Genomic DNA, 72,089 nt, shown 5'->3' with positions numbered 1-72,089 from the left:
AAGCTCCAAACTTGTGCTATTGGAAGAATCCAATTAGGTCTGGCTTAATTTGCGTTTAAAAGGCAGCACTCCAGCCCATACTAGCGTTGCTGATAAAGGAGTGGTTTATATTTTCCTCTTAGAACTGAGTGCGATGGAGGTTCTTTCCAGATGAATACTGTAATCAGAGATGGTTTATGGGAATGAGTCTTTAGTAATCATTTCTGGCAGGTACAGTACAGCACTTGAGCAGTTTCCTTTTTTTTTTTTTAATTTGACACTGCATTTATGTTTGACCATTTTCATCTGGGGAGAAATGATGGAGTGGCAAAAGAGTTTTTTAAAGACGGTAGAAATAATACCTTTCAGTATTGCCTCATTATGGAGAGGATGTCCTAGTTACAGTCGTCGATCCTTTCATGTCTAGGAGAAACTTGAAAAACTGTTTTACATAACCCTGAAGTGCTTTTTCGTTAGAAATGGCTGCTATAACAAGATGTTTTGAGTGCCCCAGATTCTCCTGTTTTTAAATTCGCTTGGGATTTCATCTTCTTCACAAAATTCTCCCCTAGTAAATTTTTCTTGTTTTAATTGTATTTGCCTGATGTTAACCAATAAGATACTAATAAGCATGTAAAGTGAACTCTTACTTGTCTCTTTGCCTCTTGGACTTTGTCTTCTGTAGTGTCTCTGCAGCTGTTACAAAGCTATAGTCATGACATGATAATAAAAAATAAAGTCCTAATTTATGTCATCCTATCATTATTTATTTCTGGCACCATGTTCAAGCACACTTTTGTCTTACCTTAATACATTTCTTTCTAGTTGGGTAGACATGATTAAGCACAGACTTAATGCCATAAAGGACTAATTTCAGCCCTTTTGCTGGGGATTATTTTTATATATAATTATTGACATCCCCCATATTATTTCTGACCTGTAGAACAGACTTCATTTAAATAAGTAAAAGTAGACTAAGAAATATGGTTATCATTTTTTAGGACTTGTGTTTACTTGTGATAAAATGCAAAAAGAACACTAAATTCAATTCTTACTGAGTGGAAAATTCTTTCTAGGAATGGTCATTGTTCATTCTTTTTTGGACCATGATTTTGTTTTCATATCAAGGCAAAGGGGGTAAAAGATTAAGAAATTTTGTCATCATTAAGATGTTTCTATCTTTAAAATTCACATCAGAAGATTTAGTGAATTTAAACATTCCAATAAACTAGTTTTTTGAGTCAACTAACTTTTTCCTTATTTGTTGGTATCCCAGACTTACTTCCAGATTAGAGAGAGATAATTAAATTACGTGGTAAAAATATTTACCCTTAAATACTCTGGGCTATTCCCAGAGATTTTTAAAACATATTCAAGACAAAAGACTGCCAAGGTAATTATGACTTGTTATTAAACTACATGAGGGCAGAAACTATTCTTTGTTTTTAAACATTTTATCTCCAATATTTAGCATAATGCTACTGTTGAATGATGTGCATACAGAAAATATACAATAAAAATATTTGCTTTATTGTTGAATAGACTGACACACATATTTCTACCACCAGATAAATTTCTAAAAATTATCAGAACTAAAGATTCAAAGAGACTTAGACTCCATTATAGATGGATACTCTTCCAAAGACATTTCTTTTTTGGATGCCTCACTTTAGGACCAAAGGATGCTTAACCTGGAAACTAGCTTTAAATGTATATTAAAATATTCATTTTGAATCACAGTAATCTCTCATATATCCTTTCATCGAAACATATGCAACAATCACAGGAATTGTAAACACACACGCACACACACACAGACATACACTGACACTATTTTGGAGAAAAATCAGTCAAAGTTCAATGAGCAGACCATGCATTTGTGAGTTGTTTTGCAGTTTTCTATTACACTGTTTTAGATTATGGAAGTATACCATTCCATAATAAATTAAATGAGCAAAGGCACAGGTGGTAATGTTCATTAACTTCTCCATATATGCAATAAAATCATGGCTTTTTAATTTTAGGTAGGATGGATTTTGATGACTGAACCTGTTTTCAACATTCCACATGTATTCTATACTGGCTTTACCATTTCTCTTTGGCCAAAACCAATGATACCTAGATTCAAGAAGAATCTGATGAACCACCATAAGAACATAATAATATGTTAGGAAAATGATGAATTAATTTTAACTATTTTGAATATTTGCCTAATAAAGCAGTATTGATTAGAAAGTTATTTGGCTCAAACTTATGGTTATCAGGTTACTACATTCCTTAGCATTCCACGCCTGTAGATTTAGTCACATGACTAAACAATGGCAGATTGAATGAAAGAAGTGGTATGTACAACTTTCAGGTCATATACCTAAAAGGAAGGTGCTTCCTATACATTCCTCCATCCCACCTTCTTCTGGATGTAGTGATTGGTCAAGCCATTTAGACAAAGGCAGTGGCTTGTCTTGTGGGTTGACAGAGTAGTAACAACATAGAAGAAAGTGATTCCTGCTTGTACTCGGGGACAAAGCTCCTCCACCTACGTGTAAGAGAACTAAATCTTCTGTCTGTCTTAAGCCTCTGTTATTGGATCTGTTTAAAAAGCTAAACAAATATTCTAATACATATAGCAATTTACTTATCTAGTGTTAAAGAAACTATTTAGGTGTGGATCTATTAAGATTATTTGCATATTGTTGCTTGTGTGTTAGACTTACAGGGATGGCAAGAAGATGCATCTAAACCTGCATGCTGACATTTAAAGCATCTTTAATAGACATCCCTTTTGTCCTTTTCATAATTAAAGTGAAGAATAAATGCCTTGGTAAACAAATAGTCTTATTTTCATAACACATGAATGCCTATACACAAATATTTATTGAACTGCCAATGTAGACACTTGCTTTATTCTAGAAACTGGGATTTAAAATACTGGGATTTAATATGACACTGTTCGGAGCTTAATACAATGGAGAATTCAAACATGTAAATAATTTATTATAATACAGTGGGAGTAGTACTCTAAAAGGGGAGAATCTATAGAACCAGGTAGCATTCAACAAGAGGGAAGAAGACTTTAAATGTGAGAAAACAGTTAAGAAACAACTGAAAGAGGTGTTGAAGGCCAAATCCGTGGCAGTGGAGATGGTTCAATAGAATAAGATGTTTAGGAGTTAGAATTGACAATACTTGGCAAATTATTGAGTACGGAGTGTTAGAAAGAGTTAAGTATAAAGGACAACTCCAAGATTTGTAACTATATAAAATAACTCAATGATAGTATCATTAAAACCAAGGTATGCATAGCAGGAAGTGGAACTACCTTCAGGAGAGTGAAGAGTTAATTAATTTGTTGGAAGAGCCTGCCAGACAACGATCCGTAGCTGTTCAGTAAGAAATTGAAAATGTATGACTGAAGAACGGGAGGAAGATGAGTAATAAAGATGTGAAAGTATAAGAGAAAAAATACTTTTGAGAGAATGAGAATGCCCAGAAAAATTTAGTAATTGTTAAGAATGGTTAGATGGAATCTTAAGACCATTAGTGTTTGAAATATGGAAGACAAATTCAGCAAAGGAAACAAACAGTCCCAGTATAGAAGGACTAGGAGGGAAAAAATGCATAAATAAGAAAGAGAGTTTTAATATGATCATAAGGGTTGTCAGGGTCAAATGTCATAAATGAATGAGAAAAGATAAATATTTTAAAAGCAGACAACTAATGAAAATTTCTTCAGCACTTCAGGAGAATAGAAGATGGAAGACAGGTAACATTGGTTTAAAGTATTTGGCCAAATATAGCGAATTAAGTAATTTTAAAATATTAAAGCAAGAATGTCAGATAAATGGATATACGACATTAAAAAAATCACAGAATTGATAACACAAATAACTTGAAGACCCCAAGAATATGAGCAAAAAATGAGATCAGATACTATACAAAGTTTAAAAAGGAAGGAAAAATATGCAACCTGAGCAGTAATCAAAGAAATACCGATTATAAAGAAGTGAGGTACAAAATTTATGTTATATATATATATATATATTTACCTTTTAAATATGTATTTATATGTATAGATAATACTGTCCCCATAACCTTTTCTGGCATTGTCAAATGAATTCAGTACCACCATGGATTATTGCTGCCATTGTCAATTGGTACAAATCTTTTAGGCATCCATGTGATAATTTCTATGAAAACTATAAAATATTCATATCATTTGACCCTCTAGCTCAATTTCTTGAAATGTACCATAAGAGAATTATGCAAAATGTGCCCAAAATATTCATTAAAGTTATTCTTCTGAGAAGAATTTTTAATACTGAAAAATTGGAAGCTAAATGTTCAATGATAAAAAAATGTTCTTTTAAATAATGTCTTATCTGACAGGTGACATGCCAGAAAATCATTAAAAATTATGCTCATAAAAATAGCAATAAGGAAATGCATTGCTATGGTATTAAATAGAAAAGTGTACAAAATCGTATAAATGATGATTATAACCATGTAAAATATACTGCTGTGGTAATATATTCTACTCAATGTGTCAGCAATTTTTTTTTTAATGAAAAGGGCCAGATAGTAAATATTTTAGGTTTCTGTGGACCATACAGTCTCTGTGGAAACTACTTAACTTTTCCACTGTGATGTGAAAGTAGCCATATATAATACATAAGCAAATGACTGTGTTGGTGTTCCAATGAAACTCTATTTACAAAAGCAGGTGGTAGACTATACTTTGTTCTCCCACTTCCATATTCCTGCAGAAGATTCTAAGGCACCAAATAATTATGTTAGTTTTCTAGAATTATGGATAATATTTTTATTTTTTTGTCTTCCTAAATATTTTATAAAAATAATTAAAAAAAAATCAAAAGTAGAGGGCAGGATCAAGATGGCAGAGTAGAAGGAGCCCAAGCTCACCTCCCCCTGACAAACACATCAAGATTACAATTACATAGAGAGCAACTCTCTCTGAGAATCACAATGAAAACTAGCATAACAGCCCTTCTACAACTAAGGTTATAAGAAAGAACCACATGGAGTCTGGTAGGAGGGGAAAAGAAGTGATCTAGTTGGGACCCACACCCCTGGTGTGTGACTCAGAAGAGGAGGGTGAAATCACAGGCTCAGGGATCTGCCCTAAGAAGTGAGGATGTTCAAGCTTCACACTGGGCACTCCAGTCCTGGATTCTGCTACAAGAAAGATGAGCCCCCCCTGGCTGGTTTGAAAACCAGTGGGGCTTAAGAAATTGAGATTCCGCTCATGACAAGTGCCCTCATTGACTTGCTTACTCCCAGGCCTAGCACAGAGGTAGCAGACTGAAAACTGCCTGGTGCTTTGTGGCCAGCCCACCAGGACAGTCCAAGCTTACCCACCATCCCACATCAGGTTCTGACTCTAGCCTTTCCAGCTCTACCACTGTACCTTGAGAGAAGGCAAAGTTCATACTGGGCTCCTGCTCCCGTTCTTAGGGCCACAGCCCCACTTCTGGCCAAGGCAAAGACAGATATCAAGCTGGGGAGAGGTCAGGCTCTTGTAGGACTTCTGTTCCAGCCACTCAGGTTCTAGCACTGCCCCCAGCCAACCTGACGACTGCCAGCATACTAGGGAGAAGCTGAGCTGGATCCAGACTGGTGGTCCAGCTCCTGGGGCCCTGGCCCTACCCCATGACAGGGCAGTGATCACCACTGAGCCTGAGAGAAGCTCCAGCTCTCATTAGCCTCCCACCCTAGCTCCTCTGGCTCTAGCCATATTCCCAACTAAGGTGATGGCCAGCAACACAAGCCAGGAGGAGGTACAGCCCATGCTCACCTCAGATACAGCTCTCCCACAAAAGCTACTGTGCAGACTATACAGGGATGTTTCCACACAAGGACATGCCTTCAAGACAGTGATTGGTAACTGTTTCACTTACTTTCATAGAGACAAACAGAGCAATTCAAACAAAATGAGGGGACAAAGGTGTTTGATCCAAATGAAAGAACAAGATAAAATCCCAGAAAAACTCAAATGAAACAGAGATAAGTAAATGATTTGATAAAGAGTTCAAAGAAATAGACATAAAATTGCTCACTGAACAAAGGAAAAGAATAAAGGAACACAGTAAGAACTTTAAGAACCAGAAAATATAAAAAAAAGAATCAATTAGAGCTGAAGAATACAATAATGAAATGAAATGAAATGAAAATATATTAGAAGGAATTAACAGCAGATTAGGTGATACAGAAGAATGCATAAGTGACCTTAAGACAAAATAGTGGAAATCACCCAATTAGAAGAGAAAATAGAAAAAAAAAATTATGTGGATAGTTTAAGGGACCTCTTGGACAACATCAAGCATACTAACATTCACATTATAAGGGTCCCAAGAAGGAATAGATAGAGAAAAAGGGGCAGAAAATATATTTGATGAAATTATGGCTGAGAACTTTCCAAATGTGAAGAAGGAAACAGATATCTAAGTCTAGGAAGCACGGAGAGTCTCAGATAAGATTAAACCAAAAAGACTCACACCAGGACATATCATAATTAAAATGGCAAAAAATAAAGAGAGAATTTTAAAGGTACCAGGAGGAAAGTGAAGACTCATATAAAAGGGAACCTCTATAAGACTATCTGTTGATATCTATCTGTTGATATTTCAGCAGAAACTTTGCAAGCCAGAATGGGGTGGTAAAATGTATTTAAAATGCTGGAAGGAAAAAAAAAAAACTACAATCAAGAATACTCTACCCAGCAGGCTACCATTCAGAATTGATAGGGAGGTAAAGAGTTTCCCAGACAAGCAAAAATTAAGAGTTTATCAACATCAAATGGACCTTACAAGAAATGTCAAAGGATCTTCTTTAAGTGAGAAAAAAATTTACAACAAGAAATGAGAAAACATTTGAAGAAAAAATTCTCACTGGTAAAGGTAAATATATAGTAAAAGCAGTGGACCAACCATTTAAATAAGTTACTGCAAAGGTTAAAAGACAAAAATTATCAACTCAACTACAACTACAATAAACAGTTAAGGGATACATATAAAGACATAAACTATGACACCAAAGCATAAAATGTGGCAAGGGCATGGGGAGTTAAAAATGTAGAACTTTTTAGAATGTGTTTGAAGTTAAACAACTGTAAGTTGAAAACAAGTATCATTATAGATATAGACATACAAATGAACCTCATGGTAACCAAAAATCAAAAATTTAAAAACAGATACACATACACAAAAGGGAAAAGGACCACAGTACTAAAGAAAATCACCAAACGACAAGGGAAGAGAATAAAAGAAGAGGGAAAATAACATAGAAGATCTATAAACAACCAGAAAACAAGTAACAAAATGGCAACAAGTACATACCTATGAGTACACATTAAATGTAAGTGAAAACATGCTTGAAACAAAAGACATAGGATGGCTGAATATAGAAAAGCAAGACTCGTCTATATGCTGCCTATAAGAGATTCACTTTAGAGCTAAAAACACATACAGGCTGAAAGTAAAGGGATAGAAAAAAGACACTCCATGCAAATGGAAAGAAAAAAATGCAGTAGCAATACTCGTATCAGACAAAACAGACTTTAAAACAAAGTCTACAACAAAAGGCAAAGAAGGGCAATATATAATGATAAAGGGGTGATCCAAGAATAGGATATATTTATAAACATGTATGCACCGAATATAGGAGTACCTAAATACATAAAGCAAATATTAGCAAAAATAAATGGAGAAATTGATGGTAATAATAGTAAGGAACTTTAGCACCCCAATTATATCAATGGATAGATTATCCAGACAGGAAAATCAATAAGGAAAAGTAGTCTTAAATGACAAAAAAGACCAGATTACTTAATAGATATCTAGAGAAATGCCATCCAAAAACAGCAGAATACACATTCTTTCAAGTGCACGTGGAATGTTCTCCAGGATAGATTATATGCTAGGCCATTAAAAAAAAAAAACCTCTAAATAAACTTAAGAAGATTGAAATTATATCAAGCATCTTTTCTAACCACAATGGTATGAAACCAGAAATCAATTACCAGAAGAAAGATGGGAAAAACACAAAGACATGGAGACTAAACAATATGCTACTAAAAACCCAATGAGTCAATGAAGAAATTAAAGAGGAAATCAAAAAATATCTTGAGACAAATGAAAATGGAAATATAACTTTCTGAAGTCTATAAGACACATCAAAAGGAGTTCTAAGAGGGAAGTTTACAGCAATACAGGACTACCTCAGCAACAAGAAAAATCTCAAAAAACAAAACAAAACAAAACAAAACAAAACAAAAACCTAATTTTCCATCTAAAGGAATTAGAAAAAGAAGTACAAAGGCCAAAGTCAGCAGAATAAGGGAATATATTGTTTTAAAAAACAATATAAAAAGACCAATGAAACTTAGAGCTGTTTTTTGAAAACATAAAATTGATAAACCTTCAGATAGACTTACTAAGAAAAAAAGATTGACCAAATAAAATAAAAAATAAAAGAGGAAAAGTTACAACCAATATCACAGAAACACAAAGAATTATAAGAGAATACTACAGTTACATACTAACAAATTGGACGATCTAGAAGAAATGAATAAATTCCTAGAAACATACAATCTTCCAAGACTGAAGCAGAAAGAAATAGAATATCTGAGCAGATCAATTACTAGTAATGAAGTTGAATCAGTAATCGCTAAATTTCCAACACACAAAAGTCCAGGATCAGACAGCTTCAGAAGGAAATTCTACCAAATATTCAAAGAAAATTTAATACCTATCCTTCTTAAACTTTTTCAAAAACTTGAAGAGGAGGACACTTCCAAACTCATTCCAGCATTACCCTGATACAAAAACCAGACAAACACAATCCAAAAAAGAAATTACAGACCAATATCTCTGATGAACATAGATGTAAAATCCTCAACAAAATATTAGTAAATGGAATTCAACAATACATAAAAAGTATCATACATCATAGGCAAGTGGGATTTATTCCATGGATGCAAGGGTGTTTCAATATTCAGAAATCAATCAATGTGACACACTACATTTAAAAAATGAAGGATAAAAATCACATGATCATCTCAACAGAAGCATAAAAAGCATTTGACAAAATTCAACATCCATTTATGATAAAAATTCTCAACAAAGTTGGTATAGAGGGAATACATCTCAACATAATACAGGCAATTTATGACAGACTCACAGCTAACATCATACTCAGTTGTGAAAAGTTGAAAGCTTTTCTTCTAACATCAGGAATAAGATAAGGATGCCCACTCTCACCACTTCTGTATGACACAGTGTAGGATGGCCCAAATTCAGCAATCAGAAAAGAAAAAAAAATAAAACACATCCAAATTGAAAGGAAAGAAATAAAACTGTCAGTATTGCAGATGGCATAATAGTATATACAGAAAACCCTAAAGTCTCCACCAAAACCTTTTAGAAGTAATAAATGAATTCAGCAAAGTTGAAGAACACAAATTAATATATATAAATCTGTTGCATTTCTATGCACTAATAGAAAACTATAACAAAGAGAATTCACAAAGACAACCACATTTATAATTGCATTAAAAAGAAAAAAAATACCTAGAAATAAATTTAACCAAGGAGGTTAAGGACCTGTACTCTGAAAACTAGAAGACAACGATAATGGAATTGAAGATGATATAAATAAATGGAACACTATCCTGTGTTAATGGACTGGAAGCATTAATATTGTTAAATGTCCATACTACACAAAGCAATCTACATATTTATGCAACATCTGTCAAGACACCCATGACATTTTTCACAGAACTAGAACAAATAATCCTAAAATTCTTATGAAGCCACATAAGACCCTGAATAACCAAAGTAATCTTGAGAAAAAAAGAACAAAGCTGGAGGTATCATTCTCCCCAACTTCAGACTGTACTACAAAGTTACTATAATCTAAACAGCACGGTACTGGCACTAAAACAGAGACATAGATCAATGGAACAGAATTGAGAGCCCAGAAATAAACCCACATACATATGGTTAATTAATCTATGACAAAAAAGGCAAGAATATACAATAGGAAAAAGCAAGTCTCTTCAATAAATGGTGCTGGGAAAACTGGACAGCTATGTGTAAAAGAATGAAACTAAAACATTTTGTCATACCATAAACGAAAATAAAATCAAATGAAAAAAAATCAAATGTACGAAAGAAACAAATGTAAGACTTGAAATAATAAAATTCCTAGAAGAAAGCATATGCAGTATGTTCTTTGACATCATTCTTAATAATATTTGGGGGATATATCTCCCTAAGTAAGGGAAAGAAAAGCAAAAATAAACAAATGGAACCTAATTAAACTTAAAAATTTTTGCATGGCCAAGGAAATCATCAGCAAAACAAAAAGGCAACCTACTCAATGGGAGAGGATATTTGTAAACAACATGTCCAATAAGGAGTTAATATCCAAAATATACAAAGAAATCATACAACTCAGTATCACAAAAACAACCAGAATAAAAATGGGCAGAAGACCTGAATAGGCATTTTCCCACAGAAGACATACAGATAGCCAATAGGCATGTGAAAAGATGCTCAACATTGCTAATCATCAGGGAAACGCAAATCAAAAGCACAATGAGATATCACCTCACACCTGTCAGAATGGCTGTGATCAAAAAGACCACAAATAACAAGCGTTTACAAGGATATGGAGAAAAGGGAATGCTCATACACTTTTGGTAGGAGTGTAAACTGGTGCATTCACTTGGGAAAACAGTATGGAAGTTTCTCAAAAAACTAGAAATAGAATTACCATATGACCCAACAATTCTACTCCTGGGTATACATTAAAACAATAATAACAACAACAACACTAATTTGGAAAGATAATATAGGTACCCCAATGTTCATAGCAGCCTTATTTACAAAAGTCAACATAGGGAAGCAACCCAAGTGTCCATGAACAGATGAATAAATAAAGAAGATGTGATATATATATATATATATATATATATATATATATATATATATATATATAATGGAATGTTACTTAGACATAAAAAGGAATGAAATTTTGCTATTTGAGACAATACCTATGGACCTGGAGGATATTATGCTTAGTGAAATAAGTCAGACAGAGAAAGACAAATAGTGTATGATATCATTTATATGTGGAATCTAAAAAATAAAACAAAGGAACAAATATAACAAACCAGAAAGAGATTCCCAGTTACAGAGAATAATCTAGTCATTACCAAAGGGGAGTGGGGAGGGGAAGGGGCAAAACAGGTCAAGAGAATAAAGAGGAACAAACTATTATGAATAAAATAAACAAATTATAAGAATGTAATTTACAGCAAGGGAACATAGTTAAATAGATATTAATAACATTGCATGGAGTATAACATCTAAAAATATTGAATTGCTAAGTTGTATACTGAAAACTAACATAATTATTGTTAAGTCAATTATGATTTAATACAAAAATCAAAAAGCAAATATTTTCAAAAGTCTATGTGATGATCGGAAAATAGGGGAATAAAGTATCTGGGAAAATAATACATATTTTCAAGACATATATATATGCACACAGAGGCAATTATTATAAAGATTTAGCTCACTGTACAAATTCAATAGGAAGAGTAAAAATGGAAAAGTCTCATTTGTCATCCTGTCTGGCCCACGTACATTTTTTTGTTATAATCTCAATTATTATACCTTATTATTGTTATGAGATTTTAAAATTTAATGTACATTAGAGAACATCCTGTGTTAATATATTTGTTTCTACTCCATTATTTTTGTTAGTGACAGTCTTTTAATAGTATAAATAAAATATAATTCATTTAAACATTCTCCTACTATGGCTAATTAGGATAGATTCTAATGTTTTTGCTCTTGCAGGGAACCTAATCTACGCTTGAAAATAAGTATCTGGGCCTTTGTATGGGCATTTCTGTAAGACAAAGTTGCCAAAGTTATAATTTACTAGGCTACCAGGTATTGACATTTAAAATATTGGTAGATATTAGCATACACCCTTTAAAATAAGTATCCAAATTGACAGTTTCACAATGTTTGAGAGTGCCTATTTACAACGGGTTTGTGTAACTGCGTGTGCATGTGTATGTATTGCATTTGCTTGTTTTAAGGTAGGAGAGATTTAAGCATGTATAAAAGCTGATAAAGAAGGGGTGAATTGAGGGTATGAGAAAGTAGTGATTATTGACGGAGAGGGAACCAAAAGTTCAGAGGGGATAAACTCAAGTGAAAAGAAAACAACAACAACAACAAAAAAACAGCAAACATAGAGACAGGAGGAAAATAAAGTGGGTTAAAAGATGGAGGAAAACAATATTGAGTAAGTTTCCTATCCCTATTTTCTTTTAGAAAAAAAATAACCTCTAGGATCAAGGGTATGGAACTTGAGGGGAAGGTGAAGTTTGACACAGCTTCCTTGGGCAATGGAAGCAGGACATAAAATAATCACTCAGCTACACTGATAATTCAGCAAATCCACTCTGAGAGTTAGAACTGATGTGTGAAGAGAGAAAAATTAGGAGTGATTTAGCCACATAAACAGGGTAAGAACAAAAGTGAAGTTTAAATAAAGGGGTAGATAACCTAGATGGAAAATTGAGGGCAGAGAATCTGCTCTAATTTCTGACCGCATTCCTGACTGGGATTAATATTACAAAGTAGCTGATGGGACAGTAAAGTTAAATACAATTAATCTTGGCTTGTTTTCTAATTTTGTTTGGATAACGTATTGAAAATAACAAATCTGTGAAGGGGTGCCTTAAAAAGTAAGATTGTAAATTGACGCTAAAGTGTTTCCAATTTATACTGGAGGCAACCTATACGCTTCTACAGCATGCTTCTGCAGGCCACTTCTAAAGTAGTGTCGGTGATTAAGAAAAATAATTTACATATTCAAGACATATTATGGATGAGAAATCAGCAGGAATGAGCTACCAGCTAGATTCTCGTGTGCGTGGGAAGAGGAAAATGCAGATAGTAACCAATCGTACCGTTAAAAGTAATGAGGATGTTTTAAGGAAGGAGCTGCTTTGTGGGGAAGATCTAATTTTGAATCTCAGAATAACACATTTTGTAGATGGAAAATAAATTATTATTCCAATTTCACAGATTGTGATTTGTCTACGTTCACTCAGTTAGTAATAAAACTAGTCTTAGAACCAATAGATGAATTTCAATCCAGTACTTTTTCTACAAAGATTTTCATTCTCATTTGCATCAAGACTCTTTATTTCCTTAAGATATTTCTATTCAGTTTCCACAGATAATTTCAGAGACGGGTTTTCCCACATTAGATATAAACTGAAGTAGCTTTAAAGAAACAAAGGACTTTAAGCCTTCTTGTATACCACTTCTTGGCAGTCTTGGGTCATTAATCCATTCTTAATTTTCTAGATCAGAAACAGATTACAGTATTTTATAGAGTATTCTACCATTCAAGGCACTTTACTTAGTAACTTATTTTTGTCTTTCTGCACATAAAGCAGTTAATGAGTATTGACAGCCTTTATTGTGATTGCTTCCAAAGCTGGAGGCTACTCATTTCACCAAAGGGTTTCTTTATAAATATGACATTAATAAGGGTTGTTTTAATTATGTTGTAGATAATTTTTGGAAGTCAATTTGCTGAAACTTGGCAAGAGAAAAGTTTAAAAAAAAAAGTCCAATCAGAATATGTGTCATGAATTCTTGGGTACAAAATCAGAATAATTGTGGGGAATAATTTCAGAAATTTACATGTAACTATTTGTGTGTGTGTTTGTGTACTATCAGTTCATTTAGTGGTTTAAATCCTGGCCATGCCACTTTTTGGTGGGTTATTGGTAGCAGGTTATTCATTCTCTCTTAATTCAGTTTTTTTATCATTAAAGTGAGGCTAATAATGTCTATTTTATAAAGTCTACTCTGTGAATTAAATATGTAGAAAGTTTGTAAACCTGTATGGTAAGTATTCTATAAGTGTTAGATGTTATTGTTTTGTTGTTATTGTGTTATTTTATAATCCGATTTTTAACAATCTGGTCTGTTCTTCATTTCTAGCCAACGATCTTGAAATGAAGGATTCGGATTACCTGATCTTGAATTCTGACTCCTCATTGTATTGGTTGGTTGACCTTAAAAATAATGATATTTAACCTCTCAACTTTATTTTCCTTGCCCAAATACATAAGTATGGTAATAGAACCTACCTCATTGAAAACAAAGGTTACTTACCTATGTTATATTTCTTATCATTCCCTAAATGTGATATTGTACAGTCTTCATTTTACAAATATGGAAACCAAGACTTACAGTTAAGTACCTAGCCCATGACTCTGCACTAAGTATTTGGGAGCACTAGGACCTAAATCAAATGAATATTCTTTTTTTTTAATTGTAGTATAGTCGGTTACAATGTGTCAGTTTCTGGTGTACAGCACAATGTCCCAGCCATGCATATGCATATTTGTTTTCATATTCTTTTTCATTAAAGGTTATTATAAGATATTGAATATATTTAACTGTGCCATACAGAATAAATTTTTTAAAATCTATTTTTATATATAGTGGCTGACATTAAGTCAATATTCTTAACACCATTTTCCTCCATTAACATCATCAAAATCACATCCTTGACTTCTATTCCCTCTGCCACTTTTGTTACCTTATTTGAGGCCTTCATAATTTACTAGATTACTGCAAAAGCATGATAACACCTGTCACTCCATCTCAATGCATTTTCTTAACGTTTCTCAATAATTAATTTTATAAAACTCAATCCTAGTCATGTCATATTTGTGTAGAAACTTCATTATTGAATGCCTGTCTGTTGTCTCAAAGCAACATTTAAAAATACATGTATTTTAAATATGTATATTTTTAAAACAGGGGGAGTGTAAAACTCAGTGAGGGGGAGGGTATAGCTCAGTGGTAAAGCGTGTGCTTAGCATGCATGAAGTCCTGGGTACGATCCCCAGTACCTCCATTAAATACGTAAATAAATAAATACCTAATTGCCTCCCCCACCAAAAAATTAAAAATACATTCTGAAGACCAACACAGATCTCCTGAATCAGAATCAAGGCTGCCATGGTTTGGGGATTAAAGGACAATAGGATAAATTGTAAGCTCCTCAGAATAACATGTAAGCCTTTTCATGATCCCTTGCTTGCTCTGTTCCCTGCTACCCACTCCAGCAACATACATGTGATTACACACATACACACACATACATGAAACCTACCACCTGTAAATATGTGCATGCACACACATCTAGTTACTAGCTTGGAACTTTGGGCAAGTAACTAAATCACTCTAGGCCTTATTTTCTCACCTGAGCTATGTGAATGACAAAATATTTTTGTGACGTTTAAATAAGATAATGAAATGAGTGATTTAGCAGAGTCCTTGAATCAAAATATGTTCTGAATTATTATTGTTAATATTACTATATATTACCTTAAGACATGCTTTAATTTACGGGACATCTGTTTTACTTGCCAATTCTGTTTTCTATATTAAAACCATAATTAGTGGTGGCCATCAAATAGATGGTACTCAAACATTTTGATTTAGAAAGACTGTACTTTCACATTTCAAACAGAATCTCATATTAAGTACTTTTTATGTTTCTAAAAATAGAAAATGTTATGTTCATTCACCTTGTTATATGGCAAAATATTAGATAATTTCCAATCAACTTCTTAATCATGGAGTATGCCTGTAACATTCTTACTACAAGGCTTGTTTTTCTCTGTAACCTGGCTTTCTCCCACTCCCAACAAAGCTAATGGAAAGAGAAAGAAGAGAAGGAAGAAATTATTGCCCTTCACGTCTTCTGTTTGGGGTGATGGCTAAACATGCTGCCTTGTTTTATTCTTGTAACCAGCAAGAACGTTAGAATGTCTTGAGTTTTTTTTCACACACTGGCAAAAATCTAGAAGATTACAGAATGCTTCCTCCATTTCAAGGCATTAGCTAGAGGTGAAGGGAGGGGCAAAGAACAGAATTCCTTTTTTTTCTTTTGCTCTCTTACTGCATAATTTCTCTCCACCAAGAACTCTCTGAGGATCTGATGTTATTCTGATACTGTTAAAGTTAAATAACCATAATATAAATAACAATAAACTGGTAAGTAAACATGTCACAATTAAAAACATTTTATGTGAAATATTTGATCATTAAAAAGTATAGCATTTGAATATTAAAGGAATTAACTTAAGTAAACAAGTGTCCCAATAGGTTTCTCTTCTGTCCTGTGAATACTGCACATCAGAAAGACATGCATGGAGACATTTCTATTTTTCTTCATGTCATCAAGGGAAAATGTCCAGAGCTCCTCAATCAAAATTTACATATGGAACACTCTTAAGATTTTGATAAGTTTGAATTTCCCAGGGGAAACTCCAAAGCAATCTCTAATATTTCTGCAGATTTCTAGGCAGGAATGTTTACACTGGCAAGATTGCCTCCAGCTCCTCATTATTACTTTTGCTGGACAACTGTCTTTTGCTATAAACGCTGAATTTCTTGCTTTCTTTCTTCCCTTGCATTTCCTCCAAATTGGAATTAAGTATCTTTCTTCAGGTGTCACACTCATAGATCCCCCTACAATGTAAACTTTAAATATTAGACAACTGTTGTTTATATGAGTGAGATGGATGTTCCACAATATTGTGAAGTTTCCCCTCCCCTTTTCTATTGTCTTCTCATCCTATTATTCCAGTAGTATAATAACATTTTTACTCCATTAACCCTTAAAATCTTATTTATGACATTTAAACAACCACATTCTTCCATTTTGTTATCCTACTTTTCCCTACAGTTTGCAAGGCACACATAACACTAATGACAAATGTAACATTGAATAACAGTGTGAATCATCAAAATGTACCTACTTTAAAACAAATATTTTAATAATGATTTGTGTTCACATTTAATTAACATACTCCACACTTACCCCTGCTCGTGTTCATTAAACTGATGGAAACGCAATTGCAAATATCTTATTATATGATTTGATTTAAAAATTTTGTCCAGTAATCATTGGGACTAATGATTCCTGTTCAGGGGATGGTGTCACTGTGATTATGGAGGAAAGCTAAACTAACAGTCAGTATGTGGATAACCTGTAACCTTGTCATTTAAAGCTGAGCTCTGTATAAATACATAATAAATGAAAATAAATTGACTGATGGCAGATAGACAACGAATTTGCCCATTAGGGACATACTTTGGGAATGTTTTTCATGAATCCTGGGGTTTCTCTTCCCAGAACTGAAATCACATATGCTATATGATAATGGGCATTAATTAAATAAAAATAGACTTGAGTTTCTGAAGACACTTCTTTCATTTTTGATTAGTTAATTCTATAATTGTTGAACTCTGTGCTAATTCACCAGTATTTGGAATTTTCTTTGTCAAAATAAAATAATATTTAAATTGGGGTAGAGCTATTTAGACTTTCTATTTCCTCTTGAGTTAGTCTTGGTAATTTATGTCATTCAGAATATTTGAACATTTTATCTAGGATGTTAAATTTAGTGCATAATACTGTTCAAAGTAGTCCCTCCTTAATCTTTTTTTATCATCGGTAGCAATGTTTCCTCTTTCATGACTGGTATTTGTAACTTGTGTCATTTCTTTTGCTTTATACATTTAGCTAGATTATATAAATTATGCTGAACTTTTCAAAGAACCAGTCCTTGGTTTTGTTGTTTTTCTCTCTTTTTTTTCTTTTTGGTGCCTGTTATCTCTTCAATGATTCCCTCATTTTCTTTACTGTTTCCTTCTTCTAACTTAATTTGATTCTAACACGCTCCTTTGTTTTTCTAATACCATAAAGGAGAAGCACAAAACTTTGTTATTTTGATAATTTTTCTCTAATAGAAGCATTTAAAGCTATAAATTTCCCTTGGCATTACTTTAGCTGCATACTATAACTTTCAATATGTTACATTTTCAATTTCCTACATCTTTAAAATACTTTATTAATTCCCTTGAGACTTCCTCTTTGTCCTATGGGCTATTTCGAAGTGTGCTGCTTAGTTCTCAAATAATTTGAGGTTCCCAATGATTTCTCTGTCCTTCATTTCTAATTTAATTTCATATTTATAGAAACAATATTATGTATGATTTCATTTCTCTTAAATTTATTGAGAACTATTTTATACCCAATCTATCTATCTAGATGAATAGTATACGTGCCCTATAAAAGAAAGTGGATTTTTTTGCTATTGGGTAAAGTGTCCTATAAATGTTAATTAAGTTATTTTATAGTGTTGTTTAAGTTTTATAAATTCCTATCTTTTTAATCAATTACTTAGAAAAAAAGTGTTGAAATACTCAAATGTAACTGAGGATTTTTTTTCTGTTGACAGTTTTTGCTTCATATATATTACTGAGTCATATATTAGGTGCATGGGCATTAGGAGTTTTTATGACTTATTGGTGAAATGACTCCTTTATAATTATGAAATATTCCTCTTTATTCCTAGTGATAATCTTTGTTTTGAAGTCTATAATGTTTAATATTAATATAGCCACTCCAACTTTCTTATGGTTAGTGTTTGTTTGAAATATCTTTTAAAAATACTTTTGCTCTTAATCTAAATTTCCTTTATATTTAAAATGAGTTTCTTATAGACAGAATAAAGCTTTGTGTTGCTTTTTCTTTATCCAATCATATCATCTCAGTTATTTAGAGATTTACTTGTATATGTAATATATTTATTGATATTATTGGTTTAAATCTACTTTCTATTTGTCCCATCTTTTCTTTACCCCATCTCTTTTTTTTTCTATTTTAACCTTATTTTTATTAAGTGATTTATCTATTGTGGTATGATCAAATACACTTTTCCTTTTTCCTTAGAGTATCTAAACCTCTATTTATCTTATCCAGTACAATTTGTATATCCTGTAAGAATTTTTTTTCGTTTCTAAAAGTTCCACTTATTTATTTTTGTTATGTATTCTTCATTAAGCTTCTATTTTCCAGTAAATACAAATAATTGACTACATTTGCAATGGCATATTTTAAAGATATTGTCTGCTAACAATAGAACCTCTATCATTTCTGCGTATGTTTATACTGACTGAGATTTCTCCTGCTTATGAATCACATTTTTCTTCTCATATCTAATAGTGATTTATTGGATTACAGACATTTTTAACTTGACATTTGTGAGTCAGAATTTGTTGTATTTATTCGAAGGATGGTAGTCTTTGATCTGGTAGGTAGGTTAGTTACTTGGAAATAAGTCTGACCCTTTTAAGGAGCATTTTTCACTAGGGCAGACCCAGAATAGCTGATAATATAGGGTTCATTTACCCTCATCATTAATATGTGATCCCTCTGGGATTTCTACTGAATGCCTTGTGTATTCTCCCAAGGTTGGGATCTTGAATGATCCATGGACCTGCCTGAATTTGGAGAATTGTTAACCTTACTCTCCCCTAGTATATTTCTCCCAGGAAGTTACTATATTCCCAAACTCTTGTGATATCTCCAAATGTAGGTACAAAATGTAATTAAGTGAAACATTTAATATGACCCTTACACTAGTTTATAGGGCTCTTTTTCTTTGTAACTTCCTTCTCTCCGAAATTCTGCCCTGCAACTTCTAGTTATTGTGGCCTCTCTAAACTCCAATCTCTATCTCCTCTGCCATGTGAAAATTTCGGGGTCTCTTTGGGTTCCTCTAATCTGTAGCATGGTCTGGAGGTACCTCTAGGCTGAAATCTAAACTAATTCCATGTCTCACCTTGAATGTTTCCCTTTTTTCAGGGCGTACAATCCTGTGAGGTCTGTTTCCTGATGTCTGTGATAACTGTTTTCCAGTGTTTTACATATTCTGTCCAGTTCTCAAGTTAGTCAAAATTTAGAGGGAAAGTGAGACCCTATTATTCTCTCATGGCTGTAAACAGACATATTTTATAATCTCACTTTAAAATCAGCCACTGCCATGGAAGATAGTGTGTATTATCCACCTCCACTTTGCTTTTATAAGACTGAGCTCCAGGAAGGATTAGTAATTTGCTTCAGGTCACACAGGTAGTAAATGGTGGAGTACAGTTTAAAAATCAGTGAGTCTGCTGTTGGTGGGAATGCAGTTTGGTGCAGCCACTGTGGAAAACAGTATGGAGATTCCTCAAAAGACTAGGAATAGACTTACCATATGACCCAGGAATCCCACTCCTGGGCATATATCCAGAAGGAACCCTACTTCAAAATGACACCTGCACCCCAATGTTCATAGCAGCACTATTTACAGTAGCCAAGACATGAAAACAGCCTAAATGTCCATCAACAGATGACTGGATAAAGAAGAAGTGGTATATTTATACAATGGAATACTATTCAGCCATAAAATGACAACATAACACCATTTGTGGCAACATGGATGTCCCTGGAGAATGTCATTCTAAGTGAAGTAAGTCAGAAAGAGAGAGAAAAATACCATATGAAATCGCTCATATGTGGAATCTAAAAAAACATTAATACAAAACAGAAACAGACTCATAGACATAGAATACAAACTTTTGGTTGCCACGGGTGGGGGGGGTGGGGCAGACTGGGAGTTCGAGATTTGTAGATACTGACAGGTATATATAGAATAGATAAACTAGTTTATACTGTATAGTACAGGGAAATATATACAAGATCTTGTAGTAGCTCACGGTGAAAAACAATATGAAAATGATTACATGTATATTTAAGTATGACTGAAAAACTGTGCTATACACAGAAATTGACACAACATTGTAAACTGACTATAACTCAATAAAATAAAAAAAATAGTCTGGAACTCATGTTCTTAACCAAATTAGTTACTCTATTAACTTAGTCTTCTGAATAAATTACAAACTTAGTTATCAGATAATCCTTTAACACTTAGCAAAATAGTGAAGTTAGTTTAACTTTTCCTGTTGTGCTACATACGGAGATTTCAAACTAAATGAAATTATTATATTACATCACTAGTCTAAAGGAAAGCAAGAGATTTCAACCTGCTTTTGAAAATGTGAAGGTAAGCATCACTGTTTCTAAACCGGAAACAATCATTCATTCATTCAATAAATATGTATTAATCTTGGCACTGTTCTAGTTGCTGATGACAATATCCTTATAGAAAGAGAGATTTTTTTAAAAAATAATTTAATCAGCAAGCTAAAAAACTCTCTAAATCCCTTCATCACTTCTTGCAAAGTCAAAAGAAATGAGATTGTAAGCATTTTTAGGGTGTGCACCAAGATTAAATTATCTTTGTATCCTCCAAAACAGCTAGTTCAGTCATTAATAAGAGCTCTGTAAATATTAAATTTAATTGAAAAGCAGTTAAGGAAGAAGTTTGATTTTCAGTGCCATTTTTGCCTGTATTTCTTTGACTTACCTAGATAGCTAAGAAGGCTGCCCTTTTTCTCTAACAAGCAGCAGTTATTATTTTTTTAATGCTAAGTGGTGACAAATTATATCTGACATTTCCCTGAATGACCATTTTACTTAAGTGGTAAAAATGTACCAAAAAGGAAGGCTGTATAAGAATATACAAGAGTTTTCTGATTATATTTAACTTCTACGTTTTCAATTCAGTGAACTGCCTTCTCTAGAATTATACTCTTTTCTCTCACAAAGGTTCATTTGGGCACATTTACTTGGTGAAGCTGGTTGCAGAACCGCAAGGTTACTTTATTTTGCGTATTTCTAAATTGTTAATTTACTGTTTGTGAGCTATTGACAGTAGAATAAATGCAACTGCTCTGACTGGTTGCAAGAATTAAACCATAAATAGGTTTAGGAATTAATCTCAGAATGTGCAGACTGGTTTTTCTCAAGTGTGACTACAGGCATTTATTGACTCAAAATTCAGTCCTGTTTCACAATGTGGCTGGATTAGGAAAAGACTGAATGTTGAGTAGCAATAACTTTTTTCAGGGTGGTAGTTAACATTTAGATATAGGATTAAATCCTCAAGGTAGAATTATATTGGGCTAAGAAACTAAATAAAATTATTATTTTCTTCTATGTCTGGATTATCACTACAATATTTTTTACACTGGATGTTAATTTGATATTTAGCCACATATGTATATATTTAATGATAGCAAGTGATTAATGAAAACTAAATGGACAGCATAGGAAAATATATCAATTCATAATTTGTCATCTTATTCACAGCATTTTAGAGTTTAAAAGGAGACATCTACTTCAAACCATAATTTATATTCGAGGGATCTGATAGCAGAGATCAAGAGATTTACCCAAACTAATATGTAGCTAGTCAGTCAGCACTTCTGATTCACAGTCCAGGATTTTTCCATCAATCTGTACTGAGTGTTTTCTTGCCTTTAGCTACTCATAAGACATCAAAATCACCCTCCCTTTCTAGACTTCAGAAAATGTCTGTGATTAACCTGCTGTGCTAGTGTGAGAAACAGTTTCTCATACAGAAGTATACACCTCACTGACAGTTTCCCATGGGGGTCTAAAGTGGAGTTGAGTGAAGAAAGGAAGCAGAAGGGATACAGTATTGAAGAAAGTAGAACCAGAAGTACATGGTAACTGGTTCAGATGGATTGGTGAAGCAAGATGAAGAAGAATGACTCACCCTGACAGAAAATGGATTAAGGCTTTTAAATGTATCATATAATGATAGAGAAAGATAAAATAAATCAATTTCCAATGAAAGAAGTCAGATAATTCCAACTTTTTTTTTACAGTCTGCTATTATTTATTTCCCATAATGTTGTTACCCCATGAAAAGGTTCTTATAAGAAATTCAGGGTTTAAAAACTTACTTCTAATAATGAAAAATCCTATGAACTGGCTCTCACTGGAAATTTTTTTTTGTTTGCTTCCTTTTTATTTTTGGTTTAAATTAATCAGATTCATTGGACATATTGTTTGAAAAAGAACCAATTCACTGTTTCCCAACCATAGTTCACAGACCAAAGCAGCACTGTATGTCTCTAATGTTTATTCCTGGCATCAGTTGGACCAAAAGAACACACATCAGAAATTCTTGATATAAGATATATTGTCAGATACCATTCTAAATTGTACACCAAATCTAAGAGAGACAAGTGGACAGGTTCCAGGATACATAATACATTTACAAACCAGAAATTATTAAATAGATCTACCAACTACTTGGAATTCTAAACTATTTCCTTCATTTTTAAAATGAAATACCTAGGCAAGAAAGTGTAGCTAAATAACATCACAAGAAAGCATCATTCTTTCTGGAATATTAAATCCTACTTTATGTTACAAAAGTGTAGAATAATGTTTACCTTACTTGGCTTCACTGAGGAAGGTGAGTAACTGAATTTCAAGATAGTGAAATTACAATTAAAAATAGTCATTTTTGATGGAAATGTTTCTAATATCTATTCTTCTCCCTGGTATTCCAAGAAGGACACTGAACATGATTTAATTATTTCTTGCTAACCCAAGATAAACATGAAGAATATCCTTTACTGTACTGCGACAGATTAAAGTTCACAACTATCTTTTAGTTATTCTATTCCTTTCATTGAAGACACATTTTGAGCTATTACTTCTCTTATTGCCATTATAAGTGCCTTAACAGTTTCCTCCAGTTTCCTCCTGGTTTATTACTTCTAATATTTTCTGAGCCAGGAAACCAGGTGATCAATATGCATATTAAAGCAAAGTCACTATATCTCTGCTTGAGAAAAATGTAAAGTTTAAGGTTAGGAATTTTCTGACTACTATTTTAGGAATTCAAAACTTTACCCCTTATTTCTTAGATTGTGTCTACGTTCTTCAGGGCAGAAGTTATATTTTAATTTTCTTTGAACATTTGACATATTCTGATAAACTTGTATATTAGACAGTTTTATATAAATCAAAGCAAGTCTGGCACTTCAAAAAAGCATTCATTTTAGAAAATTTACATTGTAAAAGCCAATTGTTAAACTTTGGGGGGAAAAAAAGAGAAGTGTAATGGTAATTTGTTCCCATCAGAAGACAGAATTATCCTTCAAGGTTGAGTGGATATAATTGGCCATCATATAACTCTCTTGACAAATAGTGCCTTCAGGCAGTGTGGCTGTAATAATTGTTCAATTACATACTTTTGGCTTTCAAATGACCAAACCCATTATTATGCATCACATTAATAGATATACAGGCATATTTTAAGCACATGCATAAAATGTTTTTCTTTGGAAGATGAGTTTAGCTTTGAAATTAAGCTGTATTGTAATTACCTGTAATTTTTAGTAATTGTAATTTAATTCCCTCTAATCTAATAATGATGATTACTCTCTAATCAAATAATTTTACCAAATGCAATCTCTGTCATCCAATTGAACCAAAAGAAGACTGATATTTGTTGAATTTAATAAAACTGGTTAAAAAAAAAAAAGGATTTTGTCAAAATAAAACCTGTATATTTCAATAATACAACACCTAGGATTTGAAATGTGTTGGCTGTATCTGGGGTGCTCTGAGTACATATAAGTTCAAAGTTCTAAGTATTGGTATTTTTATAAACTCATTTTATTGACCACATATGTTCTCATTTATAAAATTATATGTAAATCCAGAAATATATCCTTAACAAGATATATTGTTACACAGAGTTTAACTTTCTGCTTTATTATCATCTATTCTATATAGAAAAGCAAAGGGAGTCTATTTTCTCTTTATCATTCTGTCATTAGAAATATTACGTAAATTGGGTTTATTCTACTGTTTCTTTTTTTCTTTGCAGTGGAAGATTTTCAAACATGACACTGTACTTCTATAGGAATAATATCCATTATTCTTAAAGGGCATTATTCTATGTAGTCCATCAGAAGAGTGAGATACCAAGTATCATTTGAATTAAAATGAGAAATGGTTTGCCATAATTATCATTGCAAGCATGGAATCTGTGACATATCTAATTTTATACATGTAATTTTTGGAATTCAGGATTTGTTATTTATGAATGTGATAAAATCAGTTTTAAAATCACAGTGTATTATAGAATTGTAATGTAGAATCACGACGAAGCTAAAACAAAACTGGAACTGAGGCAGGAAACTAAACAAGGATGCAATCAGTGACTTCTCAATAAAGGAAAGGGTTTATATCTGAGGTTCTCAAGTCATTGAGGCCAACTTTATTATTTTTTAAAAAGCAAAGTGAAACATGAATGTTATCTGAAAAATCCTATCTAATACGTCATTTGACTTCTAGATACTAAAAAAATTTCAGTTGGAATATTCAGGAAAAAGAGCAAAAAGTATATTGTTGAGTTTTTATTCAGCTAGTTGAATAAATATCTCCAGGTTTTCTACTAAGCTATGGCTTCCTTTACATTTGTGTCAGTTGCATGTGAAATGCCTCAATTTATTGCCGAGTTATATTAATATGTTATATATTATACACATTTTGAAAGAAAATTCTTATCCACTATCTCATTTAAGATACATAATCATTTTTGCTTCCTACGATTTAAAACTGTGAAATTCTACTGGGTTTAAAAAGCTAGTTTAATTCATGAGCAACCTTTTTCTGAAATTTAAGCAAGAGCCCTTCAGTTTTAAATAGAACAAATTCATGACTTCTTTGAAAAGTGTTGAGAGGGGTCAGTTACAAGATGGAGGAAAGTGCATTCTATTCTCAGAAAAAGAGCTCCTCATATTTCCTGTCTAATCTAAATTTTAAAGTGGGAATTTGCTTTCACTGAAAAAGTGCAGTTCCCATCTTAGACTGATTGCTAAATGAATATTCAAATTATTTATCTAAATCACACACACACACACAGAGAGAGAGAGAGAGAGAGAGAGAAAACACAAAAATAAATATGCACACATGTTGTGCTGGGCTGAACTGTACACTCAAAATTCATATGTTGAATCTCTAGCCCCTAGTGCTCCAGAATGTGACTATATGTGGTGATGGGCTTTAAAGAGGTAATTAAGTTTAAATGAGCTATATAGATAAACCTTGCTTTAATCTGACTGGTACTCTAATAAGAAGACACAATTTGGATAAAGAGACATCAGGGATGCATGAGCACATAAGAAAGACTATGTGAGGATGAAGCAAGAAGGTAGCTGTCTTCAAGACAAGGATAGAGGCCTCAGAAGAAACCAAACCTCCAGAACTGTAAGAAAATAAATGTCTGTGGTTTAAGCCAATCAATCTGTGTTATTTTGTTATGGCATCCTTAGCAAACTAATATACACACATATATAGTCCACCATTGCATGCTTCTCTGCATCTTCTTGCCAAATGATGATGTATTTTTTTAAGATTTTCAATCCAATGTATTATTGATGACAGTTTGCACTGCAATAGGCTCTTAAGAAAGCAATGTATATTATCTCATAAATTTAAAAATATACATATATTATTATCTATCATTTCAACTCCTAGGTACATACCCAAGAAAAAACTCTTGCACATGTGCACAAGGAGACATTCATACACTGTTGGTAACTACCAAAAAACAAATCTCATCAAAATCAATCTAAACACCCATCAGTAAAGGTATATAGAAGAAGAATATGGTATATGGATACAATGGAATACTACTATATATTTTAAAGTCAGTGAAGTAGGTCTGTATATATCAAAATGAATATACATGGAGAACACAATAATGAGTGAAAAAGCAACTTGCACAATAATACTAGTAGTACAATGCCATTAATATATATTTAAAACATACAAATATCAAACCCAATAATATATGATGCTTACTAGTGTATACATACACATACATGTTATAAAACATTAAACCATATTATAATTATAAAAATATTTACAATAGTGCTATGCTCTGATGAAGTTAGAAGGAGAATTGGACTGAGGAAGAAAACAAGGGGGTTTATACAATGTTCCTCATTTTAAACATATATATAAACTGAAATAAAAAATGAAAAATATCTTTTCATTAATATAAAATAATTTTGTTAATTGTGGGAAGTGATATCATGGGTGTTTGTTGTAGTTTTAAACATATGGTTCCCGAAACTTTTAGCAAATGTAAATAAACACAAAATTGAACTGTAGCAGAATGATTACATTATGTACTTTTTAGATGCACTGAAACTTTACAGTGCCTGAAAGCTAAGACATAATTGAAGAAATTTCCTCTAAATTTCAAATTTTCAGTTTGTGTGACCCTTTGTTCTAGACATTGTTGTGCTATTTAAATGTAATGGACATCAATTCAAAAATAGCATTAATTTAAAAAAGATAAATATAAGTGTAACATCACTTAACAATGAATAAATGACCATTATTCAGATCATTTTCTAAAAACAGTTTTTGCTTGCTTCTGTCATTTCTTCCAAATAAGGAGGAGTTTTTTTTTCTTTCAATTTATTTCTATTATGGTCTGATTGCTCTCTGAGTACAAAGACAAGTCCACTGAAATGTAGAGACAGGCAGGAACTGTTGAGCAGAAGGATGAGCCCTCCTGGGAATTTCCCAGATAGTTTCTACTAGGTAAGCACATGATCTTCTAAATTTCTCATAGATGAAAGTAATGCATGTAATACACTAAGCCTTTTGTGAAGTTTAAAATTAGAGTTGATCTTGCTTAAAATGCAAGATTTGCAATCTACCTTAAAGTAAGGTGGTATTGTAGTAATTTACCAACCTTTACAAAATCAATACAGTCATTTCTAGCCTATCCGGCTCTCCCAAATTTTGCATTTTTGACATTTTTGCAAAATTATCTCCTAGCATCTCTGTAGTAATTCGCATTGATTGCAATGCACTTGATCAGAGACAAAGCAATAAACTGCAGGCCCTGATGCTGCTACAGTCAGCAAATAAGCCAGTTATGGTTTCATTTTCTATTTTTGCTTTTTTAGGACTTTTTTTTTTTTTTTGAGTTTTGCATCATGGAATTTTTGTGCTCTTGAACGTAGAAACCATCTTTACGCCAGCCTTGCCTAAACCATCTAAGCTAACTTCATTATCCCAAATGTTAATAATTGCATTTCAATAATGGCTTTCATTAAAGTACCTCCAGGCGCTTAACACACATCAATTAAGGTACAGCACGCCCCTGTAAAGCAGGTCAGGATTATTATATCCTCTGAGATACAATGAGGTTACTGACTGAAGGTCATGGAGCAAATTAACCACCAAGTAAGTGGTAGAACACAGTTCAAACTAAACTCTTGTTTTCTCTCTTAAAATTATATTTGGTTTCCTAAACACTATCTGCATTTCATTTGCCTTTAATTATAAATGAGATAGAAATTTAATACTTCAAATACTATGAACTTGAAATACATAACTATAGGTAGCTTAACCAATTCAGATCTACAAAGATTGATATTTATCTTTATGTATAATTTTCTCATAAATCCCCTGAGATTAGACATATCTATGGGTTAAATTACTCCTTCTACTTCCTACGAAAGCCAAGTCAGTACTCATAATTACACATAGTGAATACCTGATCGCTCTCATACCATGGCAGGAACTAAAATAAATAATAATAATGAAATAATTGTTTCCTGATAGAATATTTGGTTCCCTACTTGGAAAAGTGTCTTACTTTGACAGACATTTTATTAGGCACACAAGATCAGGGGTCAGAGAAACTCAGCTGCAAAATGTTTGGTAAAAGGAAACTAAAATGATGGAAAGATTGGTGAGACACACACATATGCAAGCAACAGTATTAGGACTTGTGAGTCTAGGAAGACAAAAGCTATAGGAGATACAGTAAAATTTTATAAAACCAAGAAGCATATGGCAAAAGGTGTTCAGGGTCTTGAAATGGGAATGAACCAGTCCTTGAATTTTGAAAAGAGTCATCTTAGAACCATAGAAAATACCTATTTAAACAGCAGGCAATAATCACATGATGAATGTGTTAATCTCCCCAAAATGGCGCTAGTAGGAAGTATAAAAGATTCAAAATGGTGTTATATACATTCCATAATGATAGTTTAAATTTACACATAAGTTACTAGATTACAGATGTTTCAGAAAGACAACCATGTTGTAGAAGTTATTGTTCATTTCAAACAGATGATATCTGGGTTATTTATGGAGCTTATATCCCTGAAACTAGATATTGAATATTCATTCCATTTTGTATAAGATGATTTTCCATATAGACCACTAAACTGATTCGAATAAACCACTTGGTCATTGACTATGTTGAGGCAAAGATGAATCATTTTCCCTGACAACTGATGATGTATTTCCTCATCCAATCCCTCAACTTCTATATCACATTTCTGTTATAGGCAAGGATGTTATATATGTTTACTGGTTAAATATCAGAGTTATAACTGTGGATAAACAGACTTCTAAACCCTTGTATGTTTATTCAGTTTAAATTACTGCTTATTTCAATAATTTATCTTTCTCTTGTGGGGGTTTCCTTATGCTATAGGTGGTTTTTGCTATAGCCTTGTCATTAATTCCCCTCTCCCCAATAAAAATCAGTGAAGAAAGAGGGAAAATATCTTCTAGCAGGAAAACTTAAAAGAGTAGATGCAGAATATGATTAATGGAGAATATGATACTTATATACAATGTGTAGATGACTACATTAATAATGAAGTGACTTGATTCCTAAAAGTCCAGTCTACCCAAGATGGCTTTCTTAGTAATTAGTCATTTTAGGGGAACCTGAGCAAGGTGGATGTGACAGGCTCTGGACTCTGTCTAGTTCTCTCCTATTCGGCACCAGGCATCTTGTAAATTACCTGTTCATTACTTTCCAAGTACAGATAAGGTTGGTAATGGTGAGTGGAGGATAATGCAGACTAAATTTATATCCTTTTTGAATTTCATATAGAAAGCTTTGTGGGCCAGCAAATCTGAAGCCATAGGCTAACTCTAAAACTAAATTTTAAAAAACTCAACATTTCATTTTCAGCCTTGTTTATTTAAAATAGAGCTGACTAAACATTCAGTGATACTGTAACATTTACAAAAAATTTCAGTCTGTGGTGAGGCCACATATAAATCAAGAAAACCTACTAACCGTCCAGAAGGTGACGGGGTACTCAATCGTATACTTATAGCAAGTACAGTTTTTCACTTTTTACTCATGCCACTTACGAACAAACTAGTGTGGGGTGAATAAAGGACATGCAGGGAGTGGGGAATGGGAAACAATGACTACTGCTAATTCCAAATGATTAACCTTGAACTTTATTTCTATAGTAATGTTGGCCACTATAGAAATAAAGCAAAGTTCGCTGATGGATTTGGTAGTTAGCTTTTATAAAGGCCAAAGAATGCAAAAGAATATATCAAGAAGAGCTGCATATTAATATTGAGGAATGTTAATTGGATTCCTTTATTCTTCGATAAGACCTAATAAAATTGTGCATTCTATTCTGGCCATCACATGAAGATAAAATGAGATAAGGGAAAGGCCATTGAAATCATAGAATGGAAAAATTAACTCAGATTTGCCTCTCTAACTCCATTTGAGCACTAAGTAGAAAAGCAAAAAGTGGGATACCAAATAAAAAAAGAGAAATAGTTCATTTCACTGACTGCAATTATTGAGAAAATATCAACCAAAATAGCAATCTTCATTTTATTGCAAATAACTATATCACATAGAGTTGATTTTTTAAATAAATAAAAACAGAAAATATAAGAACAAAGAGAGATGAAAAAACTGCTTGTGCTCCTGGGCAAAGTTGAAATAAATGAAGCAGCGATTACCCAAACCTAAACTCTTGTTCTGTTGCCTCTTATAGGAAACGCTGCTGAGATTTCTACCAGCTACAAATTTGGAAGGACATTTGAGACTTGATTGTATGGCTTTACAACACACACACACCCATCCTATAGGAGAGTCTGTGGCCAGGACAGTGTAATGCTTAGAATTAATGCACTAAACTGCAAAGAGGAAATTTTTCACTAGGCACAGTTTCCTTGGAAGAGAAATTAGAGACGGGCTGAATCTCCATGAAGCAGGGCAAAAATTGGCTCCTACTTCTAAGCTCCAGGTCTACACATGATGCTAATAATAGCATAGGGCTAAAGCTTGACGTACTGACAGGCAGGAAATTTGTTTCAGAAAGGGTCTCACATTGGAAAAGAGAAAGATCCAATACTCAAAACCACCATACAGAGATGGCAAAGTCACAGTCCTTGCTTTCAAAGCACTTATATTTTAGAGAAAGGGAGAGATACAGACATGTAAATAACTACTCTGAATACAAGGAAATGTTACTAGGTTCAAAATGAAGGATGTAAAGTGCTATGCAAGTAAAGAAAAAGAAGTTTTTAACTTTGAGGACCATTAATAGTGGATTCATTGAAGAGATGGTACTGATGTAATTTTTGAAATGGGCACTAGAGATATGGATTTGGAAGTAATAAGCACAGAAGAAGAGGAATCCAGGAGTATGAAGAATAAAATGAAATACAAAAAGAGAAGAGGAAAAATTTCAAAGCATTATAAAATATTGTAATTAAAGGGGAATAAAGACAGGACTTAGGAAAGAAGAAAGAGAAGATATGATCAAATAGAATGGGAGCTAGGATAGAAATACATCTCTAGAGAAGGCATGGGGAGAGGAGAATATTAAGAAAAGGGTATGGTAATCAAGTTCTGCAGAGAGATAATCAAAATACAATAAGAAAGTTGGCTGATGGATTGGTAGTTAGCTGGTTTTTATTCCATGAGGTTAATAAGGGAGTATCTACTAAAGAGATATATAAATTTGTGTGTGTGTGTGTGTGTGTGTGTGTATACAAGGTAACGAAGGATACCTTGAGAGTGATGGTGTCCCAAAGAAGTTTTATAATCATTTTATTTCAAAGGACAGATTTGAAAATTATTAGGCTGAACAGAATAGCAAAGCCTAGAGGCAGAGACAGACACATACATAGATGTTCAGAGATTCAAGGAGATGAGATATGAGGAGGTATGGTGCAAAAGAAAAGGAGACATTTCTCCTGAAGCAGAATGGAGGAAAGAGATTGAAAACATATGTGGAAACATTTTGAAGAAGAGAGTTGAGAGAGATCAGATTGGATGGTTTCTTTTTTTCTCAGTGAAGGTGGAAACAAGGAGAGCAAATTTAGCTGAAGTTTGAAAAGAGTGAGAAAGATTCAAAGCATTGACAGGGAGGGTTGAGATACTTGACGTAAATAAAATAACTGAACAGCATTGTCAGCACTTGGCTGGGGAAGGTTGATTTGTTCACTAAAGGTTCTTGAATTTCTAACTACCCCTTATGTTCACTCACCTGGGATCGAGAGCAAGGTACATGGACATCTCATTTGCCCAAAGTTAGGAAATTAGCCAAGGAAGGGAGGTGTGTGAAAGCAGGAGGGATTTCAAATTCTAAGAAAATAGGGAGAATGTGAGAATATGGTAGACTGGGTAGAGTGGGAGTGAATAACCACAGGAGATTTTGGTTTAGACAGAGAGAGAAGTCTTAGTTTGAATTGCAGGTGAGGACAAGTTACAATTGTTGCCACAAGAGAATGAGGCTACACTGAAGTATAAGTAAATATCTTCAGAGGAGAGTGAGTTAAGGAATTACAGAGTCAAATAATCACATAGGTTGCTCGTGTGAAAACTGATGTCACCTTGGACAGGGGTCCTTGTAGAAGAAAACATTATTAGAAACACAGTTTGAGAGAAGGACCTGGGGTGGGTAAAGCCAATATGGAGGATGAGAAGTTGAAGGCATATTTGGATCACAGTGTGAGCTTTAGAGAAGGAACTGTAGTGAAAGGAAGGTGATAGAAAAATGGAAGACAAGCAGCTGAGATGAGTGAGGAAAAGGCAGAACTACTCTCTTGGCTCTGAAAGGAAGAGATTGAGCAGATTCTCTTTGCAGAATAAAGTCTAACAAATTTATGAAGATATTATCCTGTACTAATATTATGAGATATATTAGTTATTAGTTACATTCAAATCTACAATCTACTTGAATTGTGTGTGTGTGTGTGTACATATGGTGTGAGTTAGGGGTCCAGTTTCATTTTTGTTCACATTAATACCCTGTTGAATCAGCCCTGTTTATCAAAAAATGTCTTGTTTTCCTACTTATCTTTCATGCCAACATTGTAATAAAGTAAAAATCCATGTGTGTGTGCATGTGTTTCCAGACTCTCAATTCTGTTACATTGTTATATTTGTCTATCTTTGAATCAATTCTATGCTGTCATAATTATTAACCCAAATCTACCATCTCACTTTTGGCCTATTTTTCCTTCCTATTTGATGTTCCGTTTTGTCTCTTTAGTCTTTTGGAATCAATTCAGATTGAGTAGTTTTGATTCTAGTTTTCCCTTTTTAAATTTTGCAGCTATCAATTATAATCACTCATGTATCTATTCAATACTCATTTGTATTTTCCAATTTATTTACCCTTTTCACTGCTTCCCTAATTGCCAAGCTGCCATCTGGTAATATTTTCCTACCGCCTAAAGAACCCTTTATATTTCCTTATTACAAGTCTACTAGTAACTAAATTAATAATTTTTGTTTAAAAGTGTATTTCAACCTCATTACTGAAAGCTACCTTTCTTGGTATACAATTCTATGCATGCGATTAAGTTCTGTAAGCACATCGATAGTATCTTTCCATTATATTCTACTTCCATTACTGTTGCTCCTTGGCAACTTTTTTCTTCTAGAGATTCTAGAGATTCTAAGATTTTTTTTTCCTGTCATTGTTTTATAAAGAATTTTACATTCATGTTATTAGGTGTTCTTTTCCTTTTTCTTTTTTTAACTTCTTTTTTTTTTTTTGACGTCCAGTTTACAATGTTGTCAATTTATGGTCTCCAGCATAATAATTCAGTCATACATATATATACACATATATTTGTTTTCATATTCTATTTCATTATAGGTTACTATAAGATACTGAATATAGTTCCCTGCACTATACAGTAGAAACTTACTGTTTATCTATTTTATATATAGTTAGCATATTAGGGCTCATAGGGTTTATTACACCTGCATCTTGATGATTTTCACACATTTTTGAGAATTTTCATCTATTATATTTTCAAATACATATTCAGCCCCATCAGCCTCCTTCCCCTTCCCTGACTATACTTACATGTAAAAGCTTTTCACTCTGTCCTCTATTCCTGTTACCCTCTTATGTATTTTCCACCCATGTCTTTTTCTCTCTGACTTCATAACATATATTCTCTTTTGATCTGCATTTTCCAGTTTTCTAATTATATAATCAGGTATCTTTAATGTATTAGTAAAGTCACACACTAATTTCTTAATATCGCTTGTTATGCTTCTCAATTCTAAAATTTCTATTATTCTTTTAGGTTTCAATTCTTGGCCAAAGTATCATGTCTCTAACTAAATTAAGTTATTTATAAATTAATTTGATACCTGCATTATCTGGAGGCCCAGTGAGTCTGCTTCTCTTGTGTGACTTTCATGTTGTTCTTATTGTTGTTCATGCTTTTCTTATTTCCTCATGTGACAGGTTATTTTGAACAAAGAATTCATTTTATATGAAAAAACATATACATATTTTGAAGCCTTGGAAGATATTATCTTCATCAAGAGATGATTAGCATTCAGTCTGTCATGGGGCTGGTAGACCTCACAATCTCCTTAATTCAGTTTCAAAGATAGCGAAAATTTGAACCCAGATTCTCTTATTCATTGGGATGGTATGGTTGGTTTACCTGGTCAACTCCTGGCTGATACGTGACTATAATTTTTGATGCCTTAATCAGTTTAGGTTATAAACAGCTCTGTTATCTTCTGAGCATATCTGCTGCCTCTCCATGGAATCCGCAAATGTTTATATAGGAAGAAGAAGTTCCAGATTTCAGAATAACCTCTATAAATTTTAGTCATTTCCCAGATCATGACTCTACATTTTTTCACTACCCGTTATTGCTCATATACCTTCAAGCATATATCCTTTTAAATTTTTCCCATGTTCTATTTTTCTCAGCAGACATATTGCTAAAATACCTTAATTTGTCATTGCTAGAAGTGAAATTCAAATTATCTAATTTTTATAGTAGAAAGAAATAAGAGATTCAATTATTAAAATGAGATTGGCCTATATTAGTGTTCTTATGTCAGACTCACAGTATTTAAAGATAAGTTAGGAAAGTATGTTGTCTTCTTTACAGAATAAAGAAATCTTATAGGGAAATTATTCTAGTAATCGAAAAAAAGGCAAGAAAGGACAGACCAAGGTGGGGGGGGAGCATAAAATGTAAAAAGGACCAAAAAAATCTCATGTTATAAAATGGCAAAGCAAAATGTACAATCAATAATTACACTGAATGAATTATCTTTAAAAATCTGTTAAAAGAATAAAATTAAGAGGACAAGAAAAAATCAAGACCTTACTATATTCTGCCTACAAGGCATAATTTTTATATAACAAAGGAACAGATACATTGAAATTAAAAAGATGGGAAAAATTTTATTATGCAAAGAGTAATCTTAAGAAGGCTGGAGTTCTTAGTTTAATGTCAGATAAAACAGAGACCAAAATAAAGAGTTTTAGAACTAAAGAAGGATGTGTCATAATGATAAAAGGGAAAATTATCAAGAAAACATAATGCTTACAAATATATATATGCCTAATAAAAGGTTCTTAAATTACATGAAGTAATATTCACAATATTAAAGGGAGACATAGACATTGTACGACTGCAGCAGTAGGTTTTATAGCCATCTTTCAGTAATTGATACAATTAGACAAAAAACTCAGTAAGGACATAGAAGATCAAAACAACACCATCAATTACTTTGATCTGATTGACATTTATAGTACATTAGACACAAACTTCAGAACATGTGTTTTACAAGAATACATTATATATTATAACAATACATAAATTATATTGGACTTTAAAACAAGCACCTATACATTTTAAAAGATTAAATAGGAAGTTCATTTTCTAACTACAACAGAATTAAAATAGAAGTCAATAACAATATCCAGAAATACCACATATCTAAAGAAAAGCATCACAGTTCTAAATAAATTATGGACCAATCACAAAAGTAACATAGCAAAATGTCTGGGATTCAGCTACAACAGTGTTTAGAAAGAAAATTTTAGATTTAAATGTTGAAAGCAGCACTTAGAGGGAAACTTTCAGTTTAAGTGCTTTTATTAGGAAAGATGAAATATCTATGGTTCAAATTAAGAAACTCTAAAAAATAGAACAAAGTATACCCAAATAAGTAGAATGAAGGAAATAATACAAATTAGAGAAGAGACCATTGGCATAAAATATATAAACATTTCATAATGACATAAGCTAATTCTATAAAAAGACCAGAGAAACATAAACTTCTAGATAAGGGTTTCCCAACTTGAAGACTATTAATATAATATTTGTCAGTCTCTCTTTTTTCTTAATTTTATTTTCCCTGTATTTATTGAGGTATAATTGACAAGTAATAGTTGCCTAACATTTAGGTTGTACAACGTGAAGTTATTTTTTGTAATTGTACAACATGAAGAATATAAATATACATGTACATATATACATATATATGTACATAATCAAGAAAAGAGAAAGAGGGCCTAAATCAATAAAATCAGAAATGACAAAGAAGTTACAGTTGACACCACAGAAATACAAAAGATCACAAGAGACTACTATGAACAACTGTATGTCAATTAAATAGACAACCTAGAAGAAATGGACAAATTCCTAGAAATGTAGAATCTCTCAAATGAACCAAGAAGAAACAGAAAATATAAAACAAACCAATTATCAGTAATGAAATTGAAATCGGTAATTTAAAAAATCCCAACAAAGAAAATTCCAAGACCAGATGGCTTCATAGGTGAGATTTAGCAAATATTTAGAGAAGAGTTAACACCTATCCTCAAAATATTCCGAAAAGTTATAGAGGAAGGAATGCCTCCAAACTCATTCTATGAGGCCAGCATCACCTTGACACCAAAACCAGACAAAGGTATCGCAAAAAAGATAATTACAGACCAATATCAATGATGAACATAGGTGCAAAAGTCCTCAGCAAAATATTAGCAAAACAAATCCAACAATAAATCAAAAGGATCATACACTATAATCAAGTGGGATTTACCCCAGGGATGCAAGGATTTTTCAATATCCCCAAATCAATCAAAGTCATTATGCTGAGAGGAAAATAAAAGATCCAAAAGCACACATATTATATCATTCCATTTACAAAGAATTTTTAAAATGCAAATTAATCTATGACAGAAAGCAGATCAGTGGTTGCCCAGATACAGGAGTGAAGTTAGGTATGAATTACAAAAGAGCACAAGAAAACTTTTGGGGTGATCAAAATGTTTGTTATCTTTTTTGGGTGATGGAGCCACAAGTGTATATATTTCACATAATTTCAAATTGTTCACTTTAAATATGTGCAATTTATTGTAGTTTAATTATACTTAAAGTTGGAAACAAAACATGCTCTGAAAAGACACATTGGTATACTTTTAATTTCTGGTAGGTGGTCACAGAATATACATATCTATCCCTTCTAACTAATGGGAAAAAATGTAACAGATTTGGAGACTATATATTTGCACAGATATAGTCCCTTTAACGCTAACAAGGTCACAAGCTATGGGCAATACGACAAGAACTAGCAATTTGAAAAGTCTATTATTTTTCATGTTGATTAAGAAAATTTCAAAAAGGACCATATAAGGGGTAACGGGGAACTCGGGACACTATATGCTTAATATAATAGATACTCAGCTATGGAGAAATATATACTCACATCATTCTTGTTATATGAAAGCTGGGAACAGACATCAAAAAGATTTTATCATGGATATAAATGCTTTTTTAAAAATAATGTTATAGTTAGTTGAGACAATATTGTTTCAAAAATCCACTTTAATTATTTCTTCAGTTTCAGGCAAAATAAATACTACAGCTAGTTAAAGGATATAGAAGATATTAAAGATAACCTTTATTTATACATGACCTATTTTAGGTTTCCTCACAGCACTGAGATTGGAAAAATCAAAACAAGACAGGGGTGGTTGTACCTCGTAAATTCAGGATGTTTGACTCCTAAAAGGTGTTGTTTCTAGTTGTGAATCCATCCTTACTTTTCTTAGAAGATGCCTTAACAGATGCTTCAAAATAATCTGAGTGTATGTGGAAGCACATAGATGTAGAGATGAAATTAACTGGTCATTACTTGTTTTTGCTGCATGATGGGTATGGGGGCTTTCTTCATGTCATTCTCTCTGTTTCTGGATATGTTTGAAATTTTCATGATACAAAGAAAGAAAAACAAAAAGAAGAGAAGAATGCTCGAAGGCACGACTTAAACAAAGGGGTTATTAAGCAAATGCGTTCCACATATTAAGATTGTGAGTAACCTACAATTTAGGCCCATAAAATTATAAACATATCAAAGTCTGGAAGAGAGGTTAAAAACAGTGGCATAACTAGGAAATATGTACCTGAAATTCTATTTAACTCTGTGTTCCTCCTGGAGAAGCAGCTAGAAACAGAAGAAACAAAAGTCCTTGTTTAAAGTATCTAACATTCTACTGGAAGTCACAGAAAACAAATATCAAGGAATGAAATCACAGTGTCAGAATTCATCCATGAAGAAAACTAAAGCAGGTTGAAAAAACAGAAAATGATAGGAGCCTAGTGGTCTTGGGGAAATGGGATCAGATGCCATTTTAGATAAGTCCTCTTTCAGATGGGAAAGGAAGTTAGCATGATACAATCTATTGAGGGTTAGGAGATAAAAGCTAGCAAAGGTCACTTTAATATTGAACTCTCTACCTTTTCCTTCAGACTGCAATTCAAGTAGAAATGCAAGAATAGAGTAGTATGCAAAACAGAGAGGAAACATGAGAAAACAAAAATTACCAAACAGAGAAATCTGAAAGCAAGTTTGTAATTGAAATTGAACCACTTCACTGATGTGGTTATCCCATACAACATATGTTGCAAAAGGGCTTCCAAGGTTTTTATTGCACACTAACTTATCCCACTGTGCTTCCTTCTGCAGTGACACCCAATCACAACGCAGCAGGATACATACATTGGCTACAATGTTTGGGTTAAAAATAGAAACAAAAAGAGTTTTCTAGATCTAGATTTTACAGATTACTATAAAATTTGTCTACTGATCGTACTATGCTCTCCTCTTTGTTCAGCCTTCTCACAAAGAGCTGAAAAACTGCACTTCCTGTCAGTGAGAAGCAGTGAAAATGTAAATAGTATATTGAGAGTAAACACTTTTAAATATTAAGGACGTGTATTTTTCTTATTGGGTCCAATATGTTTAGGGAGACTATTATTTATCTTGTAGAATCAGTTAGGAAAGTCAATATTTACATGTATACATCAAATATGATTAAAAGCACACGCAATGTATTGTGTTAATGCCATACAGATAGAAAACTAGAGGTATTTGATATATGACTTAATTTTTATCACGTCAGTATTGCTTTGCCATCGTGGTGTATTTACTATATATTACCCAGCTCAGAGCAAAGAATCATTACTTTCTTGCTAAAAGTGTGTAATTCAAATCAAATGGTATTTATATAGAAAGAAAACAGTAGTTGAATGGATGTGGGCAGACGAAAATTTCAACCTGCAACTCTCTGAAGCTGAGAAATAAATTTTGTTTCCTTTGGTAGGGGACCACTTTTTCTTATTTCATCAGTTACATGATGGAGGCTGTGATGCTTCACTGAGATGCCCCCTTCAGGAATGATGAATTTACTCCTAGCTTCAGCTCTCAGTTGTCAGTCCTCTTTGGAGGCTCAGCTAAAGGACAGAGTCTCACTCAAGGTTCCCTGACTTTTGCTAGCCTACATCAAATTATCGATCAGTGTGAAGGCATAAAGACCCAGCCCCCTTGCCTCTATTTGGGATAACTGTAAGGGCCATCCCACCTCAAGAGTCCTCAAGGAGGGCCAGCTGAAACCTTATTTGGGATTGTATCACAGCTCAACTTACCCCTTCTGTCTAACTCTCCTTTCTCTCTCTTGTTTCTACAGGTATTGATTGTAAGAGTACTAATTACCATCCTATATTGATAAATCCTGCCTCAGAGTCTGCTTTCCAGACATCTCAATCCGTGATACTTTATGAGAAGCATATTACATGATATTTAATGTCAGATTGTTCAAGTGCTTTATATATCAGTCTTAAAGTTTTCTATACATAACCACAATATTCCACTAACCAGACATAATATTTCTCAGGGATTTTAATTCATCATAAATATACCTTAAGCCTGGCCTCGTGACTAAAATAAGAATTATCACTGGGGAATCTATAAATACACACAGACCTTATTCTTATCTCCGCAGTATCATTCTTAATGCTTGATGGAGCAATAATATAATTCAGAGATATGGAAGATTTGAAAATCTTTACTAAGTACAACAAATTTCTGTTCATACTTTCTAGAGTCTGAATGTTTTGTGTCCCCCTATATTTATATGTTGAAATCTTAAGGCCCAATGTGATGGGATTAGAAGACAGGGTCTCTGGGAGGTGATGAGGTGATGAGAGCACACAGTAATGAATGGAATCAGTGCTCTAATAAAAGAGACAGCACAGAGCTCCCTAACCCCTTAACATCAAGTGAGGAAACAGCCAGGGGTGTGTCTGCAACCGGGAAAAGGGCCCTCACTCAACCATGCTGGCACCCTAATTTGGGCTTCTAGCCTCCAGAACTGTGAGAAATAAATTCTCTTATAAGTTACCCCTTTGGTACTTTGTTATAGCAGCTTGAACAGACTAAGACAATATTATATAGAAAATTATTCTTATGGAGATTATTTAAATTGTGCCATGATAACCATGATTCTCCAATGTTCTTATTTCCAATGACTTGTAAAATACAGGCAGTTTCCATTACAAGTACTTTTAAATAAATTGTGGCATATTTTTTCTACAAATAATATACATTCAACAACTAATCTTTAGTATTAACACTGGTGGCTGAAGTATTCATGCCTGAAAATAATCATTATGTGACTGTGTCTGATTAAAATTTTATTGCATAATTCTAGATTCATGAAACTATAGCATCCTCTTCCTCTGGGTTACAATTCTTAGAGAAAATCAGGTATCACTCTGAAATGACCTGTTTCACAATGTAGTGTACTTACAGCACCTATGTTTTGTTAATTAGTCAATCACTTGTGTTCTGAAGGGTGTTTTAACCTCTCATGTGGCAATGCTACAAAAACTGGAAGACTAGCTTATTTTTCTACATTTCCTTGCCCAACCAGCTTCTCTGCTACATTGTCTACAGTTCAAAACTTGTTTGACTTTAAAATACACAGCTACAGAATTAACCATTGTCAGTATGTTATTTTACGAAATAATATTCATTATCCCAAATCCTAGGAGAATTGAAGAAATATTATCTGAACATACTATCAAAGTACCTAAATGATGGATAGAGTAGTGTTTTATCATAGTATACAGGACAACATTCTTAACCTATATAAGGAATTCAAGATACAGCAAATTAATCAAAGTAGCCTTGTCCTTACTACCCTCTTCTTTCTGACAGGTACAATAGATTTCTCTCTTGTTTCCATCATGCAGCTCTAGAACCCACTACACTCAGAAAGAAAATGGGAGACGAGTATGTTTCAGAGGTGTGCTGGAGTCAACTCACACGGGCTCACAAGGGCTGATTCTGTGCTTCTATTACCAATTCTATGTTCAGTGAGGTCATACTGGTAGCTTAAAATTGACATGGTAGGCATATATACATCATAGAAATTGGCAAACAGCATAAATCAGAACTTTTATCCCTAAGAGAGCCAGTTGTTAATCATTTCCCAGCACACCACTTTAATTCCTACATGACCAGTAATATGCCAGTGAGCCAGTTCTTTGAAATGTGTACAATCACCTTTCTTGAGCCAGCATGAGCTAGCTCCAGCAGACCAAAGTATATCACTGCATTGACCCCCATTTATATAAAAATTGTGGAATTATATGCACGGTTCCTTTATTATGAAGGAAGTTGGTGAAGCATAGTGAATTTTTAAAACATCCAAAAAACAACACTGCTTTTGTAGTAAGTGTAACTGAGCAGGACCCTATGGGGCCCTCCTACGACAGATACCCCTATGCCTTCCATCTGCCCCTTGTTTAGAGAAAAACTTTAGCCTCCTAGACCTTCCTCAAGTTCCAAAGAATAAATTTAACCAGAGAAGAGACAAAATGCAAAAACAAAGGAAAACAGTCAAGCAAGAAAAAATAATAATAGTTTAGCCATTAAACAGAGTCAGGGATATTTTGTTCCTCCTGAAGGGCTGCAGGTGATATTCTGAGCCATATCCTTTGAAGTACTATCCTTTTGCAGATAATAAAGCCCCCACCAGGTGGAAGAAATTAACTGTGTGTTGACTACAAGCACACAGACCCAAGACTAGTTGGAACCAGAAACTTAATGATCTTCACGCCCAATTATCTCACCACCAACCAATCAGAAGAATGTCCATGACCACATACTCTGCAACCCTCTCATCCTACTTTAAAAAAAAAAAACAAAAAAAAACCTTTCACTGAAATTCATCAGAGAGTCTGGGTCTTCTGAGCCTCAGCTTCCTGGACTCCTTGCTTGGCGCCCTTCAATAAACACTACACTTTCCTTCACCACAACCCAGTGTCAGTACATTGGCTTTAGTACGACGGCAAATGGACCCAAGTTTGGTTCAGTAAAAATAAGGTTGTAGTGCATTGACCTCTAAGAATATTAATTTCCTTCTGGATTAAAAATTCAGGAAGTTATCAGCAGTGTAGAATGGTTGCATACTTATTTCATCTAGATTCTCTCTCTCTCTTCTTCCCTCTAGATAATTATGTCAGTTTAAGTGATAATAATATTACTCCATTCATCACAGAGAAAATCAAAATAAATATTCATTATCTTCCATGTTTAAGCTTGAGACATTTTAAGCTAAAAGGATTTCATTATGAAATAAACATAGAAAATACAGAATATAACAAAAATAATTACCACAAGCTACATTTAATAAAGATTAACATTTTGCCATATTTGCTGAGGTTCTCTCCCTCCACTTTTAGTTAAAGAAATAAAACATAAGCCTCACTACCACCCCATCCATCACTTTCATACTCTTCTCCAGAATTAATCGCTACCTGAAATTGGCATGTGATATTATTACACATGATCCATGTGTGAAATAATGCCTAGTATCATTTTGTATATTTAGAATATTTACAGAAATGGTATTATACTGTGCATATGTTTCTTTAACATTTAATTTTATGATCTATAAATGTATTATATATCTGTTATATTTAAAATACACAATGCAAACATACACCAAAATGGAAAGAATTCACCACCATATATTTTCCATTTAGATTCAACAACAATCAACATATTGCCACATTTTGTGAACATTCTCACTACATAAATATTTCAGCATGTGTCTCCTACGACTAAATTCATTCTTCTATATAGTCACAATATTATTATCACACCTTAGAAAGTAAGCAACAGTTTCATGATATCATCTAATATCCAGTCTCTGTCCACGTCTCCTAGCTGCCACAAAAATAGAACCGATCTTTGGTTTTGTTCAACCAGGATCCAATGAGGATTCACATCACACATTGCATTTCGTTATTTGCATGCTTTCTTTTTATTTAAAAGACCTCCTCCATTTTTTTCCATTAAATTCTTTATTTTAAAGGTGGCCAGATCAGTTGCTTTGTAGAATGCCCCATCTTATGAATTTGTTTGACTGTTCCCTTATAACAACAAGAAAATTCATGTATCCTGTATTTTTGTAAAATGGATTTTCTTTAGGTGACTACTTCAAATATATAAATATATCTCATATATTATGATATGTAGTACTGTCATTACATTACTTCTCAAAAATCCTGCAATTTTTTTCAGTATCCTTTGCTCTAAAAATTGTATGACAGCTTTTTTTTTTAATATTCAAGTAAAAGAGATTTTCAATTTTTCCTATTTTATTTCTAATTTCCAGATCTTTTGCATGATGATAAGAAAATATTTATAAGGTTTCTCTTTATGACTCTTGCTGATATTTTCCTGATACTAGTCTTCATATATAACAAAATATGACATATTCTATAAGCATTTTGGAAGAACATATAGTCTATTGTTAGATCATAGTGTTTAATATCTATCTATAAGATTTACTGTGGTACTTATGTTGTTTTTATTTCCCATATTCTTTTTTAATTTTTTTTACATTTTTATTTCAAGAGTTAACTTTTTTTTTCAAAAAGTAAAAATATAGTAACTTCCCTGAATATAAAGAACTAATCCTACAATAAAAGACAAATACAAAAATTAAGCAATCAGTGGTACATAATTATCTGGATTTAATTATACTCTATTACAAAGTTATTTTTAAAAATCTAGGTTATTTCATGCACTTTAAATACAATTAGATAGTTTTGTCACGTTATTCATTGCATCATGAATTCTCCAACACTGTAATTTTTTTAAAACTTAAAAAAAGTTCATATACTGTTTCATTTTTTGTGCTGCAGTTCTATGGATTTCAACAAATACATTGTGTGATGTGTCCAAAGTTACAGTATTATAGAGAATAATTTCATTATATTCTTATTTATGCCCACTTATGTCTTATACTGAAAGTGGTATATTAAAGATTCACATTATTAATGTTTTTACATATTTCTCCATTCATTGCCTATATTTTCTGGTCTAAATGGATATGTACTATGTAATTTGACATTACACACAGATATTAATTTCTGTTGTGTCTTCACTGCGAATGTGGCTTTTAGCATTATAAAGTATATTTCTTCCTATAGTTTAATACTTTTTTTCTGAATTCAAAATGCTTTGCACTTCTTCCTTGTTTTATTGATTTCTGTGGTAGTTTTTTAATTTCCAAGTTTACAGAAATAACAATAGATGATAGACAGGTGTCAAAATCCTTACTGTGTAATATATAATTTAGTTAGAATTATGTGTTATTTTTCCTTTTTTCTTTTATGGTGGTTTAAGGACAGTGAGTTTTGATCAGCTGAAATACTTTTATTAATTTACCCATTTTATTTGCCCAACTGCTTTCTGTAGAGATTCTGATGGCCACCCCTTTTTGCCCTACACTGAGGCTCTGATTTTCTCGTTTGAAATATTCCTGGGGTTTTGATTCTGCTCCTTGGAAATCTTGACTGTAATTTTTGATATAGTGTGGATTTATACCTACTGTAACATCTTGTGATTTTATTTATTATTCATTTTCTCTACCTTTGTTATTTTTTTCTTTCTACAGTAATTTGGAAAGTTACACATTCTCCTTCCATTATTTTGGTGGATACATTAAATGTTTAAAGTATATTATTGATTTGCCAAATTTAAAAATTAATCATTTTGTTCTCATAACCCCTTGATTAATAGAAGGATCTTAGAATACTTATATCAGTTTGTTTCCTAATGTTCAGTTCTACCTTTAAAACAATGTTCTGTATATAATCTTTATTAATATTACTAGAGTTGATACTTATATTTATCTATGTATTTGTCAGTTTCTTTATTCACCATTACTTTTTTTACCATTGCCTACGTCTGAATTAAACTTTCTTCTTCCTAAAATACATATTCTAGGGCAAGTTCTTTCAGCAACAGTCTGTGAAGTGTTAAAATTCCTCAAATTTATTTGGAGATGTCTTTATTTCACTTTCACTGTTTAAGGACAATTTACCTAGAAATAGAATTCTAAGTGGAGTCATTTTCCTCTGTACTTTAAAAATATTATTCCAGTTTCTTTGGTATTTTTGTTTGTTTGTTTGTTTCCAGAAGTCTTCGGAGTAAAATACTGTAAAACTTTAATTTCTGTCCTCTCTTTTGATGTATTTTATATTTTCTCCTTGCCGTTGAATTTCTGCAATTTTAGTACACTGTTCATGTCTAGATTTATTTTTATTTATCCAAATTGAGTCATTTTTATTCTTTAATGTGGGGATTCATGTATCTCACCAATTATGAAAATTATCTACCATTTTACATTTGCATATTGAGTTGTTTCTCTTCTCTCTGGCTTTATAAGCCTTCTCAATCCCCAAAGTCTACCACTTTTTCTTATTTTCTATCACTTTGTCTGTGTTATATTATGAAAACTTCAGATCTATCATACAGTTTACTAATTCTTTCTCCAGCAGGGTTTAATCTTATTTTTAATCCAATAGTTGAGTTTTTAAAATTCATTGAGTATATTTTGTGAAATTCTAGAAGTCTAGTTACACATTTTCTTTTATCATGTAAATCACTTCTCATATTCTGTGATCTTTTCTGTAATGTCAATCATTTTAACATACATCAAGTTTGTTTCAACAGTTCTACTATCTCAAACAGTTGGGGCGCTCAGCCTCTTGGTGGTCCTATAAAGCAATTTTTACTTGGTTTGAGAACTTTATCATGTGTTCATCTCTAACAAAGATGAAAAGCATTACTGCTTCCATCAGCCAGTGCAAAGAGTTTTGTTTGTTTACAAATCCATCGCGAAGGGAGGGAACAGCTCTTCCAGGTCCCCGTTATTTATTCGGTAGTGCCAGTTCTACTTATCTGCCTCATCACTCTTCACTCTGTTCCCCAAGCAAGCACATCCACACATTTATTTTACATATGTGTATATATACATACACATAACATATATAGAGATATATAATGTTTTTTTTCTTTTTCTCCAGCCAAATAAAATTTATTTAATTTTCTGAAGCAAGACTTGTTCTTTCTTGCCTCTGGTTCTTAACATACACCTTATATAACCCATATATACCACAACCAAGTGGGATTTACATCCCAGCTATGCAAGCCTGGGTCAATATTCAAAACTCAATTAATGTAATCTATCACATCAAAAGATTAAAAAGGAAAAAAAATCATATGATCATATCAGTAGATGCAGACAAAGCATTTGACAAAACCCAACACCTGTTCGTAATAAAAATTCTCAGTAAACTGGGGATAGAGAGGAACTTCCTTAACTTTACAAAGAATATCTACAGAAAACCTACAGTTAACATTATACTTAATGGTAAGAAACTCAAGGTTTCCCACTAAGATCAAGTACAAGACAAAAGCATCTCCTCTCACCACTCCTTTTCAACATTGTACTAGATAATTCTAGCTAATGTAATAAGACAAGTAAAGAACATGAAAGTTATACAGATTAGGAAGGAAGAAACTTTTTATATTAAAAATAAACACTTCTGCTCTTCAAAAGACAATGTCAAGAGAATAAGACAAACCACAGACTGGGAGCAAGTATTTCCAAAGACACATATGATAAAGGACTGTTATCCAAAATATACAAAAAAAACTCATAAAATTCAACAATTAGAAAGCAACTTGATTAAAACCTGGGCTTAAGACTTTAACAGAGAGCTCAGCAAAGAAGATATACAGAAGGCAAATAAGCATATGATAAGATGCTCCATATCATATGACATCACTGAAATGCAAATTAAAATATCACGATATCACTTCACACCTATTAGAATGGGCAAAATCTATAGAACACTGAAACCCAAATGCTGGAGAAGATGTGGAGCAAAAGGAGCTCTCATTTAATTCTGGTAGGAATCTAAAATGGTACAGCCACTTTAGAAGACAGTTTGACAGTTTCTTAAAAAACTAAAATCATCTTGTCATATGATACAGCAATCACACTCCTTGGTGTTTACCCAAAGAGGCTGAAAATTTATGCCCACAAAACATCCGGTACATGGTTAGGAATAAAAGGTTTATTATAATTGCCAAAACTTGGAACTAATCAAGATGTTCTTCAGTAGGTGAACAGATAAACTGTGGTACACCCAGACAATCAAATATCGTTCACTATTGAAAACAAGTGAGCTATCAAGCCATGAAAAGACATGGAGGAAAATTACTGCATATTAATAAGCAAAAAAACGCAATCTGAAAATCAACATACTCAGTGATTCCAATCGTAAGACAGAAAAAGACAAAACTAGGGAGACAGTAAAAAGATCAGTTGATGGGGTGGGGTCTAAGGAGAGGGATAAATAGGGAGATCACAGAGTACTTTTAGAGCAGTGAAAATATTCTGCATGATACCAGAGTAAGCAACACATGTCATTATACATTTGTCCAAACTCATATAATGTAAAACACCAAGAGTAAACCCTAAGGTAAACCATGGACTTTGGGTGATTATCATGTGTCAATGTAGGTTCATCAGTTGTAACAAATGTAGCACTCTGTGGGGAATGGTGATAATGGGGGAGGCTATGCATGGTGAGGACAAGGGGGTATATGGGAAATCTCAGTATCTTCTCTGCAATTTTACTATGAACCTAAAACTTCCCTAAAAATAAAGCCTTAATAATTTTTTTAAAGGTGTGATAAGAACAAGTGCTGGCCAGAATGTGAGAAAAACTTAACCTTCATATACTGCTGGTAGAAATGTCAAATGTTGGCGTCACTCTGGCAAACAGTCTGGCCATTCCTCAAATGATTAAACATAGAGTTACCATATTACTCAGTAATTCTACTCCTAGATATAAACCCAAGAGAAATTAAAACATATGGTGACACAGAAACTAGTACATGGATGTTTATAGTAGAGTCATTCATAATAGAAAAAAGATGGAAACAACTCACATGTCCACTATCAGGTGAATAAATAAGAAAGTAGTATATCCTCAAAATGGAATATTATTTAGTCCTATGAAGGAATGAAGTATTGTTACATACTACAACATATATAAACCTTGAAAACATGCTACGTCCAACAAGCCAGTCACAAAATACCACATAGTATATGATTCCACTTCTATGACAGTGCAAAACAGGGTAATCTACACAGAGAGTAGAAGTGGTTGCTTAGGGCTGGTTGAAAGAAAGAAAAGATATGCAAGGGATAGCTAAAGGGTTTGGGTTTTCGTTCTGAGCTGATAAAACTTCTAAAATTGGCTGTGGTTGAATGTATCTGTGGATATACAGAAAACTACTGAACTGTACACTTTAAACAGATGAATTTTATGCCATGCGAATTATATCTCAGAAAAAGGAAGTAGGACACGGAATGGGGAGAATGATCTGTCCACGGAAGCCTCATTAAACGTATGTAAAATCAGTGTTATTGTTATTATTGTTATTATCCTTCAACAGAAGACCTAAATAATCAAGTAGCGGGGTTTAGTGTTGCCTAAATTAGGATCCAGTTTTGCACATCTGTGCTTAGAGAAAAGAAAACTTGAATTCTGAAAAAGGAGAGTGGCTTATGTTCTCTCCATTCACACTTCATCCTTTTGATTCAACATATTACACTGAAGGTAATGACTTTCTCCACACTGAAGATCATATTATCTGTAAAGCCATTCTACATAAATCACTGATCATTTTATATAAATCAGAAATCAGTGATGCAGAATGACTCTTATAGTTTCCACACTCAAGGATGGAGTCTAGAATCTAGTACTTCTTGGAGCATTTCACAAACAGGATTTGAGGGGATGTTGGTAGGACTGCATTCAATAAGGTCAAATTGGTCATAAACCTTATATCCATAACGGCACTATGCACAATCTTGGAAAGGTTAAATCTGAAGTTAAAAAAATCTAAAGGAATAGAGGATAAATATACACTTCCTCTTTTCTAATGGACCAATCATTAGAGATAGAAACGACAATGCAAAGAGGAAATTTTACACCCCCCCCCAGAAATCTTTACCTTTGGCTTCTGACTAACTTCATTTATTTGAGAGATAGTCAACGAAAATATACACCAGGCCAGGCAATAACTATGCCTTAGTTACTGATGTTACTTTCGCTATTGCCTCTCTGATAAAAATGGAAAGAATATTATACAAAGGAAGAAAGAATTTTGTTTAGTATTTATATGTGAATTAAGAATTGCCCTTAAAATATCTGTGATACAAGTTGATACATTATGCAATATTTTCATATGCTATGACCACTTCAAATCAGGTCTTCTAAGTGTAGGTTTATGTTGGGATGAAATGTCATAGTATAGTAATTAAATTCCATAATTTCATAAAAATATTTATGTTCCCACTGCATGAGTGCAAAACTTATGCATTTCTTCAATCCATTCAATATCTTTTGAGAGTCTACAGCATCCACTGCAGGTTATATAATACGCAATTGACTTATTGTCTTCTAAGCAAACACTATCTTTGAAATACCTTCATTTCTGGGGCAGTAAAGGAGATCCAAAAGCACATATAAATAAAGTTAAAAATATTCTAGCTAGAGACTCATTAATTACAAGGAATAAAATCTAAAGCTTGCTGATTTGAGTGAACATTATTACAAAAGAATAGAAAATGGTTTTCCAAAATTATAACCAGACTTCAAATACAGTCTGTAAGTCAGACTCTGTGTTCTGTGTTTTCTTTTCTGTAAAATCTGCAGTCCGTCCATCTCTCTGCAGGCAAACTTTCTCTGTAGGACTCTTAATTTTGGTCTTGCTGGTGGTTTGGTGATGCAATGGGTACTCATCTCCAGCCCATAACTATTTAATATTACAGCCCAAGTTCAAGTGTCCAACACCCTTCTACTAAATCTGTCTCTGTACCTAAAGTTCAAATTTCCTGAGGAAAATCAGATCATCTCAGTTTGGATCAAGTAGATGGCCCTGGTACAATCACTATGGCCAAAGCACAGAATGCACGACATGCAAGTCTACCTCTTCTGGTCTGTGATTCTGTCAAATAATCTAAGAATGGGGTGCATGCAGAAAAAATAATAAACATCTTTAATATAACTATGAAACTAGAATATGGAAATGATCAGCACCTATATAGCTGTATTCTCCCTTTTTGTGCAATCCAGATTGAAATAGTTTACAATGTCAACCTCTCATTTTTATTCAAGGGGCAATTCTGAAATAAAAAACTACCAAAATTAAAGTTATATGTATATGTCTGTAGGTATACAAGTGTGTGTATATAAATATTCTATATTTGTTTTATTTCTTAATAACTGTGAGCAATACCTGACAAAAATTGAACCCGATATTTGAATCCTAGTAAAAACTTAGACTTCCTTATTTGGAAAACATCCCTCACAAAATGTGTATCTGGCCCACCTTCACATTTCAGTTATCTGATTATTAGCAGCCTCTTAAAGGATCTGTAACTTCATTTAGATATACTGCTTTTCTCTCTTGCCTTTGTCTATATGTGACTGAATTTTCTATAGATGTACTGCTAGCAGATTTACAAGGGAGTATGGATAAACATGAATCGGAAATATATGCTGGTTTAACACTATGGAAGATATGTTCTTTGAAAGCCCAAATAATACTTTGTTCAGAGTATCCTAGCTTAGCTATGACCATCAAACATTCCATAGGCTGCAGGCTGGGTTGAGTGTGTCAGCCTGTCCTTGGCTCTTGGGGAGAGGAGAAGACAGAAGAGGAACCTACTGTAACACCTTATGCTCACTCCTATCCCTGTGCCTTTGCTCATGCTAATTTCTTTGCCTGGGATTTCCACTCTATTTCTCACTCAAGGCCCACTACAAATTCAATTTTGTCATGAATCCTTCCCACAAACTCCCCTTTTTCTCTTTCTTGGAATCACCGATTACTATAACGCTCCCTTTAATACTAGATCTTTTAGTAAGCTTTGTTTCATTACATATGGCTGTCTTTTTCCCAAAATATTTTTTTCAGTTTTTCTAAGGCTTGAATTTTCTCTCTCTCTCTCCTCCCTATCTCTCATCCCTTTCTCTCTTTTAATTTTCTGTGCTAGGAAGGTAATGATAACAAGTATTTTCTGTATATGTACTATGTGCCGGTAAATGTGATAAGTGATTTACATGCTTTATCAAAGAATACAGTCACTAAATTAAATTGAATTTTGTTGAAAATGATGTACCAAGTATTTCCTTAAAACAGATGGAATTTTCTTCTGTCTATAGGTTATGAACTGAATTGTGTCCCCTGATAATAGGTTGTGATTATAGGTTGAAGCTCTAACCCCCAATTTGACTGTATTTGGAGATAATGATCTTTAACCAGGTAATTAAGGTTAAATGAACTCAAAGAGTGAGGCCCTAATCCAATAGGCCTACTGTCCTTATGAGAAGAGGAAGAGAAAGCAGGAATGCCTGCTCACAAAGAGAGGCCATGTAGAGGACATGGAGAGAAGGCAGCACGTCAAGGAGAGAGGCCTATAGAGAAACCAAACCTGCTGACATCTTGATGTGGGACTTCCAGCCTCCAGAACTGTGAGAAAATAAATTTCTGTTGTGTAAGCCTCACAGTATGGCATATTTTGTTTGTAGCCCTAGGTGACGAATACACTGTGACAAAGATAAATAATTACATGGAAAAGCCAGTTATTTCTAATATTTTTAGGTAGATAATTTCTTATCTCTTGGGTGAAATTTAAGCTTTGTTTAATATAATCATTCTTAATGTTATTTCAAGAAAAGACATTTGCAACACCCACCTATCTCTGAAATATAGCTTATTGTTGTCTGTATAGAAACAAAGAAAACTATGTGTTGATTATGGATATAAAAGAAATAACCACAAGAGCTGAAGGTATGAATCTTCCATACACATTTACATTCAAGCTCAGGCACCCAAATAGTTTTTTGATAGATTTTTATATTCAGTTCAAAATATCTGTTGAATAATATTAGGGTAGTGACAACAGCAACAGTATCAGCCATTTCTACACTGTCAGAGGGTATCTCTGCCTGTCATTCTGTTGAACAATTAGCTTTTGGACTGGTCTGTCCACCTCAGGACTTCCTTGATGGGTTATTGAATGTTTTTGTCAAGTCTCTATCTACATTATTTAAATTCATTTTATGTTGACAGTAAATATCTTTAAGAAATCCCTCTCCACATTAAAAAGGAAAAAAACCCCTGCAAATAAAAAGATAAGTGTATCTTATAGAAGTCTGGACACTAGAGATCTAAAAATTACCTACATGTCTATTGTAAACATGAATAAACACATACACATAGCACTGCAGCACATAATTAGATTAATAACAGAGGACCACATAAATTCCAACTAGATTGACTATGTTGACAGGGTTGAACAAACAAGCAATTCAGTCAAATAACTATGCAGGTAGGGAGACAGAGAGACAGAGACAGAGAGATTTTCATTTCATTCATTATTAAATTCAGTTGAAAAGCCTGAACTGGTGGCATGTGTAGACATGAGTTCTACACAACTATCTGAGGGGCTATTGTTTTTGCCCTCTAGTATGGATATAAGAAATACGTAGGTGTCATTCACCCCTCCACCAAGGTAGGCATAACCTTGCCACTTTTCTGCTGACTTTCTAAGTTATAGAAGTTGTTTGGTGACAGTCACACCTCCTCTGTGAGGTGCTGCATTTGAAGATTGCATTGTCCTTCAACATGACTATGAATATTGGACAGTGATTGAATGTCGTCTACTGCTTATTAATATGCATGTTGTCATTTGTCATCTCAGTCATCACTGACACTTTGTCATTTATGTTACTGTAAGCATTATATCTACTCTGAGTTCCTAGATTTCAGGCCCTTCTCTTGCTAGCAAACTCATCAAAAATATAGGTTACCATCTTCAAGAATCCATGCTAACAAAAAAGATGGGTTTAAGGTTGCTTGACTCATTCCATCCTTTAATACAATACAGAAGAGAACTACCAAAAATATAAAAGCAAAAAAAAAAAAAAAGTTTTTTTAATGACATAAGTTGAACACTTTGTCTTTTAAACGGATTGTGTCTAAACGTACTGATTACCATATGAAAAGGTTGAATTTCCTGTCTCAAAGGTAGTTAAATATCTTTTAAAATAAGACAGTACTTCTAAGTCAAAGAGCTCTTATATTTGTTATTCCATTTTATAATCATAATGTCTATTTGAATGATGATAGGTAAGTAATATCATCCCTATGAAGATAGGGAAACTGAGGCTCAGATATTTTAATGATTTCCCAATCGGCATAGTTTTTAAATGTGAAAATTGACAATAGATCACAGACTCTCATCTTCTACCTGATGTTTCTCTTCAGCGTGTTTCCCCTATTTCAACTAAGCCTATTATTTCGAAAGACTCTTCTTTGAGATCTTATGATTTGTTTGAGACTATGCAACAGACATTGGTATGTCGTTTGCTCAATATTCCATGTCCTCTTTCTTCTTCCTAAAAGAAAACTGATTTTTTTCTTTTTATTTATCCACTCTCCAGCGTACAACTATGTATTTCAGGGGAAACTGCTTGATCTCTACTTCCAAATGGTGGATAAAATTTGGATAATTCACTCATGGTAATTGCATCCTTCTTGTCAGTGACTGGATTAAGAATATCCAAGTGACCAGTGACATATGGGTGAAGTCCTTCTGGGGGCTTCTGAAAACATTTTCCTCACTCCTAAGAAAAGAACGCACGAAAAGGTAGCCATTTTCACCTTTCTATGCACATTTTATGGTTCTTACTGCAATTTTTTAGTGATGTTTCAAAACAATGCTTGTAACATTCCATAATTGCTTATTTTTATCACTTGGCAAAATACCTTTGTGTAGAGTTTCTCTGTATCAGTCATGTTTTAATTAAAAATGACAAAATCTTTATTCAAACTCGCTTTAATTATAAAATGTGTTGTCATATAATAATATTGAAAAGTAAGACAAACTTAAGGAGTTGTATGTGAGGGTTCTGCTTTCAGTTCTCTATAATGTTTTAATTTGAACTCAGATGTTGTTTTCACTCCCAGTCACACGGTAAAATGGATACTCTTGTCATCAGTTCAGGTGAAAATGGCTACCTTTTCGTGCGTTCTTTTCTTAGGAGTGAGGAAAATGTTTTCAGAAGCCCCCAAAGGACTTCACCCACATGTCACTGGTCACTTGGATATTCTTAATCCAGTCACTGACAAGAAGGATGCAATTACCATGAGTGAATTATCCAAATTTTATCCACCATTTGGAAGTAGAGATCAAGCAGTTTCCCCTGAAATACATAGTTGTACGCTGGAGAGTGGATAAATAAAAAGAAAAAATTGACAATAGATCACAGACTCTCACATCTTCTACCTGATGTTTCTCTTCAGTGTGTTTCCCCTATTTCAACTAAGCCTATTATTTCGAAGGATTCTTCTTTGAGATCTTATGATTTGTTTGAGACTATGCAACAGACCTGGTATGTCGTTTGCTCAATATTCCATGTCCTCTTTCTTCTTCCTAAAAGAAAACATACTTTTACATTTCCTAAAGTTTGTTCCATTGAGCATGTTTTATGTGGGAGTTAGGGATAGTCAAAAGTGGGGTATTTCCATATCAGACACAATTTAGAAAAAAAGTGGTTAAAATATTCTTTTACTGAGTTTACAGGTTCCTTTACTGAGTATATTTTACAACTACTGTGCATCACAAAGTTCCAATTAAAGCTTTAGTTTGGAAGATTTTTGCAACTTATATACCCACAGAATATTGTGTGTGCACATGTGATATTTTGGAATGGCATTCCTAGAAACACATTTTAGGAGAAAATGATGACAAACTAAAATTCAGAATAGGTATAGGACTGTTCAGCAGTTCTAGACAAGTTAGTGGCAGATTAAGATTAACACCCTGGACTGTTGATTTTTCTGGTCAATATTTTATTTCAGTCAGATCATTCAGCCTTTTCTTTAACCAACTAAACAAAATATGGTTCCTACTCAAATACAAAGTTTTACTTATACATACTTGATGATAATGATGGAATTTTAGGGAGTATTCTTTTATAGAAGGCAACAGTTTTAAAAACAGAAGCAGAGAAACATACTGAAAAGGATATAGGTTTTTATATAGCCATCAACAGATAAAGGGTAAATACAATGTGATATTGTCAGAGCAGGCAGATAGCTAGATCTGAGCAGAGAAACGGGGATGCAGGTAAAATGGCAGGAATTGGGCTAAAAAAAAGGGGGGTGGGGGCATGGGCCAAATACAGGAAACCATGCATCATGTAAACAACAGGAGTCCTTGGGCAGACAAAGAAAAGCAGGAACCTCCAGACTGGTAAGAGATCACATATTTTGGGGTGACAAGTGTCCTGGAAGTCAACACAGAAAGATGGGAAAAGGCAGGAATCTCCAGTGTCAGAATGTTATCTTTTGCTCATTATGCCCTCGTTACAATAAAATTAGCCTTGCAGATTAGAAGTACCCATTGTGCACCTACACCATGATACTTCCAATCTAGACTAAATAAGGCCAGAAATCCCTCTTCCCCTTAGGAAGTTGGAGCTTGGATTAAAATCAGGGAATACGACCCCAAACCCTTCTTCCCCAGTGAACACCCTGCCCATCTATTTTTACACCTTATGTAACCAACATGCCAAAGAAACTTGGCCGAGCTGCTCACCTGAGCTTGTCTGCTCTCCTCTTAAGAGTGTTGCATCTACCGTTAACACTTGTCCACTTTACTTTCTTAACCTCCATGTCTCACCTCTGAATTCTTTGTGATGAGACAAGAACCTGATCACCAGCAACAGTATATTCATATGATTGAATACTATTTAGCAACAAAAAGAAATATAGTATTGATACAATCTACAACATGGATGATCCTTGAAAACTCAATGCTAAGTGAAAGAAGCTAATCACAAAATATTACATAGTATAGAATACTGTTTTTATCAAATGTCAAGCATATGCAAATCTATAGATACAGAAAATATACTAGTTGTTTCCTAGGGCTGGTGTTGAGAAGATTGGGAGAAATGAGAATGACTGCTGATGGGTAAGAAGTTTCTCTTAAGGGTTATGGAAATGTTCTAAATTAATTGTGGTGATGGTTGCTCAACTCTGTGACTATACTACAATCCATTGAGTAAAATATTTTAAAAGGATGGATTGTATGGTATTTGAAAAAATACAAATAAAGCTATCATAAACAATTTAAAAAGAAGTCTGAGAGTGAAAAAAGTCAAAAAATTCTCAATGCTCAATTCAAGTATAAGCTTTCCTAACAATTCCCATAGCATTTGGTTTGTAGTCCCAAGAATGTCATTGTTGAAAGAAATTTTAATGATAATATATTCAAATCATTTATTTTATAGATGGGGAGTTGAGCTTGAAAGCTGGAAAATATTTTGCTTGAAACTGCAGAATTGGCCCAAGATTAAAATACAGAATATATAGACAGGTCTTACATTAAAAAAAAAAAAAAGCTCAGTATGAGAAATTCAGTTCTGGACAGTATGAAGCATAGTTCAGCAAATATTTATCAGTACTTATAGGTATCATATGTTTTATCAGTTTCTGGGGTACAGAAATAAATAATGCGTGGTCTCTGTCTTCACAAAGTATATGCGAAGTTGGGGACCTTAGGTTTGCTACTTTGCACATTTTTAAGTTGCCTGTTTTAGCCAGTTTGGGTTGCTATAACAAAGTTCCAGAGACAGTGGTTTGATCAACAATCATTTATTTCTCATAGCTCTGGAAGTCCAAGATCAGGTTGCCATCATGGTCAGGTTCTCAGTGAATGCCCTCTTCCTGGTTTACAGAGGGCCATCTTACTGTTGTTTTCTCACATATGGCAAGAGAGCTAGCTAGCTATTTGGCGTCTTCTTATAAGGGCACTAATCCCATTCATGAGGGCTATATCCTCTTGACTTAATTACTTGCCAAAGGCCTCACCTCCAAATACCATTAAATCAGGATTAAGGTTTCAAATACGAATTTTGGAGGAACACAAACATTCAGTCCACTGCAGTGCCAGTGGGATAATCAAAGACAGATGTCAATTACAGCTGAATCTTTAGGGAAATTTATCATGGGAAATAAAGATTTATCAGTTATTAGCTTAAAACTAATAAATAAAACGGCGGGAAAGAGAAGATGTACTGAAGAAGATAATGCAGAGTGAGAAGATGACAAAGCACATGATCTTGGACAGTGTCAATGTTTACAGGTCAAGCAGGCAGAATATGGATGTACTACAATGATTCTCTACACAGAAATACAATTTTAAAAGCCTGTAGGCACAAAAGGGTTAATCTGAAAAATAAGTACATAAATGCATATAATGTAGTATTTATACCAAATGTGTCAGAAAGGTAAATCCTAAAGTAAAATTATCTTAAAAAGGAACCAATTGATATCACTAGATCCCTGGGGCCCATACTGAATCTCTCTCCAATGAATATGATCTATTTTTATGGCCAAGGAGGCTGCAAAATTAAAACAAAAGTTTAAGTCCATCAAATTCTGATGTTTATGAGACTCAGATAAATAAGTAGAGAATGTCTTTAATGAATCGTAAGAGTGTGTAACTTTGGGAACTTCAGTCACTTGTGAAACAATTTTAAATTTCTGATACAAGGAAACAAAAACAATTCTTATTCGATGACCACTCTAGACCTAATCTTATACTTACTCTTTTTTGAATCAACTTGTGTTCCTAGGCTTCCCAGTAATCAGTTATCTGGCTATAAATAAGATTTCTATCTATTTATACTTGGTGTAGATTTTTGGTAGATTGATAAATTCGTAGTATGTTATCCATTCTGAATCCCTATGCATACACTGCAATTATCAGCAAAGGCTCAAGTGCTGTTAAATATTTTAGAGTGCTTTAAGTTGGGTGATCAGAAGAACACAAGGACATTTTTATGAATATATGTTAAATTATTTAGTGGAATTAGCATTTAAAACATTATTAGAATAAGTTTTTAGTGTCCTTGAGTATTTATCAAAGAGTAAGGTAGTTCTATGCCCCCAACTATTTGATATGTTCAAATTGCATTTTAAACATTGAACAATTTTCACTTTCATAGTCATAGACCTAGATTCACACTCTGTCTACAGAATATATTCTAGGAAATAGTTCTAAAAGTGGATTTGAATGTTCAAGAACTAAAAAGTTTCAATTGCTATAAAGATCTGCTTGCAAATTGCTACATACTTGGAATCATTCATTGAGAAACATTCATTTAGAGCCTCGCAGTTGTCAGGAACCATACTTGCTGCCAGAGATCTCTATTCATAGGGAAAAGATAGGTTATAGACATTATTTGTCTATTCTTGGGTTTTTTCCCCCTCATTTTTAATACACAATCCAAATCAACTAGATATTTTAGATGACTTGCATTTTCACAGTGATATACTAGATCAGTGCTGTCCCAGACCCATATTACAGAGCCCTAGTTTAGAGTCTTTAGTACATAACTTTCCATAATTTAATTAAAATCCAGGGAATTGCTTTATTGCTAAATCATCTTAATTTTATTGCTCTAGTTCTCTAGTTTGTTACATTGTTTACCAAATAATGCAATAAAGCAATGGAAGTTCATTACTGTGTCCTATAAATAATAGGATAAAATGTGAAATAGAGCAATAAAAATGATCAATAATCTAATTATAAATGCCAGTATACTTAAACTATTTAGGAAACATGCCTTTGAAAGTAAACAGCTTTCCCAAACAATATATGATTACATGTACTTGTGGGGAAAACTTTACACTAAAATTTGAGGTATATCCTTTGGATGAAAAATATATGAAATATCTAATAAAATTTATTTCTGATTTGAACATTAGTAGTATTGATCTATGAACAAAAATGACTAAATGACTAATTATTCATTTATATTTTCCCTTTTTGGTCCATTAAATAATGTGAGTATGAGTAATGCATTTAAAATACTACAATTTTGCATAGTTGGACCAGCTTGGTGATGAGCAATAGACACTAAAACTGTAATATCGGAAATAACTTGAATCATGCTAATTAAGACTATCTAAAAATATATATAATAATATATACATTTGGACAAGGCAAAGATGAAATTAATCTACCCACAGATATATGGCATTCAAGTGGTGTATATATAGATAGATAGATATTGATTCATATACTATATATATAGTATTATTTATATAGTATATATTATATAGTACAATATTATAGTTATAATACATACTACATATAATACTATACATAAAAATACTGTATTTGTATATACATACTATCTACATATATTTTATCTACTTGAATGCTATTTTGTTCAATGTTGGAATGAAATAGAAGAGGCATGGAAAAGCTGCTGGGATGGAGAGTAAAGACACCAACATCTTCATCAAAAGATACTGACTTGTTCAACAAATTTGTTTTAAAGAAGTATACCCATAAACTTAAAAGGAAACATACAAAGTGCAAAAAATATTTCAATAATTTTGAGATTTTTGACTCTAGAAACAGTAACTCAACAAATGAACAGTTCTATTTTCAGCTCCAGATGGTAGGATAAATCCTTTTACCCTAGAAATAATGAATATGCTAAAGAAAAGTGTTTTATTTTTATCTCTGAGTTAAAGTAAATCTTTCTAAGAAAATATATGTTGGCATAGATCAAACTTCTGCTACACACACACACACATACATATACATATATACATACGTATACGTCTGAAGACTTCTTTCTCTCCATCTTTCCCTTTTCACTCTCCTCCCTCTCTTTCTTTCAGGATTTCCATTATTTATCCAACATCAACCATGCAACACTGGTTGTTCAGTTCTTACTGTGACTTAGAAACAGCAGCCTCAAATACGTAAGGCTTATTTACAATTGTCTTTGCAGAATACAGGATTGGACAGTCCCAGGCACAACCATTTATCTTTGGTTCTTGAATAAGAAAAGAGGGTGTATTTTCATCTCACTCCTGAATTCCTTCCTCTAAATCCCTACCCCTCCAAGTACAAAGGCCCTTCCATATACCGCACCTCCTGTTTGTAGAAAAGCAGAAGTCTCCCAGGCTTCCCTGGGTCACAAAAGAGCAGGCTCAAGCAATTAATAATCAGAACAATAGAGTCACAGGCTCAGTGTCTGACATGCATTCCTGAGTTGTTTTACAGATACTAGAACTGCCACCAGAGGGGAAAGGCTAACTGCATGATGATCAGACTGTGGCCATGACATATGCTGCTCTGTCTTGAGCAGTACTGAGTCTATGGCTAGCACAATTCCAAGAACTGGCCTCAAGAGAATGGGGTTAACACTATTGCTCATAATAATCTATATCTTTGTGGGCATTAAATAATCCTAGATTGTTCTGCCCATATACGTAAGTAGGCAACTAAAGCTGTCAGCAAAGAAATGCTCCAAACTCATGTCAGTATCTTTCAGTCTAAGACCTCTTCACTCTTTCTCAGCATGAAGCAGGGACAGAAGAAGGACCTTCACCCCTAATCCCAATGACATGGAATGATATTGAATGGGGTTGGGGTGGGATTTGTAAGCAGCTCTTTGCAGGAAACCCATTTGTTTTATCACTTTAGCAGAGGTATATTGTAAACTAACCTTAAAGCAGGCACCCCCATGCTCTACTCATCCCTGGTCCAAGCACACTTTTCACATCTTTTGATCACACAATACCTTGCCTAGCCTGTTGGTTCTTTCCATAGATCAAAGAAGTAAAAATGACGACAAAGTAATTAACAGATGACCAGATCTCTCCCCCAGCTTCCCCTTCAGTAATCTTACAAACAAACTGTAAACAAGATAGCATCTAAAGAAAGATCACAAGAAGTCCACAAGCCTGCACATAGTGGGGATGGAGACAAGTCTGATTCCCTATCTCAATGATTAACTGAGATTACTTCCCCTTTTCCCTTTAAAATTTTGCATGGTCGAGCAGAATCTTCAGAGTTGGTTTTGGGGAGAAGGTGGACTCATGTCCCCTTGCTGGTACTCTGATTAAAAGCAACTCTCCATTCTACCAACAACTGCCTCTCCCTTGGTATTAATTTTCTAGTGGCAAACAGCCAGACCTGAGTTTGGTAACAAAACCTCCATTTTATGCTGAATTAATTTTGGGTGCTATATGAGACATTAATTTCAACATATGTTATGTATAATTTCTTTTCAATGTTTCCAGCATCAGATGAGTGATCAACAATATTTACTGAGTAACTTTACATGCAAAACTTTGCACCAATGTTCTGTAAATACGATGTAAAAAGATGTAAATGATTAGATCGGTGACCCAATGGAACTTACGATCTACAAAAGAGATTTAGCATGCATGCAAATGATCCCATATATTACAGCATTAAAAGGAAACCCATAATTGGGTGCAATCTATTAATAAGAATTACCAAATTTTATATAGCTCTTTCATTTAACTAATACTTTTAAGTCCCTACCATGTTTTAGAAACCATGTTAATGACTGGGGATACAATAGTGAACAAAATGAATGTGGCACTTACACCTAAGGAGTTTATAATCCAGAAAAGAACAAATAGAAAATAATCTTTACAAAAGAGTGTGATGGGGGAGGAATGTATAATTTTCTGTGAGAGCACTAGCACAGGTAGCCAACATTTTAAGGAGCAAGAGAAGGCTTTCCACAGAACAAATAGTCTATATATGAGTTCTGCCACAAATAGGTTGCTTTATTTTTTCCAGTCAAAAGTTGGATTAAAAAATAAGAGTACATACAAAGTCCTGAAGGCAACAGAGAAACAGGTAAAAATATAGCTGCAAGGTAGAGTAGGTGGAAGGAATCTGAGGATGACTTTAGAAAGAAAGTAAAGTGAAGTGCTTAAGGGCTTAAATATTGACAGATTTTTGGGGTTGAATCCTGAATCCAAAACAAACTGAATGTGTATTAATGACTTTATTAATTAGCCTTTTTTCGAAGATACAGTTCTTTTTATCTGTAAAGTAGGAACAATTTATCTACTGTATAGTTCCAGTGTGAGAATTAAATAATATATTGGATTCAAAGGAGTAGTCAAATAGTAAGCAGTCATTAAAACACAGTTTATTTTTAAAGGGTTTCTCCTCTCCATCACAGGGAATGTGATCTATCATGTTCAAGAAGAAATCAAGATAATTTTTCTTTAGCTTCTCTATACTATTAAGTTTATTGATCATCAGTGCTAATAATAATAAGCAATACCATCTCCCAGACTTCAGACAATACTATAGAGCTACAGTCATCAAGACAGCATGGTATTTGTGCAAAAACAGACATACGGACCAATAGAACAGAATAGAGAGCCCAGAAATGAACCCACAAACTTTTGGTCAACTAATCTTTGACAAAGGTGGCAAGAATATACAATGGAATAAAGACAGTCTCTTCAGCAAATGGCGTTAGGAAAACTGGACAGCAGCATGTAAATCAATAAAGCTAGAACACTCCCTTACACCATACACAAAAATAAACTCAAAATGGATCAAAGACTTAAACATAAGACAAGATACAATAAACCTCCTAGAAGAAAATATAGGCAAAACATTATCTGACATACATCTCAAAAATGTTCTCCTAGGACAGTCTACCCAAGCAATAGAAAGAAAAGCAAGAATAAACAAATGGGACCTAATGAAACTTACAAGCTTCTGCACAGCAAAGGAAACCATAAGGAAAACAAAAAGACAACCTACAGAATGGGAGAAAATTTTTGCAAATGAAACCGACAAAGGCTTGATCTCCAGAATATATAAGCAGCTCATAAGACTTAATAAGAAAAAAACAAACCCAGTCCAAAAATGGGCAGAAGACCTAAACAAGCAATTCTCCAAGGAAGAAATACAAATGATCAATTGGCACATGAAAAAATGCTCAATATCACTAATTATCAGAGAAATGCAAATCAAAACTACAATGAGGTATCACCTCACACCAGTCAGAATGGCCATCATTCAAAAGTGCAGAAATGAGAAATGCTGGAAAGGCTGTGGAGAAAAGGGAACCCTCCTACACTGCTGGTGGGAATGCAGTTTGGTGCAGCCACTGTGGAAAACAGGTATGGAGATTCCTCAAAAGACTAGGAATACACTTACCATATGACCCAGGAATCCCACTCCTGGGCATATATCCACAAGGAACCCTACTTCAAAATGGTACCTGCACCCCAATGTTCATAGCAGCACTATATACAATAGCCAAGACATGGAAACAGCCTAAATGTCCATCAACAGATGACTGGATAAATAAGAGGTGGTATATTTATATAATGGAATACTACTCAGCCATAAAAACAGACAACATAATGCCATTTGCAGCAACATGGATGTTCCTGGAGAATGTCATTCTAAGTGAAGTAAGCCAGAAAGAGAAAGAAAAATACCATATGAGATCACTCATATGTGGAATCTAAAAAAAAAAATTAAAAAACCAAAACATAAATACAAAACAGAAACAGACTCACAGACAGAATACAAACTTGTGGTTGCCAAGGGGGTGGGGGATGGGAAGGGACAGACTGGGATTTCAAAATGTAGAATAGATAAACAAGATTATACTGTATAGCACAGGGAAATATATACAAGATCTTATGGTAGCTCACAGAGAAAAAGAATGTGACAATGAATATATGTATGTTCATGTATAACTGAAAAATTGTGCTCTACACTGGAATTTGACACAACATTGTAAAATGACTATAACTCAATAAAAAATGTTAATAATAATAATAAGCAATACCATATTCAGACCACACTTTCTAGTCACATTTGTCATGTGGGGATCATTTCCATTGATTCACTGCAGGAAATGTTAGGTCTTACTGCTACTGAATTCCCATGTCTAAACTGTATATTTTCCCCTTAATGAGAGTTGACATTTCCTATATTGAATGCTTCCATGACCTGCCAGTTTTCTAAAACCTATCTATAATCTTCTAAATGATTTTGGTAAGTCTTGGTAAATAAATACATACATATTTCCTAGGTATGAGTTTCTGTGATGATACTCCAGAGGGAAAAAAGAAATAATTTAATGTCTTAAAATATTCTGAGAAATTACTTATTCCCTTAAAACTCTACCATTAATAAACTCTTTGTCCCTCTTGTTGTATGTATCAATATCAGTAATGAAGAGTCTATCATTGGGACTTTGCCCAGTGCTATGTGTAGTCAGTACTGAGTTTGAGACCCACCAAAAGGCCAGAAAATTAATTATTAATTATTGGCTGAATTCCTGAAAGGCATTAAGCACATATCCAATGAAGACAAAAAGGAGCACCACAAGCATTTCCTTCTGGATCAGCTTAATCATTTATTTTTAAACAGTCTGTCTCAAACCACAGCATAAAAATTTGTAAGAATCTTTGATAGTTTCCATTCATGATATAAGAAGGAAGGTAGTGAGCATCCCTCAGGGTAAGAAACAAGAATTAACACCAAAGACAATGACAAAGAGAAAAATTATACCACTCTGTAAGTAGAATCTTACCACTTCAGATGAGGGAGTTTTAAGGGACGACTGCTATTCGCTAGTACTTTTCTTTATTTCAGTCTAGAAAGGAAATGTTGAGTTCTAAAAAAATTCCCAAGGTCCTGATGATCTCACAAGCCAACAGGCAAACCGCTATCCTGAGGGATAACATTTTTCTCTTGGTACAAATATCAAAGGTGAATAAGAATGTCTTCAAATGGTTAAGTTTAAATAGAAATTATATGCATGATGGATAAGGAAACAGGCTTTGGGATTAGTCGTGAGTTTAATCTGAGATTCCCTAGCTTACTAGCTTACTTTCTTCAACTGTAAAATATGAATAATAAAGTCACTTGCTTCTTAGAATAGTTGTGTACACTAAATGAGATAATAAATGCAAGGTGCTTATCAGAGTGTATGACAGACAATACAGATTTAATAAATACTTTTTTATTCATTTAAAAAAGAATGACTTTGAACAAATAGCTAGTCAGACTAATGCTATTTTCTGGATCAGCTCATAGCTGCTAAATCAATCTGACTCTAAAGCAGAATATGCTTTATGGGCCAACATGACAGCAATGGCTGCTCCAGTTTACAGAGAAAATATAATCTCCACCAACCTGGACTCTTCAATGTCAATATCCTAGGGGGAACCATAATCCGTACTAGATCTGGGGATGCAGCTAGACTGATTACATTTTTACCATGTGTGGCCTGAGAAAGAACTCAAAGCAGGACAGGGCTATAGGATATTTATTAAGTTGACAACCAAAGATTAGAATTCTGATATTCCAAAACTCTTACCAATGATAAGAAAACTTGCCAATAATGAGCCACAGGCCTACTCTGTCCCACATTTTCATCAGTTATCTCCATAAAAATCCAGATGACAGGCTGGTCAAATCAGGAAATTACACAAAACAATACAGCACAGTGGTTTAGAGCATCAGTTTGGAGTTACTCAGGTGTGGGTTTAGTCCTGCTTAACCCCTCCAAACTATCCCCAAAGGGCTTAAAACTGTAACTCTGTCCATCATTAGCTGTGTGACTACAGGCAAGAAACTTAACCTCATTTGTAAAATGGAGATAATCATAGCAGCTACTGCATGGGTTTGTTGGGAAGACTACATGAGACCTCATGTGCAAACCTTTGTTCTTGGGCTAGGCACATATTAAGTACACAATAAAAGTTGTTACCACACATACACACACACATACATGCAAGCATGTGTGAATCTAGCTTCATGGCTGGTCTAAAAAATATAAAGCTATCCACAGCCCTTCCCATTTGGTACTTGGGGAGAGGGAAACAGGAAATGGAAATAAAAAGCAGAAAGACAGAGAAAGAAAGGATATAAAATTCAAAATTCTGGGAAGAAAGAGTGGTTGGCCATCAATAGTAGGGAGAGAATATGAAACTAATGAAAGAACCCAGGTGTTATATCCTGTTCTACTCAGAAAGTCATCCCCTTGTTGCCTGATTCACCTGCTCCCTGCTCATCTCAAGCTCTGGTAACCTCATAGAGAACAGCTAGCAGATGGTCCAGGCCAACCTCCAAAAGTCATGAATTCATAAAGCTACGTGGGGAAATTGAAATGCAACAAAACTCTAAATAGGATTCTTTTGAGAACTAGCTGCTGAAATGGCTTACTGTTCACATCACTGTCTCCTGCTAAGATTTCTGTTGAACTCTGAATAATGGAAATTTAGATCCCCCAGATGCGTTTATTGATAACAATGAAAAAAGATTCAATTGGTTAACTTTGTAAAGCAAAGAAGAATACCAAGAAATGGTTGATTTCCTAGGTCTATACAGCATTTGAAATTGCTATTTGATTTGTTTATATATCACATGTTAGTATAGTCAAGACCACCCAATCCAGAAGATATCAGCAATTAACACTACATTCAATTTCCAGCAAAACACAAAGTCAACATTTGCATGACTGACTAAATCAATTTTATTTAGAAAACAAGGCATGTTTATCAAAGTGAGTTAATCAGTCACACTGTGTTTTAATTTCTTTTTTATTCCTACACGAGGGAGTCCTTCTAGGATGTAGAAAAAAGCATTCATGTCAAAGTTAGGAAAAGGAAAAAAATAAAAACAAAAATTAACGCTTCCAAATAGTTTACATAGAGAATTTTCCTTCAAATCTGAATTTATCTCAATGTTTAAATCAAGGTCATTAAATATATTTATAAATCTAGTTATTGTATATGTATTGAGCACACAATTGCCATGAGCTTATTGTGTCGAGTCCTCCAAAATTTATCCATCTTGCTGGAGGAAAAATATAGACAAGAATAAATATTTAAGTATTAGAATGTTTATTATTACCTCTGAGTGCTATATAGGAAGTCAAAGATGGGGGATAATTTTAAACTTTAATAACAGAAGAAGTTTTAATGAAGAAGGTGTTAAGTAAACCGAGCCTGGTGGAAAAAAAGTGCAGACTGTGGATAAAAAGTTAAGATAGTGTCATTTCAGGTGGTTAGGATAGTATGAATAAAAATACATATGAAAAAAATACTCCAGTGTTTTATTTAAAAGCTCTAAGGGAAATTTTATATCATGCATAATTGAAGATACAGCTAGACAGACAAGGTGATACTGCCTGTGAATGCAATCATTTATTAATTCATTCAAAATTCCTTCATTTAATAATCAAAATAATTTTTAAATTAGAAATTTTAATATGGGGTTTAGAATGTCACAAACATCATGAGGGTGCCAAAGATCTCGACCATAAACATCTTCAGTTACAAACTATGGAAATCTGGCTCTCATGTTGCTCCTGAGACCAATGTCTTAGAGACTATTCATGACTTAATTATGAAAATTTGTCATTTTTTTTAAGTCTTTATTTGATATTTCTGTAGTTTTTGATGATGTTGCTTTCACCATTCTTTTTGTAATTCTCCTCTTCTTTGGATCTTGACACAACACAGTCTAGGTTTTCCACCTATTATTGGTAGTCTATCCACTGTTCAGGTACCAACCCTGTCCTCTTATTTCACTACACACATTCTATTGATCATCCTCACTATTCCAACTAAACTGCATGACACTAAAAGGTAAAAACATTATTAGTGTTCACTGCTATACCCCCAAGACCAGCAACAAAGAGTAAGGACTCAAATATTTTTTGAATATATTAAAAAAAGCTGCAAGTAACATCTATACTAGTTACTTCAAAATATACATTTCCTACCTCATTTTCTTTATTGAACTCAAGACCTACAGCCCAAACTGTCTCATGAAATTCATTCAGCAAATATTGAGTGTTCATAGTGATAAAGCAATGTTCTGGACTATGGTGATACAATGGTAAATAAAAGGGAAAATATCCTTTCTTTATGGAATTTACATATGCCCCTTCTTAAAAAGGGGCACTGATGCTTAGGCCTAAAATTTGGTTCTAAATTGAGATTATTTGAGGACATATGATTTACTGTGAAGAAGAATATTCTTAATCTAACTTAGATTTCTCATTTGTAAAATGGTGGTAATAATAGAATCTGACTTGGTGTTTTAAGGATTAAATGAGATAATATAGGCAATGCAATTAGATTCAACGATTATTATAAATTACTGGCAATTTAAATTTTTTTTCAAATCGTAAAATGTACAAGAATAAATGTAATACATTTTTATAACTTTTTGTTTTTTGGTTAACTATTTCTTACCAGATTTTAATCATTCTTTTTTCATACAAATCTTCCATTAAGTAAAAAACAAAAAACATTCATTTATGTACCAGACACTGTCCTGTGTGCTTTGGTATTTAAAGACAATTAATGTTTCATCTTTCCTCTGAAGAAAACTGGATTCAGTAGAGGTCAGAGACAGACAAACTACAGATGTAGATTTTATTCAGACTTTTTCCCTTTACAGTATATAGAACCATTTCTTCAATGAGGCATTTAATATTGATTGAGCATCTCAATGTTAATGCATTGTTCTACATACTCAATATACAGAAGTAGACAAAAATAGATCAACATCTGCTCTTCTGCAGCTTATAATTAAAAACCTACTAAAATATGTTAGACAGTAATGGAAAAAAAAATCCAGGTAAGAACTAGACCATTTTGTCTCTAATTTGCCCTTGAATTCAAAACATGGTTTTGACCTGTTTACCCCACACTGGTTCTTCCATTCCCATTTTATTCTGGGGGACTTTTTTCAGTTTTGGGGACTGCTGCTGTAAGAGCATCACATACGGTCTCTGACAATGGGCCTCCAAAGTTTTCTGGGGATTAAAGTTTATCAAATGGATGTATGGACAGATTGGAAAGATGGATTGATGAACAGATTAGCTAGATAAATGGATAGATGGATGGTGATGATGATGAGAGAGAGAGAAGGAGAAAAAGAGAGAGAGAGAGAATGCAGGCAATAATCAGCATGACAAAGGAACAGCTACCCAAACACCTGGCTGTAACCGACCCTGTTACTAGGTTTCCATACAGGTGGCATTTGTGGAAAATTAAAACAGAATGAATGCCTTATCTTTAAAAAGATATATTTCATAGATGAGACACTAATTATTTCTATGAACCTTGTGTCATTAGCTGTATAAGTAGTGGAAGATCTTCATAAATTATGGCAACAGGCTGTCAACCACTTTTTGTTATGGCTTTTGATCTTTATATGTCTTCCTGAGTATTTCAGTGTGAAGTTGAAAGTGACTTTCTGTTTTATAAAAACCTCCCTCTGTTCCGTTACAACCCCCATAGTCTTCCGTATTGTGCTAATACATCTCCTTGCACAGATAAAAGAAATGCACATTTCACCTAGCAAAGTTATAGTGTGATGTTCTTTCTTTTGGTAATCCTTTGAAATTCTACTTAAGAGGGGCAAAGTGAGTAAAGCTGATATATATGTTTACTTAGATACATGATTGTAACAAGATATTTAATTTCTATTCTATGTGTTTTAGGTAATTTTACTTTTGTGGGAATTAAACTTTTCCAAAACAGAATGAAAGTAAATACTGTTCCTGAATCAGATATAGAAAAGCTTTTAAGAAAAGAACTCATCTTGAAATGAAGAAAGAAGAAAAAAGCAATAAAGGTAATGGCTATTCTGATGAATGGAAAGCAAACTGCCTAGATTTTCCCCCATATTTATTGCAGCAGATAAGCACTAAGAATGATCAGATAAGTAGGTATCACCTAAGCTTTGCATGAAATTGTCTCTTATGCTTAAGAAAGGAAAAAAAGTAACAATTCTGGAGTATAATGAGCAACCTAGAGTTGTTAGGTATGATTATTTCTACACTCTTTCTTCTATAGAAATGTGCAGTTTTGTTGAAAATATAACAATTGAGATTTTAAAAACTGCACCAGAAATAGATTCATTTAATTGTCATTTATGGAGATCTTCTTAAGTCTAATTTTCCTGTAATATATGTAACATGAGGGCAAGATTTGTATCTTTTTGTTTGCTGCTACATCCCTAGAGCTTAGAACAATTCCTGGCAAATGGTAGGCACCAGATAAATATTTGTAAAGTGAAAGAAGAAAGGAAAGAAGGTAAAAAACAAAGGAGAGAGGGAGGGAAACACGATATACTGTGCAGTTAGTACAGTTTTTAACCCATATCTTATATATGAAAAGTATCTATCCCTCTATAGTTCTTTGCCAGGTCAACAGTGGATAAGGCCCTATGTTTTCTGGTTGACTGTAAAACCATAAATAGCTACAATAAGGGGGTTGGCAAGCAATCAGAACTTCATTTAATAACTCATCACAGGGCTTAATAACTTGAATTTACTTTGATTCCTTTTAAAACAGGTTTATTTTGATATATTTTTCTTTTGGTAAGGTTTTCCTCTTTAGGTATGTAGCATTTTGGACAAATGTATACAGCATATAACCACTGTAATAGTGATATAAAACATTTCTATCACATCCAAAATAACCTGTTAGGCATTTTGCAGTAAATTCTCACCTGTCACCTTCTACTATTGACAACCACTGACAGCTTATTGCCCCTATAATTTTTCCTTTTCCAAAATGTCATATAAAGTGGAGTCATCCGTTTGAGATTTGCCCATGTTGTTGTAAGAATTTCATCCCTTTTAGTCGCTGTGTAGTATTCCATTGTATGAATATGTTATTCTATGTACAAGTTGATGTACTTTGAAGTTGTTTCTAGTTTTTGACCTATGAGTAAAGCTGCTGGGAATATTTTCATACAACTTTTTGTATAGATAGGCGTTTTTATTCCACTTAATACTAACTAGGGGTAGGATTGTTGGGTCATATGGTATATGTATGTTTTACATTATAAGAGACTGCCAAAATGTTTCTAAAGTAGTTGTACATTTTTACACTGTCATCAGCAATGCATGAGAATTCCAAATGTTTGTCACCTTCACCAACACCTCATAAGAACAACTGTTTTTATCTTTAGCCATTCTAGTGGTGTGAAAGGATATCTCACTGTAGTTTTCATTTGTATTTCCCCACTGACTAATGACTGAGAAGCTTTATATGTGCTTATTTGACATCTGTACATATTCCTTGATGAACTGGCTGTTCAAATCTGTTGTTCATTTTTTGTTGTGCTGTTTGAGTTCTTGTTATTGACTTATTCTTCTAATGTAATGAATACAAGACCTTTCTCAGATATGTATATTGCAAATATTTTCCAAGCCTGTGAATTCTCTTTTCATTTTCTAAACAGAGTCTTTCGAAGAAAAGAAATTTTCACTATTGATAATATCCAATTTACCGTTTATATTCTTTTGTGATTCATGCCCTCTGTGTCATAGCCAAGAAACATCTGTATAATTACAGTTCATAAAGATTTTCTTTTATGCTGTCTTCTGAAATCCTTTGTCAGGATAACAGTAAATAGGGGACAAATGTTTTGTCTGTCTGCAACAATATTATTATTGATAGGCCTATCAAGTATTCATATTTGTTAATAATCCATCATGGATAA

Source organism: Vicugna pacos, chromosome X, assembly GCF_048564905.1.
Source record: "Vicugna pacos chromosome X, VicPac4, whole genome shotgun sequence".
Lineage (NCBI taxonomy): Eukaryota > Metazoa > Chordata > Mammalia > Artiodactyla > Camelidae > Vicugna > Vicugna pacos.
Note: the sequence above shows the minus strand (reverse complement) of the source record.